Source organism: Pagrus major, chromosome 20 (genome assembly GCF_040436345.1).
Source record: "Pagrus major chromosome 20, Pma_NU_1.0".
Classification (NCBI taxonomy): Eukaryota; Metazoa; Chordata; class Actinopteri; order Spariformes; family Sparidae; genus Pagrus; species Pagrus major.
In genome coordinates this window covers 14,542,791-14,611,502 of record NC_133234.1, presented here as the reverse complement: position 1 = coordinate 14,611,502, position 68,712 = coordinate 14,542,791, and the positions used below count along the sequence as shown (strand labels likewise).

At 40.3% G+C, this 68,712-nt stretch overlaps 6 protein-coding genes across 13 annotated transcripts; 1 reads left to right on the top strand and 5 right to left on the bottom strand.

The window, feature by feature from the left end:
• The first annotated feature begins 9,660 nt into the window (after positions 1–9,660).
• LOC141015694 (MAGUK p55 subfamily member 3-like) lies at positions 9,661–22,442 on the top strand. Of its 2 annotated transcripts, none has more exons than XM_073489845.1 (18): positions 9,661–9,792; positions 10,490–10,608; positions 10,771–10,848; positions 10,981–11,061; positions 11,478–11,615; positions 13,189–13,270; positions 13,777–13,862; positions 13,968–14,042; positions 14,661–14,857; positions 14,958–15,022; positions 15,637–15,654; positions 15,925–15,966; positions 18,131–18,289; positions 18,447–18,527; positions 19,297–19,390; positions 19,658–19,766; positions 20,458–20,577; positions 20,718–22,442. In XM_073489845.1, the coding sequence occupies exons 1-18, from the start codon at positions 9,756–9,758 to the stop codon at positions 20,895–20,897; spliced, it is 1,761 nt and encodes a 586-aa protein (XP_073345946.1). In that variant the 5' UTR covers positions 9,661–9,755; the 3' UTR covers positions 20,898–22,442. The 2 variants fall into 2 exon arrangements, with proteins under 2 accessions (XP_073345946.1, XP_073345945.1); XM_073489844.1 differs by having other exon boundaries at positions 15,925–15,987.
• A 44-nt stretch (positions 22,443–22,486) lies between these two features.
• On the bottom strand, positions 22,487–26,646 carry psmc5 (proteasome 26S subunit, ATPase 5). 2 transcript variants are annotated; one of them, XM_073489846.1, is made up of 12 exons: positions 26,593–26,646; positions 25,692–25,763; positions 25,523–25,592; positions 25,306–25,403; positions 25,168–25,224; positions 24,726–24,956; positions 24,126–24,252; positions 23,850–24,040; positions 23,162–23,260; positions 22,961–23,071; positions 22,783–22,869; positions 22,487–22,661 (listed from the first exon to the last, which is right to left on the bottom strand). In XM_073489846.1, exons 1-12 carry the CDS (start codon positions 26,614–26,616, stop codon positions 22,608–22,610), a joined length of 1,221 nt encoding a protein of 406 aa, XP_073345947.1. In that variant the 5' UTR covers positions 26,617–26,646; the 3' UTR covers positions 22,487–22,607. The 2 variants fall into 2 exon arrangements, with proteins under 2 accessions (XP_073345947.1, XP_073345950.1); XM_073489849.1 differs by lacking the exon at positions 26,593–26,646 and adding an exon at positions 26,496–26,555.
• Positions 26,647–27,238: 592 nt separating this feature from the next.
• Positions 27,239–38,546, bottom strand: smarcd2 (SWI/SNF related BAF chromatin remodeling complex subunit D2). Of its 2 annotated transcripts, none has more exons than XM_073490079.1 (13): positions 37,942–38,546; positions 36,399–36,595; positions 34,537–34,579; positions 34,320–34,442; positions 32,941–33,060; positions 32,145–32,240; positions 30,600–30,701; positions 30,336–30,497; positions 29,808–29,905; positions 29,430–29,565; positions 29,215–29,337; positions 28,597–28,698; positions 27,239–28,494 (listed from the first exon to the last, which is right to left on the bottom strand). In XM_073490079.1, the coding sequence occupies exons 1-13, from the start codon at positions 38,092–38,094 to the stop codon at positions 28,441–28,443; spliced, it is 1,509 nt and encodes a 502-aa protein (XP_073346180.1). In that variant the 5' UTR covers positions 38,095–38,546; the 3' UTR covers positions 27,239–28,440. The 2 variants fall into 2 exon arrangements, with proteins under 2 accessions (XP_073346180.1, XP_073346179.1); XM_073490078.1 differs by having other exon boundaries at positions 28,348–28,494; positions 29,430–29,568; positions 37,942–38,188.
• Positions 38,547–39,716: 1,170 nt separating this feature from the next.
• atxn7l3b (ataxin 7 like 3b) lies at positions 39,717–44,408 on the bottom strand. Of its 3 annotated transcripts, none has more exons than XM_073489606.1 (10): positions 44,261–44,408; positions 43,716–43,763; positions 43,482–43,605; positions 43,237–43,369; positions 42,906–43,077; positions 42,439–42,539; positions 42,282–42,304; positions 42,086–42,131; positions 41,482–41,720; positions 40,606–40,696 (listed from the first exon to the last, which is right to left on the bottom strand). In XM_073489606.1, exons 3-9 carry the CDS (start codon positions 43,530–43,532, stop codon positions 41,524–41,526), a joined length of 723 nt encoding a protein of 240 aa, XP_073345707.1. In that variant the 5' UTR covers positions 43,533–43,605; positions 43,716–43,763; positions 44,261–44,408; the 3' UTR covers positions 40,606–40,696; positions 41,482–41,523. The 3 variants fall into 3 exon arrangements, with proteins under 3 accessions (XP_073345709.1, XP_073345707.1, XP_073345708.1); XM_073489607.1 differs by lacking the exon at positions 44,261–44,408 and adding an exon at positions 44,075–44,248; XM_073489608.1 differs by lacking the exon at positions 41,482–41,720 and having other exon boundaries at positions 39,717–40,696.
• Positions 44,409–45,030: 622 nt separating this feature from the next.
• On the bottom strand, positions 45,031–52,430 carry LOC141015606 (upstream-binding factor 1-like protein 1). 3 transcript variants are annotated; one of them, XM_073489739.1, is made up of 16 exons: positions 52,090–52,430; positions 51,748–51,953; positions 50,736–50,813; positions 50,174–50,329; positions 49,251–49,315; positions 49,065–49,143; positions 48,844–48,890; positions 47,741–47,882; positions 47,566–47,607; positions 47,424–47,483; positions 47,214–47,275; positions 46,521–46,710; positions 46,375–46,422; positions 46,192–46,284; positions 45,949–46,011; positions 45,031–45,866 (listed from the first exon to the last, which is right to left on the bottom strand). In XM_073489739.1, the coding sequence occupies exons 1-16, from the start codon at positions 52,121–52,123 to the stop codon at positions 45,798–45,800; spliced, it is 1,434 nt and encodes a 477-aa protein (XP_073345840.1). In that variant the 5' UTR covers positions 52,124–52,430; the 3' UTR covers positions 45,031–45,797. The 3 variants fall into 3 exon arrangements, with proteins under 3 accessions (XP_073345840.1, XP_073345839.1, XP_073345841.1); XM_073489738.1 differs by having other exon boundaries at positions 45,701–45,866; positions 48,844–48,893; positions 52,090–52,219; XM_073489740.1 differs by lacking the exon at positions 50,174–50,329 and having other exon boundaries at positions 45,701–45,866; positions 48,844–48,893; positions 52,090–52,219.
• Positions 52,431–53,006: 576 nt separating this feature from the next.
• On the bottom strand, positions 53,007–59,296 carry slc4a1b (solute carrier family 4 member 1b (Diego blood group)). Its single transcript, XM_073489719.1, has 16 exons — positions 59,122–59,296; positions 58,765–58,900; positions 58,102–58,174; positions 57,965–58,007; positions 57,656–57,840; positions 57,307–57,517; positions 57,000–57,203; positions 56,765–56,913; positions 56,473–56,667; positions 56,000–56,248; positions 55,767–55,856; positions 55,374–55,540; positions 55,035–55,276; positions 54,757–54,926; positions 53,924–54,097; positions 53,007–53,786 (listed from the first exon to the last, which is right to left on the bottom strand). The coding sequence occupies exons 1-16, from the start codon at positions 59,276–59,278 to the stop codon at positions 53,706–53,708; spliced, it is 2,526 nt and encodes an 841-aa protein (XP_073345820.1). The 5' UTR covers positions 59,279–59,296; the 3' UTR covers positions 53,007–53,705.
• Positions 59,297–68,712: the final 9,416 nt, after the last annotated feature.

The window sequence follows — 68,712 nt, the reverse complement described above, 5'->3', positions numbered from 1 at the left end:
TTTTACTATCATACAATTTTGACTGGGCATATTTGTCAATTTAATAGCTATTTAATTTTTATTTTATGGCAGAAATAGGCTTCCATCTAATTTGTGTATATGTGTGATCTTCTACACCCTCTATGGCACATAGAACATTTTTTTAATATCCACCAATTTAACACAGTAGAGCTAAAATAATAAAAGTGTCAACTAACAACAAGGTAGATTTGGGCACAAGATTATGTAATAATGCAGAACATCTTTATTCGATGTTATACTGTAAAATAATTACAATCATTTACCACCAGCCAAATAAACCTGCCTAATGAACATTTACCTGTTCCCCATTTCCCATTCAGCTACCATCTCTCAAAGGCAGCATTAGAAGTTAGAAGATATATTAGAAGATACTTTTGTGTCATTTTATATTTTATTTTATTACTGTTACAATATGTAGTTGTGACCATTTTATATCATCAGTCAGACATTATTCTTCTAAGTATGCCCTGGATCAAACTTCAAAAAGTCGCACACCCCCTTTGACCATGAATTTGGTTTCTTCCAAAAAAAAAACAAAAAAAAAGATGTGGTGTCAGAGCACGTAGTCGCGCATTAAGAGGTGTAGCTCGGTGGCTACAGATAAAGATGTTTTGCGGAAATAAATTGTTGTTATACACACTTACAAATGAATTTGAGAAACGTAGGCATAATTTGGTTTGCGAGATAGCTGGCTAGTCTTTTTTGTTTTTTAAATTATATACGAGTATCGGATGTCGAGGATTACGAGGGGCACCTGAAGGCAGCACATAGAGAGAGAGCGAGGGCGAGAGCAAACTGGCTGACAGAGGGGGAAGGGGAGGCTCACTGAGCGATAGATTGGATGGAGCAGCGGGGAAATAAAACCTTATGTGTGGCAGTCAGCTGAAGACAGAGAGAAGAGGTGGAGAAGAGGTGTTGTGGCAGAAACGGTGTCGGGATCAGAGGGGGACGCGCAACAGAGAGAAACACGCACGCCGGAGCTGAGAGGAGCCTCAACAAGGTAAGGATGCGTTCAACTCCGTGCAGCTCTTCACCACTGTGCTCATGTGCCTGACAAAGAGAGGAACTGATGGCTCCAGGGACCCTCTCAGGTTGGTCTTCATTCACACAAATACACACCAAGGAAATGCATAATTAAAATGTATTTTGTTTGTTTTTGTTTTTAAATCAAGGTTTGAGTAAGGATTCCTGAGTGTGCTGCATGTTAATGAGGGGTGTGTATCACCTGTGATTGATTGATTGATTGATGGCCAACTCCTTACATGAGCTCACAGGCTACAGCATCATTGACTGATTTTTAATGGAAAGTAAAATCAGCATTCTCCAATTTTTAAAGGAGGAAACTGATCAGTATTCCTGGAGAGAGAGAGAGGTGGTTGACAGGACAGGCCTCGAGCTGTGACCTGGTCACGCTTTGCTGCAGGCCAGGATGGGCTTTATGGCTTCACTGGCTCCCAGGAGCAGCAGAGATATTCAGTGAAGGTCAGTGTTTGGTTGACAAAGACTAAAGGGAAAATATGCACCCAACCCAAGAACTCTAGGAACTTACCTTCCTTTTCTTTGGGTTATTATGCCATGTTTTAAAGTAAATCAACCAGATCAATTGATGGCGGAAGATGATATTATTTGCAGCCTCTTAAGTTTTTGCCAGTCAGCCATCACCCCGAGGTCCTCCTGTGCTCAAAACACCTATTTGGCTGTTGAATTTCTGACACAGACACCCAGATGTCAGGTTTCCTTCACCTCAGACACAAAGCTAAATTCAATCTTCCGACACTAGAAGTAAATCTTTATCCCGCTGTGTCTCAGAGTAGGCGTATTGAAGGTGTTCTGAAGCGATGTTCGTCTTATAAGCCTCTTAAAGGCTGTCTGGCTCCCCTGACCTCCTCTGCACTACAGTTTGTTTTAAAATTTTTATTTCCAGTTTCTTTTTTATCCAAGCACAATTGATTCTAAACTTAATGTGAAGGTTAGCAGCACGGTAATAAAGGATGAACTTTTAAATTAATTTAGTTCTTGTGTTGTTGAGAGCATACTGATTTGCATAAAATAATGAAAGTCCTCTCATCTGCACACTATTCAAGCTGTTGGCTGACCTTATGATTAAAGCTGGAACAAGTACTCGATTGACAGAAAAATAATAGGCAACTATTTTGTCTTTTTCCAAGCAAAAATAGTGTGGAAAATGCCAAACATGCCCTGGTTCAAGCTCAGATAAGAGGATTTAACTGCTTTTCTTGAGCATAAATCATTTTAAACTTAACATATTTGAGTGTTGAGCAAAAAGATGATTTCAAGACGATTTCTCAGACTCCTAAAAGTAATGAAGGTTGTTTGTTTTTCTCTATTTTCTATCATTTCAGACACTAAATGATCCTATTTGGGATGCAGACAGGGGATACTTGTTTTTCCACTCAGCATAGAGAATAATTTAATATCTTTCAAATGAGAAATATTCTAAATCTTTCGTGGTGTTGCTATAGATTATGGTAATACTTCTGCGAAATGTACAATGTACGTACTTATTTTTTTTTTCCCCCCAAACGGATATTGGAATGAAATCTGTCATCCAGATATGTCCGATCAGCCATGTGGGTGGCATGAATGGACCACGCACACACACAGAGTGGTGGGCAGATGGCAGCAGCAGTGTGCCGGCGACCTCGCCCCTCTCTGTCTCCCTCTCGGGACCTGTCCAACAGCAAACGAGTATGACAAACAGGTGGCGTTTGGATGTATGTGTGTGCGATTGGAGAGAGAGACACAGGGTTAAGCTCTCCGAACACAATGTCAGTATAATAAAGTACGACGCTGACTTGACTGTTGATTGAGGCCGTGCTTAGTTTTCTAGTGGAATGATTAATCTTGTCACGGTCGAGTTTTGTGAAGAAGAACGACTAAAAAGGCAGAGCGAGGGAGAGACACCAGGGACGTAGTCAACCGGTGGAAAACTCACATCGGTCAAAGCATAAAAAGGACGATCAGCGAGGATTTTAATGCCGGTCTATAAACATCAATGCTTTGTGATTCGCAGCATCTGATGCATGAAGAAGAGGAATGTGCATATGAAATGGTGTCATGATCCAGCACACTCGTGTTAGCACCAGCAGCCAGGGAGAAGCCACGAGAAGAGACGTGAAACGTTATAAAAAATCAAACGACGAAACAAAGTAAATCAAATCTGACAGTTTTACTACGCTGCCATCGAGGCCATGCCGGGCCGTAGAGCCTTATGAGATCACACACATCACAGTACTAGTGAGCTTTTAGGAGGTGTTGTAGTAAACAACATGACCACAAGGTCAAACAGTTTTCACTCCATTATATTGAACTGCTTTTATTATAATCTAAGCAGACACCTGGCTTGTTGAAGTCTCCTTGAGCAACTCCCCAAACCCCAACGTTACTGAGACAAGGTGATGAAAAAGAAGACTTAATATCCGCAGACGACAAATTGTGAATTATTCATTTCAAAAAAATAATCTGTATGCAAATGTTAAGATATGTATTGACAGTTAACCTTTTGTAAAGGAAGTAAAGAGGTTTCAGTGTATAAAAGTATTTTAATTTAGTCGATGCTAGAGTCAGTTCGCTGACATTATCGGCCTTATTGTCTTATCACAGACATGTTGTCCGATATGTGCTGACATTAAACCTTTTTTACAGAACATTCATCAGCACAGCAGGGTTTTAAGAGAAATGCTAACGCCAACACGCTAACATGCTTACATTGACAATGCTAACATGCTGATGTTTAGCAGGTTTGCCACATTAACCATCTTAGTTTGGTGATAGCATACTAACATTTGCTAATCAATGCTAAACACAAAGCACAGCTGATCAGAATGTGAGTTTTGCAGGTATTCCCTCATAAATCAATGTATTGGGTAAAGATGCAGTCTGGACCAAATATCATAGGTCATGGGATGGAAAAAGTGGTGGGCCACACGACAAATCCTCACATTGAAAAGCAGAAACATGCATCTTTTTGGATAAATTACTGTAAAAGATATATTAGTTAATAAAAGAGTTACAGATTCAATTTCTGTCAATCAGTTATTCGAGAAACAGTTTCAGTCTTCAGTTACGTTTGTTGTTCAATTTCCTGTCGATCTATGTTGGAAAAGGTAACTAAATGCTTTTCAGTACAGCCTTCGCTGCATCCTTGCTGCTATTCAGTTTCTCCTCTAATCTACTCGTCCTTTCTAATCTGCTTCATTGTATTCATTGAAATCCTTGGTGATGCACACAGCCGCGAACACTGCCGTCTTAATTCAAGGAGGCTGCATAATACCACCATATGGCCGGTGGGAACCTTAAGTATTTAGACGATAGACTGGTGAGTGAGAGGAAAAAAAAACAAAAAAAATAGAAAGATGTCGGCTTTAAGCTCTTCTCAGCCTCTTGTAATTAGAGATAGAGGGTGGGATGGATGGAGAGAGGATGAGACGGATGAAAGAAGGTCAGGAACTTGGGCCAAGTGTGCAGAGAGGAGGGCTGAATGTGGGGATTTACCCCAGAACTGTTAGCTCTGTTGTTTGCATCAAGTTTCCTCAATGGAGTGGGGATGTGTGACGGCCAACAGACGAGCAAAAACAAAATCAACTTTCATTGTCGGACAAAGAAAAATGCAGCTTTTTTGAGTTTTTAATAACTTCTTCTGAAAAGCTGGAGGACACTATTTTTCCTGCTGTGGTATCGAGCAGCAATAACAAAAGCAGCAGTTTTCAGGCTGGCAGGCAAACAAAAACCCTGTAAACGTCCCCATTTAATGGCTTTTCAGGATGACTATTTTATCCCCCAAAATGAAAAGGCTTACATAATGATGTTCTTTCAGCTTTCTTGGTTTACTTGCTTGTTTGAGAAAATCAACTTTATTCTGATTATTTATAGTCCATAGCTTTCAAGTGTGTCTGTTTTGCTAGGTGTCTTATGTTGAAACCATTTGAGTAATTACTGTACAATTTAATGCAGTTAATTAGAGGTTGCTGAACTTTACTTAATTGAATAATTTTCAGCACAGTTAAAATCTGAGATGGCAGTTTCTGCGACTAAGCTAGTAGCTAGCATTAGCCAGATTTCAAGGGTTTTATTCTTTATCATGGCTCACGCTGCGGGGAATAACTGACTTACAAATGAGAACTATAGAAAACTCTCGCTATTTCACTAGCTAGCTTTCCCGTGATCCCTCTTGCTTTAGCTGTAGTTGGCTGGCTCTCTCTGTGTGGCTCCGCTAAGCTAGCTAGCCTTAGCAGCTTTTTTTTTTTTTCTTTTCATTTACAGGTAGGCCTAACAGGAAGCCTCCAACAGGCTGGAGAAGTAATAATAAGTACATTTTGCTCTCGCTAATTTTAGCCAAGGCTATCTCACTAGCTAGCTTTCCCGTGACATGTCTCTTTTGCTTTATTTGAAGTTTGCTGTTTGGCTGTCCGTGGCAGATAATGTATTGTAGGTTTTTGGTCTTTCCATGAAAATGTAGAATAACATGATCTTTAATGGATCTAACGTCCACAGTCTCAGACCCTGCTCATCTCCTGCGGTCAACCTGTATGCCCACCATATTTTGTGGCTATCCTGCGACGGCTCCAGGCCCTGTTTCCTGCCGACAGAGAAGAAAAAGCATTAAACAAACATGAATATATATATTACCACAGTGACTTGCGTCAGTTGACAGTTTGCAGGTCTGCCACAATGCCTGTAGGCTGTGTCAAGGTTGATAATGTGCAGAATGGATTTTTAAAAGTGCTGCTTTGTCAGTGCTGAGGGAGTGAGAAAGAGGACAACATGCTGACGGTGGTGCAGCATTAGACCGAATCAATCTGTGGATATTAATATCGATGCCTGATTGATGGTCACTCGTGGTCAGAGGTCAAGGGTCAGGTCATGTTCCAGCAGTGACCCTGCATGTGATTACAAGACACTGGTGGTGCTAGTCTGTCAACAGCCAGATAACAGTACATTAAAGGAGTAGTTTTTATTACCTTTGGACAGAGCCTGGCTAGACATTTCCCATTTTTTCCCCAGTTTTAAAGATAACATAAGTTAACCGTCTGCAGGCTCTAACTAATATCTGACATAATACTTACTTTAGATATGAGAGTGGTGTAGTTCTTCTCATTTGACAACCAGAAGCAAAAAAGCATATTTCTTAAAATGTTGAACTATTCCTTTAAGCAATAGAATATAATATCAAAATGCAGAAGAGGATATTTAAATGGATAATTAATGGTCTGTTCGTTCTCCCAACAGCATCTGTGTGGCGCTGATGGACTACACCAGCAGCGCTGACTGGACAAATGTCAATTACAATGTGTAATAGCTCTTTTTCAGAGCGGCGTATAAAGCTTGTTTTTAATCACCACTCAGCTGTCTGACTCACAGTTGAATGCAATACATTTTAAACGTGGCCCAACCTGGGTTTTATGAACAATTGTCACCAGCTCAATGAAGGTCTGTTTGTGCTGTTGCTGTTTATTCTAATTGCTGCTTTGGCAGGATGACATCTTGCCTTCAATCAGGTCTTTTTTTTTTCTTTTTTTTTTCTCCAAACTAGAAATTTCCTTGGCAGCTGGTCTGTTTTCACCATCCCACCAGGGGGAAATGGGACCATGAAGTGACAGGACATGACAAGGAATTAATGCAAGGCAATTGTAAATCACAATCATTCTGTTGACGGGCACAAACAAGAAAAAGTGGGGCTTGATTCAAAGACAAAGTCATGTTGGTATAACTGTTTTCTGTAAATATAAAGATAAATTCCTAAGGCTGACAGATGTCTCCATTCATCTGTCTTGATGGTAAATAAATTTGTCGAGGGCTTGGCAGCTTCCTACGTTGCAGACATGCTGATCAGGTTCTTCTGGCTTTTGGTTTGATTTTGACGTCAAGTGTTTGTTTGTGGTGATTGTTGAGGTCTAACAATGAGATTCCTGAGTGAAAAACACAGTCGTCTACTTTCAGATTGTTTTTTCATAAGCCTCCATGTCTGCTCCACACATTTCTTATGTCTCTTATGTGGCGCCCATCATTTGTTTGTCTCCAGCTGTGTCCTGATTGTTATTTTGAATCAGTATTTTCCCAATAATGGAGTATAATTTCCTGTCCTGACACAGTGATGGGAGAGATTTTTCTTTCGTCATGCCCGGTTGTTCGGATTACAAATTGCCATTAAACACATCATCATATATGACTTAATACAGATTCTTAAAGATTAAATGTGGCCACAATGATCAACAACTATCAATCTAATCTGATGATAATTTCCACATGCACATCACAATTTCCCAGAGCCCAAAGTGACGTCTTCAAATTCTCTTGTCCAAAACTTAGACTTTTCTCTTACTATCATAAATGACAAAGAAAAGCTGCAAACATCAAGAAGCCAGAAGCGACAGATGTTTTGACATTGACACTAATAAATTAGGCTTAAGAAAAAATATCAAATAAAGCAGAAAATGTACCTTAACAGTGGATTGTTTACAGGCAGGTGCAGGTCTGTGAGTCTAGATGGGTTTAGTGGAGAGTGCAGAGTCCTTCGGCTACCCTAAAGAGAGATGTGTAGGTTGAGCCATACTCCTAACACTACGTCCATCTTATTACTGCGACTCTCCCTAAGACGTGTCTGTTAGTGCTCAAAGCCTCCCACCTCCACAGCCAGCAGCAGCAGCAGGTACGCAGCAGGCGAGGAATATACTGCTGCTGCTGCATGTGATCGACTGCAGGGACTGTTAATTAACTGAGTGATCTCAACATGGCAGTACTGCGTGTTGATATCCTCGCTTTAATTTCCGTCAATCTCGATCTTTATTTGTATAGCGCCAATTCACAACAAAAGGTCTACGCCATCCTCCAGTTTATAAGAAGCAGCGACACAATGTCGGCTAACTTTTTACTGCTGAATGTGTTTTCGCTTTGTTTCCTCTTTTGGAAATTTTGCTTGATAGTGTTCAAATTTCCTTCACGATTCAATTTAAATCGAGGACATTCTTGTGGAACAAGATTACCTGTCAGAAGTTAATTGTTAATTTATCAGACGTCTGGTGGAAACACTTTTTAAAAAGGTCACGTAACTCAACGTCGTATTGAATAATTTTATCTGCCAGCTTAGTGCAGCATTTGCTGACTTCATTTAGTGTTTTTTTTTATTATTGATTACATTTTTCTTTTTGTCACAGAGCTTAAACTAAAACTTTCACAGCCTAAAACCCAAATATATTTAATTTACTACTACTACTAATACTAATAACAATAATAAGGGGGAGGCAGCAAATCCTCCAAGATTAAGAAACTAAAACCTTGATAAAAAAGTGACTTACACAAACTAATATCTACTGTAAATGCTCATCTGTATATAAACATTCAGTCTATGTTGTCATCTTGATCTGGATTATTAGAAAACATATGCAGTACTTCTCTAAACACTGGTCGTTTTTACCTTTTGCAAATCCTCTTTTTTGTATGTTTATGTTGTGTTATATCTTATCTCATTTCATTAGCATGTAAATGTTCCTCTTTATCTTTACACCAGCGCTAATGCTTAATGCTCAACGCTTAATGCTGAGCCGACCTGTTTTCTCGTCCAATGCGTCCCCCTGTACCGTTCACCCTGCGTACATATAGCAAATCAAACTGACCTGTGTAATCCTGTCTTATCTGAGACAATCAGTCAGTTATTACAGTTTTTGCCGTGTTTTCTGTTAGTTGATTATTTGGCCTAATCTCAGCTCTAGTTGGAAGACGAACACTGAGATCACCAACAGACGGCTTGTGGTTACTCATAATGAGTGTGGCCTGAAGAAATCTGTTGTTTGGAGATGAATTTGGAAACCTAATGAAAAGAAAGCGCCCTGGATTAAACACAGTCACAATGAAAATCTTTTGTATCGATGCCAGATCGAAGCCACATGCTTCACTGCACCAGACTAGTGAAGTGTATCATGTGACATAACTCAAATACCATTCAATTAATCTAATCAGCGAGACACTTGAAATGTAAACACATTGGCAACGGAGGGTTGCCATGGAGACAGATGAGGTGAAGGATCCTATTGGTCGGAAGTGGTCAGTGCGATCCGACCTCACTTTGCTCCAGTTTTGCAGTCACAGGGTTTGAAATGAAATGAAACGCGTCACGCCTCGGTAACGAGAGCGGCCAGTAATTATATTGAAAGTTGGGCCGAGTAATGAGTTGATGCATCACTGTCAGAGCGCGGCCGGCCGGCTGCCCTTTTATCAAACTGTATTTACACTTAGAAGTAATTTCAAATTAGAAATGATACGCTCTAATAAGTGAGCTACAAGGTACTTGAATGTACTTGTCCGAGCTCATTGTGCTCTATCATTGGCAGTTCTCAACAACAGCTTAGAGGTTTTGTTTGCACCTACCAGCCAGTTTGTATAAAATCCATTCTGTTCAACATAAATCTCACATTTAATCCCATCGTCCAAATAAAAAACCACGATGTGTAGTTTTCATTTAATCCCTAAACAAAGAAAATGATTCTAAGAATGAAACCAACATTTTTCTGAGAAACTTGAGATTAATCTGCTTTTTAGAAATGCAGACAGTCAGTGTGTGGTGTTTTGTTTTTTTTCCATTCCCAGCTGTGTCTGCGATTTTTCACCTTGGTCGTACGTGAGGAGCAGACGGACTCCAGTGGAGGGAACCCAGCGGCTTTGTTCTCCCTCCCTCCTCCCTGCTCTCCCCCCTCTCTGCACCCTCCTGCCTCCTCTGAATGATTGAAGCCATGCCCATCGTGTCTGCAAGCACAGGTACGAGCCAAACACATGCTCAAGCTACATGTTCATTCTCCCGATGCTTTCTAATGTATATCCTTTATAAATAATGCAAGTGCTAATATATGAAGCGTACATTACTGGAGCTTAATGCACACGACATTAGTACAAAGAAAGACGCTGATAAAAGAAGCTTAAAAGCCTCATTATCCTCATTTTCAGGTTTAAACTTAGACAATAGATGACAATTAGTTAGTTTTATTGAAATGATGGTGGTTACAAGTCTTTTTAAGGCAAATATTAAAAGAATAAACTACATTTTATTGTTGGGGTCAGTATAAAAAGGAAATGTTTTGTATTTCAGGAAGGTCTTGGACCTCTGAAATTTGGATCCTTAGTCAGTCCACGTAACATGTTGTGTTTTTTTGTGTTAGAAAAAATAAAAGACATTCTGACGTCTAATGAAACGGTGTCAAAACAGACCTCAGATTCCAGATCTTTGTGTGTTTAGTCCATCTGTCTGTCCCATTCTTGCATATCTCAAGTACGCCTTGAGGGAATTTATTCAAATTTGGCACAAATGTCCACATTTTTTGGATTTGGTGATCACACGTCCATGTTTAACTTTCAGTGTCAAGTATGGCCTGATTTTTTTTTTTTTTTTTTTGGTAGGTCAAGATAGATAATGTATCTTTTGAAATGGGTGATCCATACATTACTTTATGATCTATAGGGCTGCATGAGACTCTGGCCCTGCTCACCTCTCAGCTCCACCCTGATGCCAACCATAAAGAGGACCTGGTTTTCCTCAAAGATGTCTTCAGTGAGCGGAGCCTCGGTTACCTCATGAAGGTACCGCACATGTGTGCGAGTTGAAGTCAACGCGAGCTAAAGAAATTCTGTATTTTTAAATTAAATCAGCTGATTCTGTGGAAATATAACCTTCTGTCCTCCCAATGCCATGTCAGTAAGTCACTCTTTGTGTGTCTTTGTGCCGTATGTTGTACATCCCAGATCCATGACAAACTGAGGCAGTATGAGAAACACAGCCCGACTCCAGTTCTACACAGCGCCTCCTGTCTGGCAGAGGATGTAGGTGCAATCTTTCCTCAGTATCTCACAGCCAGACAAAATCTGAAGGTTGAATAATATTGTGATATAAAATGCCAGTGAAACAATGATGGTAATCATTGAGAAGATTGTTTTCTGATTTTAAATCGTCAGCTGGCAGAAGAGCTTCAGAACGGAGTGATGGAGGATGATGAGAGAGAACTGCTTCTGCTGCTGACCACTCCTCACCTCAAGGTACTCCCACATATATACATTTTCCTTCTTACAAATGCTTCTGATCTCTTTTTAATGTTGCTGCGTTCAGTGCTTTCTGCTTGAGCTGCTCTGATTTCCCTCTAAGTTGATCATCTATTACATAACACCAGCGTCAGAGCTGTCTGCACCCCTTCCCCCGTCCCCTAGACGTAGACAGCTCAGCCTAATTACTCCGATCAACTGATTGTTTTCAATTTATTGGCTTTCTGAGGAGCGGGAAGAGATGACGGCTGTGAATCTAGAACAGTCGTCTGAAAAAGCAGCCAGGGAAGGAGATGTCTTCCTTCTCTTTCTTTTCACCAGCTTTTTCTCAACACAATCCACTTTCTATGCTGTAGATGTTTCTGTTCAGACTCTCTTAAATCTTACATTTGTTTGTCCATCTTTCCATAAAGGCGGTGCTGTCCGCCCACGACACAGTCGCCCAAAAGAACTTCGACCCGGTGCTGCCGCCCCTGCCGGAGGATCTGGACGACGACTTGGAGGAAGAGTCGGTCAAGATTGTCCGCCTGGTGAAGAACAAGGAACCCCTGGTGAGGCAAAATAAAAGCCCTTTCTTCACTTAACAGCTGCTATTCTTGTGCCCTCAAGTGAGGCTTTAAGACTCCATTTACTTTAATGGAGCAGCTTTGAGGCTTCAGAGAGCTGCAGGGTGTGAATGTGTGATGCTATAAAAAAAAACATTCTCAAGGAAATCCTTCAAGCAAAGGACAAAAAATAGATTGTTGTTAACTTGTCAGAAACGCCTGCTGAAGTGACGGCAGTTTTGCAGCAACAGCCGCACAGTTCGATCCAAAAGTGACAGAATATGAACTTAAATGGCGGCGATTCAACCTCCTGTTTGTCTTTTGACTTTCTGCCACAGCCTCGCACAAAGAAGGTGTTTGATTTGTTTCTTTTCATGTGGCTCTGCTCATCTTTCTGACATGAGGCATCAGTTACTTTCCATTATGTGGCGATCAAATATTGTACAATCCACCAACTAGACATAAAAAAATAGTTTGAGAAAAATACACCTTTTCTTGCTGAGAGTTAGATGAAAAGATCACTACCACTCTCATGTCTGTGCCATTGGATGTATAAACAATGGTGTGAAGCCATTGTGGAAGTTCATAGTTTTCTAATGGCATGTAAGGAGGGACTTGACTCCCTTGTTTGAAGTCCAATTGTATGGAAGCTTATGAAAAAAGGACGCTACTTCTCACTTGATTTATTATCTCAGTAAACTTTTTCTTAATGAGTTTATGGTCTCAATCGTTAGTTTCGAGTCCTCTTCAATGCAGCATGATGTTCAATTTGTAAATTATGGTCCCATTTAGAATAAAGTAAACGTGGCTAGCTAGCCAAGTTGCTACCACGGCTTGTCCTCTGGTTCTCTGTCAGAATCAATCAGGATATCCTCCCCAGCTCCACCCTCGCGTCCAAATATGGTCACTTCCGGCTCCAAAAAACCGAGGTGGCTGTAATGCCAAAGTCGTGGTTTTTAATTTGTAGTCCACAAACAAATGCGTGACATCACAACAGGGCTCACACTTGGTCTGTACGCTAAATGCCCTTTCAGCTAGTTAGCTTAGCATAGCATAAAGACTAGTATCTGTAACAAGTATCTGTACAAGCGCTTCTGAAGCTGACAATTAACAAACAACATTTTTTTGTTCCATGTTGTCCACCCATCCATGTTAGGGATGCAAATTTTAAGCTATATTTGTAATCGATAGTCGGTTGCTCGTTAATCATGGTCGTTAATCATTAACAATAATAATTATTCTATTATTCCAATTAGTCCATTAAAAAAACTATTTTGTTTGTGGCCGTCTCTGATTGTCGACAATACATTTTTAGGTTTGGTTAAATTCTTAACAGCGATTCATTGAATAATGATAATCATTAACATCCCTAATCCTTGTCGAGGCAGATTTTGTTAGCTTTGAATAGAGCCAAGCTAACCGTTTCCCCTTGTTTCTAGTTTCTTTATGATGAAGTATCAATTATTTCCAGTCAAACAGAGTTTAGGCAGTTTGCAGTAAAGCCAGAGGATTGTATCAGTTCAGTTAATTGAGGATCATCGATGTGTTTTGGAAATGATTTTTGCTTCCGTTCCACCAGGGAGCAACTATCCGGAGAGACGAGGCAACAGGAGCTGTGATCGTGGCCAGAATCATGAGGGGAGGAGCAGCAGACCGCAGTGGTGAGAGACAGAACAGGGTTCTCGCAAATATCACAATGCAAACATCAGTTGTGTTCTTTGATAACTGACTGAAAAATAATAGTGATTCTGCAGCAAAGTGTCAAAAGGAAATAATACAGACACTGTTCCACTTTGATGTGGAATGGGAACTTCCCACCCAACAGGACTTTCTTATCTCCACTGATACACAGACCGAGAAGTGAGGAGATTACGTTGTGTAACCCCTGAACTGTCAACAGAGATCAAATCCTTGAGATTAGTGCCACGAGATTGCATATTTTGAGATTACAAACAAGGGTTGCTCCTGGCTGTTTGCCATGGAGATGTTATTGACTTCATGCCAACGGAAAAGCCTTCTTTTTTTTGTTCATCTGAGCCTCGTACATCGAAAATACTGTTAGTGGTACCACATGTGCCAGGATTTTCCTTTGCTCTATTTTCCTTTGCTCATAGGCTTGTTTTCAGTCGACTATTTTTGTGGGCGTGTGTTGTGTTTGCGTTCCCAGGTCTGGTGCATGTGGGCGATGAGCTTCGAGAGGTCAATGGAAACCTAATAACCCACAAAAGGCCAGATGAAATTAGTCAGATTCTGGTAAAGGAAACAAAGCATCATACCATTTCAGATACTGTATGATTATTCTCTGGTGATTACTGTGGGTGCAGTGGATGATGATGCTGCTCTGTTGTTTTTGATCAGTCTCAGTCTCAAGGCTCCATCACACTGAAAATTATCCCGGCTGTTGCAGAAGAAGACAAGCTGAAGGAAAGCAGGGTGAGGACCCATTTCACACATGAAAATGAACTTGCTCACATCCATTTCTTCTCATTTTCTTTTTTTTTTTTTAATGAGCTGCTCCCAGCTATTCTTTTTCACTAGAACCTCCTCCTACCCATCCACCCACAGCCCAGAATCATTACCTCTAAATGAATTACTGTATACTACGATTAAATCACAGAGAGACATTACTTTTAAAAGGCAGGAAACAAAACAGTGTGTAAATAATGCTGCGAGTCTGACTTGGTGGAGGAACTTTGTGGCGGCTACATTCAATTTGCCATTCACCAAAACATAAGCACGTTCAATAAAAAACGCACTCTTTTAGTGCGCTGATGCACCAAAGTGACGACCAGTTCGCTTCAGAAAGAGTCAACAACCAGCAAAAACTGAGAAAATGTGACATCGATGTTTTTCATAATTTTCCAAATGAAATCTTTGTTGTGTTGTTGTTCTTATCATTGACTTGCACCCATTAATAATCATGTAATAATGATTAATAATCCCATTGGGAACAGCAGAATTAACATTTTGGGGAAAATACGAAAATATTATCTGCTTTCTTGCTGCAAATTAGATTAAAAGCGTTAATATATATATTCCTGCTTCCATTAGGTCTACCTTCGGGCTTTGTTTGACTACACGCCCTATGAGGACAAGGCCACGCCCTGCCAAGAGGCAGGACTTCCTTTTAAGAGGCGGGACGTTCTTCAGGTTGTTAGCCAGGAGGACAACACCTGGTGGCAGGCCAAGAGGGTCGGCGACTGTAACCTGCGCGCAGCCCTCATCCCATCTACACAGTTCCAGGAGAGGTAGACGGTCTTAACTCTGCTACGTAGAGCATTTGTAAATGTCTGACTAGGCTTTCAGATCACAATTAAATCTTTCCTCTCTTGTTTCTGTTTCTCCCAGGCGCCTGAGATACCGGATAAAAATGGGTTCTTTCCCGACCCCAACGTCCCTTAAAGCTCCGACATGTAAGCCTACCTCCCCTCTGCAAATCAAAAACCGTCTCACACAACCTACAGTATAACCATAAATGTACAAGAAGCTTAGATCTACAGATACAGCGTGTATTGGCTAAATCTCATCTAGCCAAGGAGATGCAGAAAGAGAGATTATGAAAAGAGAACAGGGGATCTGAGGTTAATCGCCAAGAAAAAATACATAATCCATCGTTTCGTTTCCTAATCCAATTTAAAAGTAGAATGAAACAAAGTGGTTTGAAAAAGAACAGGTGGTGGTGAGTCCGGTCTTTTCTTGTACCCATGAACTCCCCTTGTTCTCACAAAGCTTTAAAAAGATGTAGGAGAAACGCTGCAGTATGTGTTTGTGGAGGTGTTGGAAGTAATTTTTGTTTACATGAAAGTATAAGCCATTTGTTTTATAGACTAGTTAATCTAGACAAAGGACAGGATGGGAATGTAGATGAGAAAAGCTAAAGGATTTCTAAGCGTAGATACAATTAAGATATGACAAAAGTTGTATAGTGTACTTGGAGCAGGACAGTAGTAATATTACAGTACAGTGGTTTAAATATTGTCGCTCTCTTTAGTGATATTTGTGTTATTCCTTGCTTTGCTTACCTCAGATGATCGTGCTGAGAGAGGTACGTGAACAAACCTCCATGTTTGAAAAATCATCCCTGCATTGACTCCATGTTATCATGGTCAGAGTTTCCAAGTGAAATTCTGTCGGCACTCCATCTCAAGTTAGAAACGAAACCCCACGAACTATGGTTGTCCTCCACAATTCAGCCTTTTTTTTTTTACCTTCACAGCTGCCTCAAAATCCTAGTAATGTTCCTGCATTTAACCTAAACATGAACCTCTCCTCCCTCCTCTTACCCTTTCTTCTCTTCCTGCATGTCGTCCTACAGAAGACAGTGACAGTGAGGGTGCTCTGAATGGAAAGGACATAGGTGAGGAGGCTCGATCAACAGGTTTATACCAACCGCTGCAACATCGCATTTCTGCTCAGTCTGTGTGCCAACACATCCCTTCCTTTTATTCTTGAGGTGTCACAGCTGAGTCCTGCTTTGGCTTTGATTGAATGGTTGGGACAGGTGTAAGCTAAAATGTGTGTTCAATGCCAGGTGTAGCTCCTCACCTCGGCACGCTAAAAAAACCCAGAAACCATTCACTGAAGAGATTTGTTTGCTCCCCCACACCTGACCTGATCTACTGATGTCTTCACGGCTCAGTTAGCTGCTTCTGGCTGCTCTTATCGACTTAATGTGACTGTGCTTCTGTGGGTTTATTGTGCCTGAAAGCATTATCACAGCCATTTTGAACAGGATGTTATTTCCCACATCTGACTCCATCATACAGATTGACTCTAAATCTACAGACACAGGCTTATACATATGTTAGGAGATTTCTTCATGATGTTATTGATCTTTTCAGCATGCTGAGGGCAAAAAAGATGAATCACGAATAAAATATGAGTACGAATTCTGCATTAAGATGTCTAAAAACAACTACACCTTTGTTATATATTTTGTTGAGTTGTGTACTTACATTATCTCAAATGTTTCCAACAATGTTCAAACCAGAAAACAAATTTAACAACTTTTAAAATTATAGAGGCTTATTGAGAGATATATTAACTTTTTAGCCATGCTAGCGACAGTCTTATACAGAAGCCCTGAGAGGAAAGTGAGGGGGAAAAAAATTGGTTCTTCTCTTAAAGAAAAAGGTTTGAAATTTCTAAATTAATCAGTTTTTCATTTGTGAAAAAAAAAGGTTTTGCCAGGCTCTTTTTTTATCTGGAAAACAGGTGGGAACAAAAGTTTTGACAGGTGAAACTTTTGTTGTTGTAATAGTCATTTTGGCCACAAGAGGGTGAAATGCACTTCTGTGTTATTATGGATGCATCTGCTTTTCTTGGCAAGGCCCCACCTACTTTTTTTTCCCTCAGTTCCCTCTGTAGTACATACACCACTTTGGTTAAGAGTAATAACGAAATCAGAGGATACGCCCTAATGACTTCAGTGAGCCCTTTACTTTTCCTTTGTGGCATCATTAGCACAAATTGTCAGACTTGTCAAAGCTGAAGAACATGGTATCAATTACTTGGTTAACTTCAGCATGACATTCATCAACATTGCTGTGATCATGCTGAGGTTGCTCTGAGCTAAATGCTCGTACGGCCTCAGAGCCACATAGTGTCCTTTTAAGCAGTTGCTTCATTGTGTTCTTGGTTATTTTTTCAGCATGCAAAGCAAAGACGTTAATCATAAATCAACCTAAAGATAGACTTACAGATCAGTGTGAAGGATTTTTGTCTCAGTCCACGTCTTCGTCTCCCGGGCAACCAAGGCCAATAGATATGATGTAGGTAAACATAGTTTCTTGTTTAAATTCCAGTACCCAATTGAGTCCTTATGTGGATATGAGTGAAAAGTAACCTTATTTGGACACCTCTCACAATGAGGTGAGGAAGTGATTTTGATTTGAATTGATCAGTTTGATGGACAAAGATGTGAAAAATATAAAGGTTAAAAATAGCTGAACTTCTGTTTTAACAGTCACTGATTTCTTTGTGTTTTTCAGTATAGAAGTGGCAGTGTGTTTGTTGTGGGTGTATCTGAGCTCAGTACTTTTCTGTGCTACAGCCACCGAGCTTCTAACAGTGTCTTTGTGGCAGCTCATTCTTTCTCACTGTGCTTCACAAACGGCCTCTCGTCACGCTACATGCTAAAAGGTGCTTTGCTTGCGATTGGTGAAGCGGTAGACACAGCATGCATGGCTTTCCCAGCTTGTGTTGTGTTGATGAGATTAAAGCTGGCTGAATAAATGGTCTAATATGAGCTGTAGTTTCTCCCAAGAGGGCAGCCCCTGCCTTCTGTGGCCATGCCTTCTCATGGGATTTTTACTCAGGTACCTCTTACTGACTTCTAACAGTATCGTCTGTGTCGTGTGATGTATGGGAGAGGTTTTTAATTTGATCAGGGAGAAATGTGAAATTGATGGACTTGTCAGTTTGCTCTTTATTAATTTTGTAACTAAAGTTTCTCAATGTGAAGATTTCAAAGTGGCTCGTTTATGTCTGCCCATCTAACGTTTGCATGTCTTCAACCACAGCTGGCCTGCGCCGGAGTTTCCGTCTCAGAAAAGATCGCCAGAGTTCACCAGGAGAGCCTCAAACTCCTGACGCCAATCACACAGAGTTCCTGATTTATGAAGAAGTAACACAATATCGGCCCCGTCCTGGTGAAAGACCTCGACTTATAGTGCTGATAGGTACGCTCACTGTGGGGTTTGATGACATTGAAGAAGCCTGGGTATGCTTGTGATTGTAGAAAAGTGGTTGTTATTAGAAACACAAGACATTTGAAGAACTCGAATAGTAGAATTAGGTGTTTTCTAAAATATGTTGTGTCATCTTGTCTATTCACAGGGTCTCTGGGGGCTCGGATCACTGAGCTCAAACAGAAGGTGATTGCTGAAAATCCTCGACGTTATGGTTTGGCTGTGCCTCGTAAGTCTTCATGCTTTTTAAATATCTTCTTTTTGGCTTTTTTTAAAACCTTACACGCGGGTATAAGATGTCACTCAGTGGCTAAGTTGCATTGTGGGTAATGTAGGTACCAGGTTTTGAAAAGCAGAGATCTCACTTTTGTATTCCACACATTCTTCTTTCTGTAAACACACTTTAATATGTGAAATTGACCCTTTAAATTAGATTACTGTACTGCTGCAGACGTCGTCTCTCCCTTCATGTTTTTATGAAGAACTACACCAAAAGCTGATTTGCTATGATGTGGTAGCGTTTGCACCAGCCTTGCTCTTTCTTACATTTGAGAGTGTAGATGTTTTGTAAATCACTAACCTTATGAATAAAAATAGTGATATACAGTAAAGGTAAAAAAACACAAACAACTTTTTTCTCAAACATTTTAAACACACATGTCAAACGGGTTTTTCAAGTTCGAATATTGTGTTGAGTATGACGTACATTTAGAAAAACAGTAGTAGTATGCAGTAGTAAAAGAAATAACAAACATAAATGTTAACTCACAGAAACATGAATTTACCAGTTTGATAAAAACAGCTTCACATCACAACGAGACCACGTACTGTTCTGCTTTCGGAGAGGCTCATCACATGCACGGGTGTTAAATCATCATGACTCATGCATTAGTTATGCATGTGTTTTCTAACCTTATTCTAAAATGTTACACCCAAAAAGTACGAACTGTCTGTAATTATCTTTCCTCTCCACCCTCTCCTCCTGCTGGCTGTGTCAGACACCACTCGAGCCAGGAAGTGTCACGAGAGGGAAGGAGTCGAGTACCACTTCATCACTAAAGCTGCTTTCGAGGCTGACATCCAGAATGGCAAGTGAGTATTGGACACTAAATACGTCTTAGTGAATATTACAAACCAAGCAGTTATGTGCAACACATGGTTTACTTTTATTTATTTATTTAAGGATGCAGGCTGTCAACAAGAAATGGATTAATTGAACCCTCTGTTCATCCAGTGCTCCTCTCGTTCATAACTAATATTGAGACAAATATTTTCCACAGAACTTATTTTGTGATTTCTGTTTCTGCCTGCCGCGTCTGGCCTTAAGTTCTAATTCATGGCGATGCTGTATTTCTGCAGATTTATTGAATATGGGGAGTACAAAGATAACCTGTATGGTACCAGTTTGGAGTCAATTCACAGAATTTTGGATCAGAAAAAGGCCTGTCTGGTGGATGTGCAGCCAGAGGTTAGTATCTACACAAACAGCCAAACACAGAGTTGATTACAATCACATCACCTGGCATTTATCAACGCTTAACATTCACTGCTGTGTAAGGACTAAGACAGAGTCAGGTATAAAACATTGATGTATCCTCCATCAGAAAACCAGTCAGGATCATCAAAAAAATGTACATTTTCTTTCATATCTGTCTAAATTGTCACCTGTGTTTTATCTCGTCTCACTGAGATTATTGCAGCTCATTCCACCTGTCACCAACCAGCCGTATATTAAACTAATCTGACAGTTAAATTGCAGTTGTTAAAATTTTACTTGTCACATTTAAAGCGTGACTAAGTCTTGATTCAGTCTACTTTGAGCTGAAGGTTATATAACCTGAGAACGGCTGTGCTTGCTGTAACTCTTTTTTATGCCTTTTTCTGGAGAAAGTCATCACGAGAAAACAAAAGGTGATTTTGATCATGATCAGTTATCTTGTTAGCGATAAATTGGTCTTTTATCTTGAGGGGAAAAAAACAGTTTTCTCAAAATAACAGAATTAACCTGTGATCTAAAGATAATGGCATTAAAAAAATATTGTAAGCACGGCCATTCCTACCTTCCATAGAAAGGAAGTTTGAGACTGAAGTAACGCAACTGTTGGCTTTTATATCGAGCTGCCTGGTTAAAGGGATGTGTTTTGTTTTCCTACATTCAGGTCCTGAAGACTCTACGTACCACTGAGTTCAAACCATATGTCATCTTTGTAAGGCCTCGCATCTATGATAGTCAAAGGAAACTACTTGGCTCCTCTTCCTCGCTCAGCGCAGGGGTCACGGTGAGTTACAAGAAAACGCTGCCCAAAGGAAACCACTTCATCATGGGTCTTGTACAGCCTTTACACAGATTACATTAATTTGAAGATACTTGAATAAGAAAAAAGTGTTTTCTGAATCGTCTCTCATGCCTGCTGACCAGGAGGACGACCTGCAGGAGATGAAACAGTCAGCTGAACGGATGGACGAGTGCTACGGCCATTGGGTGGACTACGTCTTGGTGAAGGAGGACGCAGCCAGTGCCTTAGCTGAGCTCCAGGCCGTACTGGAGAGGGTGCAGATGGAGCCTCAGTGGGTGCCCGTGTCCTGGCTGAGGAGCTAACCTGCTGACTGAGCTCGACTGGTTCATGTCGGATCAGTCGACCATTCGTGCGTATGTGTGCAGAGGACAGATTAAAAACTGTGAGACGCCTTCTGAATGTTGGAGTGATCCAGTGTTTACTGCCATACTAACCATTCCACAAACAGGCTTGTGATAGTTGGCCGAGTAAAGTCAGTATTATAAAACATCTGCAAAGACTGGAAGGTACATCCCAAGTCTCTTATTTGATATTTTCTCACTCGAACCAGAAGTTGTTCTGGTCTGCCGTCCCCCGTATTTAACAAAATGAGACATCAGTGTTTCTCAACTGTATTTGAAGGCCACGTCAGTGAAATGACCGGTGGCAGAGCTGCATCATCTGTCCATTGTTGTTGTAGTCACACTGTGTGAGCATAACAGTGCTCATGTCAACTTAAATATTTACTTTTAATTCAATTCACAACTTGCTGTAATGTGACATGAGTGATGTCAAGGTGTAATGTCATTGAGGAATGTGGCAGACAGTGAAGGCAAGAAAGATCCTCTTTTACATCGTCTTAAATAACAAATACAAAAGGAACCTCTGTAGAGTCCTGCATAGTTCCACGGTTTGTTTATTCTAGCCGAGTGTCTCTTTTACGTCAACCGTGCTGATAAGACTTCTGCAAATGGATCGTCGTTCATAGCTCCTCCAGATGCATCTTAGGAATTGAGACATCCCTCAAGATGCTGAGATTGATTTCCAGGGCACAGACAGGAGAACAGAGGAGGCGAGGATGCACAAAATAGAGGAATAAGAAAGGGGCCCCGGGCGTCTCTCCGTGCATTCTCAGTGGGGACAAATGCTGCGTTCCAGTCAGTGACTGAGGTCGGAATTTCCTTGTTGAAATTTCATGGATGCCAAAGGTTAACAACAACAAAATGATGTCTCTTTGGCCTCTTTGCATATATAAACAAATAGGAGGGGAAATGCTAGGATATGCCACAGTGCATATTATTATAACTTGGGACCTAAATATTCCATTCATTTGCCTCTTGTCAGACAACTGCTCCCTCATGATGTTGGGATAGATGGATTCGTCCCCGCGTTTCCAACTTTAAGTGGCGTTCTGTTGTGCGTTTTCTAGCATGAGGTCGGACATTTCCAAGTTCAGTTATCTGGAACGCAGCACAAAACATGGATGTAATTCAAGATACTTGGGATGTACCCTATAAGCTGCTTTTTCCCCATCAGTCTGAGCATCAAGCAAGCCTTTCTGTTTAAGATTCTTCAGTATAAAATGACTGTATATCTCAACTGTACAATGGCAGTGTAACAGCTGACAGGCATGTCGTACATGCATGTAGGATAAAGATCCATAGTCAAAGATCTGCGCTCTGTATGATCAGTCATGTGAGACGTCTACTGTAATAGCAGCTACAATGTGAAGTGCCATATCCAGCATTTACAAAACATATAATTGTAAAATGAAAGACTACATCTGCTCCTGCTGGAGACTGTACTCATGTTACCGTTACCTGACTTTAAAGTCTGAATTAAACAAGAAAAACGTGTTGAATTTATGTGTTGGTGCTGCTGTCTGAAGAAATAAAACTCACGAGCCGTCCAGTGTTATTTGGGGAAACAATTTACTTTAGAATGAGTTATGTAACAATTATAAACCAAACCATCAACAAAAAGAAGGAAAATATACATGTGTCTGCATTGTGCGCAAGAATACACTAGGCCTTTTACTTCCACAGCTTCTTGATCGACATGTTCTTCTCGCTGTCTTTCTGCATCACCTGGTGAAGAGAACACAAAAGTCTTAATACGCATGTGCTCATAGAAACATCCATTTAAATATGAGGCGAGTTTGGTTTCAATCTACTCGGGACAAGAATTTTTAAGTAGGTGGTCACAAACCTTTGCCACAGCCATCTCAAAATCCTCCTGGGTGACATGAACTCTCCTCTCTCTCAGAGCGTACATCCCTGCCTCTGTGCAAACACCCTAAAAATACACAATAACATTAAATAAAGCCTAGCTGTGTGCTGCCTTCATTTGCCCCATGACTGCCACAGTTTAGCGTGCCAATTCTCACCTTAACCTCAGCACCAGAAGCTCCAGGCATCAGCTCTGCGATCTTCCTCAGATTAATGCCACGTGTCAGGTTCATCTTCCTGGAGTGGATCTTCAGGATGTCCAGACGGGCCTAGTGGTGCAGAGTTGAGATACGCTCAGATACAACAAGAATTAAACCCCTAAGAGGGTATATGTTTGTGTTAACAGTGTAAGTGCCTACCTCTTCATTTGGAGGGGGAAACTCGATCTTCCTGTCGATTCTGCCTGGCCTGAGCAGAGCCGAGTCCAGGATGTCAATACGGTTGGTGGCCATGATGACCTGAGAGAGAAAGTGAACTTTGGTCGACTTAAAACAAGACTATTGATATTGACATTAATTAGAGTACTTGGTTAATAAAAAAAATACGTTAATAAAAGGCATATGTGCTTTCATACTGGTCAACAGTTAAAAGAAACACTATTTTAAATAGTAATTATTAAGTCCTTTATACCCACAGCAGCCAATGTATATTGTCACTAGGTATATTTTACCAGTTGTTTATATCAACTTTGTATGTTTTAATCATTTAAATCTTGCTCATTTTGATGCCAGAAGACAAACCAATATTACGACAGGATTGTTTCATTTTAAATATTAAAAGATTTGTTTTACATGACTTAAAGATGACGCTGAAAATCAAGCAGTTATCATGAGCTATATTCAAATTCACTTTATTCCTAATCTTTAAAACAGAACTGTTCGAATTGAGCATTTTCAAAACATTAAAGATTGACACACCCTGAAAGTAAACAGTGTAACCAATGACACACAATGCACACTTTAAACTACATTTAGGCATGAATAATAAGGATTCAGATAACTGTGTTGTAACACATACCAGTGTATTCTTATTTTAGTATATAAATACCTTGATGTTCTTGGTGGCCTCGAAGCCGTCCAGCTGATTGAGCAGCTCCAGCATCGTCCTCTGCACCTCGCTGTCACCACCCGAGCCGCCCTCCAGACGGGACGAGCCAATGGAGTCGATCTCGTCCATGAAGATGATGGAGGGAGCGTGTTCTCTAGCCATGACGAACAGCTCACGCACCATACGGGCACCTGGTGCAACAGAGGGGAGAATCTGGGTTATACAAGCCATTTAGAAATTAGACAACAGTATTCAGAAGAGAAAGAAGGCGCTCACCCTCTCCGATGAACTTCTGGACCAGCTCAGAGCCGGACACCCTGATGAAGGTGCAGTCAGTGTGGTGGGCCACAGCTCTGGCCAGCAGGGTTTTCCCTGTACCCGGGGGACCGTACAGCAGCACACCCTGTGCACATTCAAAGCATGAATCAGAATGAATGACACAGAATCAGAACCATCTGTACACTGACAGATGGAGATAACAAATGACTAGAGCTGCAACAGTTAACTGACTGTCAGAAAATTCTCAGCAAAATTTGAGCAATCTATTAATCAGTTCAGTCACTTCTAAAGCAACAATGATAGAACTTAACCGGGTGCCTTTTTTCCCGAATGTGTTGAACTGCTGCTATTGTCTGTCTTATATCACTGAAACTGATCATTCTTCAGTTTTAGAAATTGTTCGGATGAAACAAGACATTTGAAACAACCAACTCAGGATCTAGGATATTGTGGTGGACACCTTTTCACTATATTTTTCTGTTTTATGGACCAAACGATTAATTGAGAGGATCAGAAGACTAATCGATTACGAAAGTGATCGTTGTGAAGAGGACCCTCTCCTTAAAGAGAGGATCAGCCCTCTTGTCAATCACCCACCTTGGGCTGTGCAATGCCTAATGCCTCAAACAGCTCCGGGTGCTTGACAGGCAGCTCGATCACTTCCTTGATCTCCTTAATCTGTTTATCCAGGCCGCCAATCATTTCATAGGTGGAGTCCGGCACCTTCTCCACCATCATGAGGGACACCAGAGGGTCCACCTTGTTGGGCAGGATCTTGTGCAGGGTGTAGCTGTCATTACGAAGAGCCACACGGCAATTTGGAGTCACCTGGGGGAGAAGTGATACAGGGATGATGAACACTTCAGGGGTTAGGGTTTGACTTGCTGTTCAGTCTTGAGCTATAGCAGTTATAAGTGAAAGGCATAATGTTTGTTTGGCAAGTGTTTTGTTGTGTTACTGTAAAGATAAGAATTGGAAAAACTATTTGTAAGAAGTGATTTGAAACCACTATTAAGATGACAGCATCTACTATACTTACATCGTTGATGTCAATGTTCTTGTCCACATCCACCACAAATTTTCCTTCTGGATGCACCTGATAATGACAAAGGGGCATGTTAATTTAAACTGTAGACTAGCAATCTAAATATAGTGTGCGACAAAGTACAGGGCATACCTTGACCAGCACTTTCTTTTTGTCCATGACCCTAACCACCTCTCCTACGTAGGACCCCTGCTCCTGTAGTAGCTGCAGCTCCTCACGAAGGAGGCGCACTGAAAGACAAAAAGTACAACTTGTAATATTTTCTCCCATGAAAAAGTTTATATGACAGAATGAGATACATAAAATGCGATTTTTAAAATACTCTGATGTTGCGGTAATGAAAGTGTACCTTTGGCGTTGAGCTCATTCCTCTGTGCCTGCAGACGTCTGAGATTCTGGCTCTTATCGTTCACTGTCAACTGTTGAGAAAACAGCGGTTCAAGATTGACAGCCAAGGAGATGTTGTGCAATCTGACACACATGCCTACATGAGCTTAACCACATTATTATTTTCTTACCTGCAACTCTTCTATCTTTGACAAGTAGTACTGCCGGAGTCCTGAGCCACCTTTACTCTCCCCCATCTCCATCTGTCAAAGAAAAAATGACCGTCAGACCATCCCATAGTTCTACTACTGTCTTCAAAATTCATGCTTTGTCCCAAACACAAACGATATCAAATTTAAACCATTACTAAACTACTGTTAATTTGATTTATTTATGTTTGTCGACTATACATCATTAATTAGTAGACCAAGTCATTTCAACATAAATGTTAATGCCAATTTGAATTAACCACGTAAATGTAATTAGTATCGGTGACAGGCAACTCATTGAGACTGGTTGGACAAACTAAAGGTATTTTAAGTCACCAAAATACTGTCGTCCAAAACCAGTTTGTGCTACAATACAAAAATACAGTGGGCTGAAAGTTAACGTTACCTGCTTCTTCATAAAATACAGCTACTCAGCTAGTTTATCTGCTAACTAACATTAACGTAAGCTAGCGTTAGCTAACGTTAACCAATACCGAGATAAATGGGCTCACACTTGGTCATCCTCACTATTAGTTATTTAAAGTTGCATTTTCACTCGACATATATTCAAAACTCATAAATGGAGACGGTTGTTGCCAATGTAAAGCTGCCAGTCATTCAGAGCAGCTAGCTCAAGCTAGCTATACGTACAATTGACAGTGAGCCTTAGCTTAGCTTGGTTAGCTACAATGAGACAGCAAACCGGCAGCATACTTCACAGTTATTGTTTTGAATGAAGAGACATTTCATTATTTACACCACAGTCGCACAATAATTAAATCTCACTGATATTAAGAAGTCAGTCAACTCAAAGCGTACTTGTAACGTTTCTTTGATAATACAACAATTAAACCAACAAAACTAGAGAAAAATATACACCTACATGATCAATTCCGTCCACCTCCATGTTGGAATTTTCTGCTTCCGCTTGAGGAGAGGCGCACTTCCGGAAGATCTCTTCTTCGGGGTATTTTTATAAAATACATGCGCACATCGCCACCTACAGTCCGTGTTTAACAAGTACACATTATTTTTCACTCCCTACGTTAAACCTGTTGGTTGGCTCTCAAAACTGTTATCATACAATTATCCTAAGTCCTTGTAATGCTTTTAATGCTTTCTGAGTTTTAAAGCTCAGTTTATTCGGACAAATGCATGTCAACAAATTTAAATGGAGCATTAACCTTTGGTCACATTCTTGCTTTGTACCATTATCACCTTACAAGCTGCAGCTCAGCTTTTTGAGGAGTGCAGGATGTATTTTTTTAGGCCGTTATATACACGTCTAAGCTGTTAAGAGACAGGTAAGACCGGCCAAACCAGGAGCTCTCCAACCAGCCCTAACATGCACACTCATGCCATGACTGCAACTTACCATACAGCTGCAGCGGTACACGACAGTAAAGGGTGCAAAAATAGACCTTTAACCATTAACTGTAATGATAAAACCATGGGCAAAATGTTTGTTTTAAATAAAATATGTTCCTTTTTTAGAATGGGTTCCGTATTGTGAAAAAAAACAAACATCATAGGCTAAAGTATATTTATTGTTAAAAAAAAATCCTCCAAATGTATAAAAGATAAAGGCCTTTGATTGATACACAACATGCAAACATTTAACAAAGAGGCTGTACAAAAAATATTTGTACACATATTTCTCAAATTATAAGTGCCTTCATCACAAAACAAGTTTTGGCACAACGCTACCTGTTAACATGGAATGTTTTAAAGAACAATTCAGATCATTTCATGCAAAAACCCATAACAAAACAGCATTTCAATGAAACTAGAAACTGTACACAACTATTCGGTGCATTGTTTAGATGAAACACTACAACTGCATTCCTATTTTATTAATACCAGGTATGGACCCTTCAATCCAAAGAGCCCAGCACAGTTCCTTTTCCTGGCATTAAAACAATGAAGACCCCTAACCCTAACCCAATAAAAAATGAAAACAGCATGTAAACATTCAAGAAGTACAAAAAAAAGCTGCTGCATTGCCGCTGGACACAGTGGACTCTTGTCCTTGTACAAAAAAAGAAGCTAATTATTTTCCCAAAGTATAGCTTTCCTGGCAATCCTGTATTCTTACATAGTAAAGAAAGGTTTAATTTCAAATGACAAATCCATCAATATAAAAACAAACAGCACCGAAACTTGTAAAATTATTCTTTTTACAAGCTTCCATCAGTTAAGACATCTCAAGAATTCAAACATTTTGTTGAATACAACCCACACTTTCTCACTGTATTTTGAAATAAAAATATATGTATTTCTGGTGTAAAATGTTTAGATATGTATATATATTTTGGCATGAAATTACTTATACCATGCCTCCCGGTTCTTGTTTTATTGAGATGTTACCAGACATCAGGTACTGTTGCATAAGATTATGGCTTTCAACTGCAAAGGTAAACATGACGGTGAAAAACACCTCGACAGCACCAATGCTTAAAATCTTTTAAGCGTATTGTACCATAAACAAAGAAATATTGCAAAAACAAGGCAAAGATTATTGAACCGGCTCAAAATGACAAGGCAAACATATTATTAAAGACACATTAATCATCACTTTGGTCCCATATACTTTGTAGATTTTTGAATTATAATCTACGAGACAGAAAAGATATGTATCCCGCTTAGAAGCTGGTACATCATACAATGTCGGTGTCGATGGCTTTTTGAACATTTAAGCTGAAACGTTAGCTTAAGTTGGCTGTGGAATGTTTTAGGTGAGTCGGATGCCCAACACCTGCTCCAGCTCTTGTCTTCTCTGCTGCACCTGAAACAAACACAGAAAGTCAGTTGCATATTAACAAAACTACAAAACAATCTCCTTAAACTTTAACACGTGCATTGTGAAGCAGTGCGTTAGGCTCTTTACCTTGGAGTAAACGTATCTGCCCACTGCCTCTGGTACCCAGGCCCCCTGGTAGAACTCGGCCCTCCTCTCCTCCTCGGGGTTTCCTGTCACATCTGTCATCAACTGGTGGAAAAGAAATGTATCACTGAGCACGAGGAACCACAAATTCATGAATACAGAAAACCTTTTCATTCCCAAATGCCTTAATTATGTGTTACAGAGTGACTCATACATTGTTGATTTACTTTGGCAGTACTGAGACAGGGTTGATTCTTTATTGATTTAATTAGTTTGTCCAGGCATGGGAGTCTGTCCATTGAAGCAAACAATGCTGTAAAATTAGCTCACTATTGACTTTGCTTCGAAGCTCTGTTTTAATATAAGCGAAAGCAATTAAGGTCTTTGCTGGCTGTATTTCAGAGCATGTTTTTAATTAAATATTAGCACAGATATGCTGGGCAATGAATCTTCCCATGAAATAATTATCCAAAAGCAAGAAAACCGCTTACTTCTCAAATTATATGAACAAAAACCAACATCTCATAGGGTTGTCAAGTATAGGAGAAGAAAGTAAACACATAGTGTGTAAGACTGCTGGTGAAACAGGTGCAGGAAGTTAGTGGTGAATCAAAGATTTACCTTCAGATCTCTGCTTTGAGACTTGAGCCAGTCCTGGATGAAGTCCTGTGGATTATTGCTGAAGCTCAACATAAAGTCTCTCTCAGTCTTCAGCTGGTTGATGTACTCAATCGTCTCATGAATCTGCAGTGAACACAACCAGCAGAGTTTTTCACTATTTATTACCATTACACTAAAAGAGGTGCAAGCATCTGTGACCGGCTGACGGGCCTTACCTTCATCTCCAGCGCAGCGATCTCCTGTTGGTTGGTCGTGGAGGACAGGAAACTGTTCATTTGGCCCTTCAGTGGGTCGTCCACCTCCACATCGATGTCATAGCACGCCGTCTTCTTCTGATCGGTGGGATCCACACTGCTCAGGAGACAAAGACAGCAACACACTAAAGTTGGATTGTAATCAGAGAGGAAGAGATGCCCCAAATCTTAAAGATGAGGAAATAAAATCAGCCTTTGTTCGCTCATACAGTATGAATGCATTGTGGTTAAAAAGGATAGGTTGTGAGCAAAAACTGAAATCTTTCTAAATATTTGAGGAACAGACACATAACACATGTACAAACACAGAAAGAGGAACAAGGATCCACACTCCCCTACCTAATCATGTGATTGATAATGATGGGGTCAGGGTGCTGCAGCAGGCCCGCCAGTTTCATGGGAATCTCGGAGAATCTCATACGAGGACAGCCAAAGATCTGAGGAGTATTTAGTTAGAAAACAGAAGTTTCACATGCCAAAGGTCTCTCCACACACACACATCTGAGGTCCTATACAGTCAGTGCATACCTCATAAAAAATTTTAAGCTACAAATGATTAATTTGACGGTATAAATTAATAATTTAGAGAAACAAATTAGGTAGGTATATGCATGATTGTAATCCTGAAATTAATAATGCATTCCCTTAAATTACAAATCATTTTAATTCCTGTAAAAATGATAGTATTTCTCTGTCTTCTCGCTGTATGAGTTGGTTATCAAACTGCTCAAAACTGCACATTTGATATAATACAAAGACAAAGTGATTTATAAGCATTTTCTTCTTTCAGAGCAACACTTTGAAATGTATGCGTTAAGTGGTGAGCTTGCATTCAGCTGCTTGGCGTAGCCTTAAACCATCCATTACCTGTCTGAAGTATCGGTTGCAGTTGATGTACTCCTTCTCGTGACTATCCTGCAGCTTGTTGTTCTTGATGTAGAGCCAAAGGGCTTGCATGATGCTGGCCCGCGTCTGTGTGTGCACGCCCAGCAGACGAGCCAACCGAGGGTCCAGTTTGTACTGAGGAGGCTGAAGGAAAAAAATAGTATTGTATCAAAGAGAGTCATGTTTGAAAAGGTAGAGAGGTCATACAACTGTTTGCAAAATGGTGACCGAGCAAATGGGTGGTACCTGGTGATCGAGCATGAGCAGGAGGGTGCATTTAACATTCACGTCGCCGGGCCTTTTGACCTGGAAACCGTCGGTCTCCTGAGTGGTGGGCATTCTGTGCCACTGAAAGATAATAGAGAAGTAAGAAGATCAGATTTTTCTCATTTAAAGGAGTTAAGTTAGAAAAAATAAAAAGTTTAACACGTACAAACAAATGCTCTGAGACAAAACTGGTTCAGTGTAGAGATGTTGTACGATTAGTTGACTAGTTGGTTAAACGTTGCTATGCTCACTAGTCGGCACCAGGAATACAAGTCAGTTGAACTTATTACTATTGGTTTTATTAATGTACACATTTAAATAAAATATGGACATATTTTGCACTGAAATGTCTCTGTCACTGTCTTCACTGTCAAATGATTCTTTATAAAAAAAAATGCACATCTGTTTCAAATAGGTGCAACACCAGTTAACTGCTGCGTCTGAGGTATATTTATATATTTTGCTGAGCTATTGTGTTTCACCCCATGAAAATGCAATTGTAATTATCAGGTGCAATTCCTACCTAGTTTTTGTTACATTGATTATTGTTTCCAATTTAAGTTTTTATAAATCCATTTATCTTGATGACTGTTTTCGGGGTGTTACTTTTAGATTAGTCGACTAGTCTATGATTAAACTTCTTTTAAACATCAGGTAAATTAGTGGTAACGAACGTCCCTAGTTCGGTGGCAATTTTTTGAAAGCGTACCTGTGTGTTCACAGGTCTTGGGGAGTACAACTGCATATGTGAAAAAGAAGTATACAGCCTTTTGCGGCTCCAGCGGAAGCTGCCTCTAGTGATGTCACTCAGTGGCTTAGTTGCATTGTGGGTAATGTAGGCCCCAGGTTTTGAAAGCAGTCCACTGGTTGAACATTGCACTCCTATGACACTGCTGGACTCATTATGGACAATTTAATGACTTGAGATATCACCTTTTTTACTGCACACATTCTTCATTTTTTTAAAACCTGGTGCATACATTACCCACAATGCATTTCGCAACTGAATGACATCACTGGAGGCACTTTATTAGATTACATGCCGTAAAAAAAGGCTTGATACTACCTTTTTTTTTACATGTGCAACAGTACTCCCCAAGACTTGTAACACACTTAAATGTGTAAAGTTGGTGGCTGGTTCATCATTAGGTATCTATCACTAAAACTACTTGCCTTCAGTTAGTTTCTGTGTGCGAGACACTCAGTTATGTAAATTGGACTCTTGACCAATGCAAAAACCTTATTTATGTTAAACTAATATTTATAAAGGGCTGGTTTAACCCTGTATGTGGGATGAATTCAAGCATAAGTCACAGTGGGTTGGACGAAACATGGCGGGATATCTTCCAGCCTCCCCCAGGATTGGTTCCAAAAGTTTGAATGATTCCAGCTGAACCTCCCTGTCTGACCATGGCTGAGAAAAATGTTCTCAGGCTGGTGAACCAACAGCAGTCTCAGAACTTTTCGGGGTCCGTGCGCCTACAATGCGTGGTTGCATCAGATGCCTTTAAAATGATGTCATACCTCGACTAAGTGGTTGTCGGGTCCATAGAGCTCCTTATCGAGCTCGATCACCAGGCTTTTGAAGAAAGATGAGAACTTCTTCTTTTGCTTGCCAGGCTGGGGATACAAAAAGAGAGAGAGTAAGAACATTTCTATCCATCTATGTCTTCTTATTGTGCTGTGTCAGTCTGTACAGCTGCATTGTTTAGCTCTGACCACATCGGGGGTGGTGAAAGCACAAAATTGTAGACAACTAGAAAAAGCTGTCTCACCCCCGCCCTCTCCCCAGCACTGACAAAGTCTGTTTGCACAACATGACCCCCTTCACTCCTTCCCTCACATCCCTTTTCTTTTTCTGTTACTCCATGCAACACTCCTACGCATGCCTAAACCAATGAGCCGGGGGTGGGGGGGATCCAAAAAAAAGAAAAATCCTCCTTCATGTGGCCCCGGATGACACAACGATTGGAGCTGAATTGATGGAGGGAGGGGAGGCATGTCAGCTCATGGTATGTAACGGCCAGTGGTTTCAATTCCTCGTTTCAAAAGAGAACATGAGCATGTGTGAGTGTGTGTGTTTGTGTGTGTGTGTGAGTGTGTGTGTGTGTGTGGAGTTGCGGGGTGGAGTGAGGAGAGCTGTAAACACACATCTGGTTGCGTGGTCTGAGCCAAGGACACAGGCCAGCCAGAGCTGAGTGACTGGAAGTTTTCAGAAACACAATAACAGAGACTGAATTACTGGAGTCAGACCACACTGGGCTGATGGTGCAACAGAGCGAGGAGACTCAAACGTTAACTCGAGCGTTTGTTCACTTACTTCCTCCAGAAGTTTGCCCTCTACTCTGAGTTCCCACGAGGACACCTTCTCCGCCTCCTCGCCCTCAGGCTTGCTGGGGGTGTACGTGTTGGAAATGTAGATCCTGAGCTTGCGTTTTTGCTGTGTCAGAGAGATGAAGAAGCAGATATACCAGGAATTCCAGTTAAAACAAAAAAAAAAAGTAAAACCATAAAAAAAATTTGAATCTATTTGGCAAGCACATTTTAAAAATGCACTTTGTCACAGCTCCTCAACAAAACACTGAAGTCATAGAAGACTATTTAAAGTTATAATCCTTAAGATATTGATGAAATCACACTCCACTTTTAATACCATTTAAATTCTCTCTATTTAAGGTTTTATATTTTATGTGCAGCCGGGGGAGCTGGGAACTCGAACCAGCGACCCTCTGATTACTGGACGACCTACTCCAACTCCCTGAGTCCCAGCCGCCCCAACAGTCTATGGATGAGTGCTTCCCAACCCAGAAGCATGTCCATTACCAACTCTGAGGTTAAATATCCTTTGTTATAATAACATTAGCACCACAGAGGCAGGCTTGGCAGATTTTTTTCTTTGACTGAAAGTACCTAAGTGAAAATGAATACTGTACAAATATTCTCTCATTTCATACAATGACAGATAGGGATGGGAATTGAGAACCAGTCCCAAATTACAGAGCGGTTAAACACTGGGGCCTTTGCTCTGCTTCTAAACTGTGTTTGGACCCAGAGATAATAAAACAGCTACATTGATGCAAAAAGCCTGTGTAGGCCGACTTTTTACCACACAGAAAGTTCATCAGGAATCAATGAGAGAACCTTATCAATTCCCGTTCCTACTGCAAACTGAACATTTCCTACTTCTTTAAAACATGGAATGGTTTTTATTGTGAAGACATTACAGGAAACTCAATATTTTCATCAAAGAGGTTGGTGCTAACCATGATTGTTTGTCAAAAATGTTTCTAAAAACAAAAACAGCCACAGTTGGCTGTTAGATGAAGAGTTTTGACAGGCTGCACACGTCCAACTTCTCAGAAAACAACTACAGGGGATAGTGGAAAACTACTGGAAATCAGACTGCGGTTGCAATTATTTCTGACTGACTTCTTTATTAAAACAATGTGAGTTTGTTTTGCTGCACTGTAAACGGATGTGCTAGTTTGTCTTTTCATTTATTCTGAAAAAAGAAGCAGCTCAAAGGCTGTTTGCAGTTGTATTAAATGGCCCTTTGTTGTTACCTCCAGTAACCATGGGTGTGGCCAAATTAACCCGGACTGAAATCTTAAGGATTATAATATCAAATTCGTGATGAGTCAGCCTGATTCTTAAAATATCCTTTCATTAGTTGAAAATCTGAAAATCATGAAGAGATACCATAATGGGCTTCTTGATGGCTTCCTGGATCTCCATACGCTTTCGTGCGATGGTCTGATCCAGCTTCCTCTCAAAGGCCAAGAGATCCATGTAGGCCTGGGACTCTGGGACCAGGTCCCGGATCTAAAGAGCCAACAGCCGGCCATGAACATTAAGGGAATACAGCCAAGTGTAAGCAAACTGGGTCCATCTTAACTGTGATGCAAAACCTTCTTACCCTCTGTGGGAGAACCTTGTCAGCCATCTTGCGTCTTTTGGCCCTAAATCACATAGAAAAGTTAATATATACAAGATGTTTTTCAAAGTACTACATGTTCATTTGCCAAAAACAAAGGAACACACACATGAATTTCCTAGATTAAACATTAAATTCCCTAAAATATAAAAAGTCTATTGGCTACTTAATCAAACATGGACATTCTGTACTAATTACAATATTATTTCATCATGAAGAATTTGGCCTTTTAGACAGTCGTTAACTAATTTACAAGGAACTGACTGCAAACTGACATATGCAAGATTCATATAAAGACCTCATTCACCTCCTTTTACTATAAATCATTTGCAAAAACTGAGTGCGATAACAAATTCTTGGCCAGCGCTCCCCCGAATGAGCACCTCAGGCTCCCACTTATCACCGCTGCAGACTTCATAAGAACTGTTTTGTTTCTTTAATTAAATTACACAGTCCCCCCTCATTATGACTAAATTTAACTCCGAGCTCTTTCATGGTAATCTAGGAAGTTGCTTCAAGCCCTGTGCCTCACTAATCCTCCTATACTGAGAATGTTGTTATGAGATAACCCTTAAAAGACAAGAGCGTCATTGTGGAAGAGGCTGAACACGCTGCCTCACATCACGGCTCGCCACATTTATGAGCGTGGCATCACCAAGTAGTTTGAAGTCAAAAATACCAACTCGTGTGTGCTGCTTTGTAAGCAGAGGCCGGTCATGAGATACTCCGATCCTCGTGTCTGTGTGATCTGAGCTGTGCTTTTAACAGCGCAGTAAACAGACTGCTGAGAGGAAACACATCCAGAATGAAGAGTGGTGTTATACTGTTAAGAGATACAACAGGGAAAATTACCACTGAATTCATAATGAGACTACAATGGCACTGGATATAATTATGTTCATTTAGCATCTTTTAAGTAAACAAAAGTTCAAAAAAAGAAGCCTCTCTTGCTGTATGAATAAATCTGTGTTGTGATGAAGAAGGAAAAACACCCACTTTCATAATGAGAGGTTCCTTTTAAACACGACATATAAATGATTTTCATGAACCCTTCTCTGGAATCATTAAATCATAAAAATCAAGTAAATAACAGTACTATAACGATATCTAACTGTTTGTTATTTGTTTATGTCATTAAAAGTAAAAAAGAATTAGGTTTTGTGTCTCAAAATTTTAAAAAAAAGAAGCAAATGTAGGAAATGTGTGCATAAAAATTGAAAAAATTCTAAAGAATAACTCATTTTCAAGAATCACTTAATAACTGATTTAATAAATGAAATGCAGCAGATTTTTAAACATGAGGATTTCCTGCTTTTCTCTGTTTGAAATTGTCACCGTTTGAATGTAATAGTTTTGGACTGCTGTCAAATGTCACCTCGGAATATTTGGAAATTGCCATTTTTCACATATTTTCAGTCATTTTTCAAGCAAATATGTCAAACATTTGCTGGTTCCAGCTTCTCAAATGTAAGGACTTGCTGTATTTCTTTGTCATCTATGACAGTTATAGTCTTTGGGTTTTGGATTGTTGGTTAGACAAATGAAGAAACTCCAAGATGCCGTTTTGGGCTCTGGGAAATTGTGATGAGCATGTTTTCCAACTCTTTGACTTAATGATTAATCAATTTTTAGTAAAAAAAAAAAAAAAAAAATCAGCAGGTTAATTCATAATGAAAATAATCATTAGTTGAGCCCTACAGAGGTTGAACAATGAAAATAATTGTTAGCTCTTCTTGTCAGTATCTCAGGCGGTGCTATTCCCTGATTTGGCCCCAGGCTGTCTTGGTCAATCAGCCCTGGCATTATTCCTCTCACACAAACACTCTCACTTCTCTACAGTTTACCCTCGCCTGAGGCCTCCCAGCGCCTCTTGCTGCTGCTGTTGGTGCTGATGAAGGAACCGCTTCCTTGAGGCGTCCATGCCTGGAGGCCCCATGCCTGGCCGCATGGGTATATTCCCACCACCGTAAGAGGGACCAGGCAGCTGACCCCCCATTGACCCCATGGGGCCCCCCACTCTGTTGGGTGGCATCCCCGAGCGCTGGAGAAAAGAAGGTTCATAAGAATGAAGTGAAAAGACGCTCCTCAGACCTGTGGACTTCTTCCTTTCTAGTACTCACTATTATTAGATCAAACTGTGGTTTTTAAAATGAGAATGTTTGCTCTGATAAAGATTTATCCTCCCAATGCAATGTGAGTATGATATAAAAGATAACAGAAGGATAATAAGGAGGAGGGTAGAAACAGGTTTTGGAAACTATTTCTGCGATGATTAATGAATAAAAACTTTGTCTCCACAATGCATGAAGCTGTGTGCTAAGTAGGAAGGTATTGCATTCTACTGTATTTGCGTTATTACAAAAAAATATATATAATATTTTGTAAAATTATAAAAAGGCTTTTTGTTCAACCAAAAAAAAAAAACCTTCCATTGCATTCTATCGTGGGGTTGACATAAACAGTAATACTTATTGTAAAATAACAGGAAACTGTTATATTTTCTGAGATTGTTATCAGAGGCATACTTACTGTGTGTACCATAAATTATAATACTAGTCACGGTCAACAGGAGGAACAATATGTCAGGCAGGGAAAATAAATTGTGTGTACATGTGCAGCATGTTCAGAATTAAGTACAGAGGAATTCAAATATAATTTGGTAAAAATTAAATGTTTTTTAATTGTGATGTCTTATATCTAGAGTGTTTATCTTGTTTTACAGTACAGGTATAGTCTGAAATAAAGCAAATTGAATTGATTCATTAACATTTTCCACCTTAACACTGCTAGTTACTTTGCTTGGGTATAATATTTATGTGACAAACATGAGCCAACTGTAATAAGACCACATGGAGCTGCAGATGGAGGCAAAACTGGGATAACATATGCAGGCTGAGCTCTGACAGATGGTGGTGATGATAAACTTACTTTTGTTTTCAGGGTAACTGACAGGGCGGTGAGGGCAGCCACGTGATTTCACTTCCACACATGCACTAAACATTATTCTATGAGCTTCACTAAATTCAATTAAACATCCAAATATTTATAAAAAGGTAGCCTACATAGTGATGAATCACAATATAGGGCATTATTAATAATGTTACCCTCGATTAATTTCCTACCTTTTTCAAATGCGGAAGTACTGCCCACACCTTGACATGTTCAGAATAAAAAGAGCTTTAAGGTTATTCTCACTTTGATATCTGTCATGTGACTGTCTTCAGCTAAATACTGCTGTTTATAAAAAGGCTTTAAGATGATCCAAAGTTTAACATAAACTTGAAGAAGCCACAGTAAAGTTAGATTCACTCAGACAGCGTTGACCTCACCTTTCACTCAGTGACAGGTTTCCACGTTTAACAGAGAGAAATGAAGCAGAAAACCAACCTGTGGGTACTGGGGAGCGTTGTTCATGCTGCGGGAGTACCCCCCCGGAGGTTGAGACATGCCTGGGATCCTCATGCCCGGAGAATGCCCAACACTCATGGGGTGCACGTTCGGATTCATCGGCGGACCCGTGAAGCTTCCCCTTGATGCCATCTTCAAGATCCACAAGTTGTTAAAAGTGACAGAAACTTCAACCGGAGTTCGGAGTTCCGACCACAAGTCTGGAAAGCTACTGAATGAACGTCACTGGCGCAAAGTGTGGAAGAAGCGGCTAGCTGGCGAGCGGCAGATAGTTTGAGTGAGGTGGGCTCAGGTTTGACAGCAGGCACACTGTCAACAAAAAGCTAGCTAATGTTAGCTCGTTTCCTCTCCGTTCAAGTTCCGGGATTTGCTTCTGCCTACAACTGCTCGGTTTGTTTTGGACAGCGACTGGTGGCTGTCGTTCGTCAGCCCCTCCTCTTGTTCTCGAGTCTTAGCATCGCCAACTACAAGCTAATTAACTGTGACGCTAATGAAAAAACATGATAACGCCCGACTTGCGACAAACCGAGAGTCTGGAGCGGCAGCGAGTCTTCTTCTAACTGCCTCCACACACAATGCAAGATGTTGCCTTCGAGGGTGTCGGAAATTTTTATGTAACAATATTCGTCGCACATTAACGATTAATTTAACACATTACAATGATGCTTTTCCTGAAATTACGTTTTTTTTAGTTTTGTATTTCATTAAACCCTGGTCCTAAGACTTGACATTCAAGCTCATTTTCCTCCTTTTGCCATATGTGTCACTACATCCTGTAATTAGTAACACAATACCAGTTGAATGTATAGAAATGTGCTGACCTCAAAGCATCCCTTGATCAAAGTGTTTAGCAAAAAACACAAAGAAACTAATGTTAATTCTCCCTTACAAGCAAAACTGTAGCATTCAAAATCCAACGTGGACTTCTAACTTATTAATCACATGATTAGGTTATCAATACTGGGAACCACTTGTTTTTATCTTTAACGATGCATAGTATTTGGTAAACTCATCAATGTTTTTAATGTGAAATCTTAGTCTGAAAAAAATTATTGTAATTACAGCTGTCAAATGAATGTAGTGGAGCATGAAGCATAACATTTAAATACCATAGTAAAAGTAACTGTACTTCGGCCCATTTTCAGTAAATGAACTTCTTTCCATCGTTAGTTCTCAACCTTTTTAATCTGATAATCTGGGATTTTTAACTCAAAACTAGCTATTTTTCTGGTTTTCATCTTTTTTTTTTCTTCAACTGGTGTAAAAGAGCTTACACACACACACACACCACACACACACCAGAGCATCAACTTGATTTTTCTTGTCCAAGACAGGGTTTTTGTTTTCTCAAATTCTTAATACTTAACACTGCCCTCATTATATATTATATGATAACTGACACATGCAGCCATGTCAGAGCTCAGATGACGGGGTATAGGAGTAGCAAATGAAGGCAGCATAAGTGTCATCTCTGAGTACCCCAGGCAGGACGCTTTGATAAAAACTATGTTGTTTGCGTCTCTTAATTTCCTGAGAATAAGATCTACCGCAGCACATTACTGATAAGAAAAACATTTGCAAGGAAATGTTTTTCTCATTATTAGACTATTCAAAGCTGAATCATCTCCACCCCTCTTCATCTGATCAACAGCCTCCCCTGTTGGTCATTTGGTTTTTCCTCGCAGGTACTTGAGAGTTGTTCCTTTGTCTCCGATCAAAATCCCCAAAAGTTCCAGGCAAACACGAGGCACAACGACAGGTAACAAATCATTTATTATGCTAGACAGATGAAACAAACTGAGCCATGATAGCAGCAATTCAACTATTGGAATATTTACACTATCACTTCACACCAAGGATATATGTAACCCTTTACAATGTAAACACATGATACAAAGACATTTTTGAATGCTAGAAAACAAGCCGATCTATCCACCAAAAATGAAACAAAACAAACCTGCTTTCTGCAGCAAATACCTGCTTGTACAATTGACTGAACATTTTTAAAACAAGTTTCCACAGGTGAATGACAAACTTCTCTCTCTCACACACACATACACACACACACACACTGTTATTGTAATTCAACTGGAGAACTATGAGCCTGACAGTGAATGTGAAAATAAAAAGACAAACCATTAGTAATGATTGTCTTTGACATTATTATTTTTTTTTCCAAAGAATGAGATTTTTAAAAGGTGAGGAAATATAAGTACACCTAATGGCTAATCATTTCTGTATCTTAAAGAAACAACATACTGTACGTGCACACTTTCACTCTTCACACAGCTGCCTCTGCTCAGCCAGAATCGAACTCTGTGCAGTGAAATCGTATACGGTGATATTCATTATTTTGGACTCCAGCAAAAAACTTCTGAAACAAAATGAATCACACAAAAAGGAAAATAAAATGAGTGTTGGTACGATGATTTTGTGAAAGAAAAAAAAACAAACTGTCAAGTATACAGTGGGAGGTCTGGACTGCTTCTGCAGAGCAGCAAAACGCCATAAATGTCACCTATAACATCGACGTCCATTGATTTCACAACATAAACAACCAGGGGTGAAGTGTTATTGGTCTTCCCGTGTGTGTGCCTATCTGTGTGTGCGTGCACACAGGATGGTAGGAGAATGTGTGTTTGTGGCTGAGTGTGTTATTGAGGGAATGCCTCGTCTTTCATCAGCATGCGCGGGCTTTCCTGGTTGTCCATGCGACGTCTGGGACCCATCATGTCTGTGGGAATAAAGAGGACACTGGATGTCAGAGATTTACTTCGCCAGAGTACTTAATTTGTTTCATCATATCTCTAATCAATGTATGGCATAAGGGAGTGGATGGATATTTAAGTCTTCAAGAGACTTGGATTATGCCAGTCAGGCTGGATGGAGCCATATTTTGTTTTCTTTTCAGTTGTTTCTTAGCGTTTTAAGTCCCTTTCTACTTCAGGTGTTTAGAAGAATACTGCGACGCTGTTTTGTTGTGAAGCTCCAGAAATGTTTTGTGTTTCACTCGACTTTCCATCCGCATGGGGGTGAGTAGATAATGACTCAGATTTCATTTTTGGGTGACCTTATCCTTTAATGTATTAACTGTATTGTAAGTGTAGTAAAAAGTATGTAAGTATGTAAGTGTCATAAAAAAAACTAATAATATAATAACATCCTGCTTATGTTCTAATGTAAACTTTTCTTATATCACAACCTAGAGCTTGTAGACTTAAGCAGCACACTGATGTTAGGTTTTTAGGATTTCTGACTATTTTAATTTGGATTTTTCAAAAGTCTTCCATCCTGTTTGTGCACTTTAGCATACATAACGTTAATACAAGCACGAAAGGATCAAAAATCAGGAATATTTTTGAGATGTTCTAATACTAATGACTGTTTTCTTAAAACTGAACAGTGACAAGTATTTAAAGTACACACAGTACAAACTGAAGAGAAGACATCAAGACGTTTAAAGGTGCAGTGTGTAGAATTTAGGGTTCTCTATTGGCAGACATGTTACATAATACTCACAGAGAGCGGGTCCTCTTTCACAGAGTCCGCCATGTTGCACCATCATGTGTTTACAGTAGTTTTTCTTTTTTTGTGTGGCAACTGTAGGGTAGGGTGAGAGGTTGGGTAGTCTTGCACAGCCTGACCCGTCTCCACAGAAAGATCGGGTTGCACAGAAATGCTCTGGCTCGCTTGTATTTCTTTGAACCAATCACAATCATCTTGGGCGGCGCAAAGCCCAGGATGCTGTAACAGTGCCCCTGCAAAAATAGTGTCAGGGGGAAAATTGTTTTGGTGGAGTATTTGAATGTGTGGTGGAGGTGAGGCCTGGAGTTAAAATGACTGAATCCCCACACAGCTGCTAGCTTGTTCATACCGTTAGCAACCAGGTTAGTGTTAGCTTAACTTTACATTTTTAGCGTGTAGGTTGCTGTTTCCAGAAGCGAAGGGCATTTTGAAAACACTAACATGCAGTTAGCAGAAGGGAGGAGAACGGCTGGCTTATACTAACAGTCTACATCCGATAAGTCAGACTAGTTTAGGGGTATTCAGTTGGTTGCCATCTACAACCTCGCTGCGAGGTTGATCCTTCACACTGGAGCTTTAAGCACTCATTTCCACTTACTGTTCTTATGCTTGAATGATTTGGATCTTCTGGGTGAGTTTGGATTCTGAGGTGGAAAAAGAAAATATATTTTGAGTTAAGTGGACAGATCAGACAAAAACCAGGGTAATAAGTGATGGGGATAATGAAACTGTTTAATGCTCCCCGAGATTGTTATAATAATCGTTGGAGTTTGTGAAATGAAAACATAAAGTACCTTATCAGATTTCCTTTTCTTGGCTGTAAAAGAAAGACATAAAGTTTCAGATTACATTAATTTCATTAATGTTAAACTTCATTTGATCACGCTGAATAATCAGTGTCACTACAAAGAGGTAAAAAAAAAAAAAAAAAAAGCAGCATCACTACATCACCTTTCTTTTCTGCCCCGTAAGACCAGTCATTATCATTGACGTCGTCGTTATCCTCTTGGTCACTCTCTGACTTGTTGTTGGTGTTGTTACCGGTGACTATTCTGTATAAGAGGGAAGAATAAGGCATGACACACACGCACAATGACTCAGCATTACTCACTGCAAATAACAGTTTGATTATAAAACAAATGCATTCTGACCTCAGATTGTTTTTCACGTTTTGTAACATTTATTTTGTGGAAAATGTGGGAAGGGATCATAGCGTCTGCAGTATATATAGCTAGAGAGTGTGATTACACCTCCACAGCACGGACACTGTATATGTGCACTATAATCTTAGTCCCATGATGCATTTTTATGATCTTACAGGACAAAGAAAGAGTCCAAATCCAATTTAGTGAAGCAAATTTGCTTTGAGCTTAAATTGCTTTAGGGATTTGTCGGAGTTAGCTGTTTTCCTCTCATACCTGCGGTTGGCTATGCGGCTGCTGTTGCGACCCATCCCCAGGCATTTCTCCAGGTGAGGGGCAAAGCGTGACGCAGCAATGCTTCGGCTGCAGTTGGGACACACACACTCCTTGTTTTTCCACTGGTTGTACACCTGGCCAAACACATCCAAGCCTGGCTGGTCCACAATTTCTGGAAATGACAGGGAACAGTTAGGGAGTCTTGGTTTACAGAGATTGTATTGCCTGGATGTGCCATTCTCTATTATCTAGAGTCATTAAACAGACAGAAAATCTGATTTGACACCACCCTGAGGTAATGAAGTGTTGGCTGAAAAGACCTAGTGCTCACCAAAGTCCCTCATGCTTTCTTGGTCCGTGTCATCCAGGAAAAAATAGCCCTGCTTGACGGCCCGGTGGACCTCGAAGCAAAGACCCAGGCATGCATCCTCCACCAGGTCAGACAGGATGTCCTGAGCTAGGCCCTGGCAGGGAAGGGAAGGGAAGGGAAGGGGAAACAAGCAAGACAGTCAGCCCCTCTGTCTGCAGATACAACATACACTCCCAAAGCCATTTGTACTGTTACCATCCTGTTACCTCCAGCTTGCTGTTGTCCAGGCTGGACATTGAAACCTCCTCCATTTTCATTTGCCAGAACTACCAGATGAGCCGACACTGCTGTGGTCATGCTGTAGCGCAGCAAGCATCGGCCAAAACAGGGCTGCAGCAGGAGGGAAGCACACAGTTAACCAAACAGTCCCGTTTTAACCAAATGAATGTAAATCTGCGGCGGACACTTGACGCCTCTTTGAACGTGATGCAGCTACTCACAACTGCACGTTGAACACTGCCGGGGGAGACACTTCCCACGTTTATAACCTGCGAATAACACCAAACACAAGAGCATGGCGTTAGTGTTTAAAAAGAGCAGCCTGCCGGTCCGAGCTTCGCTGTCTAATGAGAGTAGCTTAGCCAAAAGCTTGGTGAAGAAAACAAAGAGCGTGGCTATGAATAGGCTGGAGGAACTGAACATGCCAGGAGGTTACAAGAGAGGCGGTATCCTCCTCACCAGACCTCCAGGTTAGCCACGGCTAAAGCTAAGAGCTAAACATGTCAAATGTAGAGGCTAGGTTGAGTCAATACCGACAATGTTAACGCATTTGTAGGTGACTGAGTGGTTGAATTATTACATTTGACTACAGCGAGGCTCGTCCGCGAACCCAACACCGCTGCTGCACTGCGGCTGTTCGCCTCTCAACCCCTCGTACGAACCCCGAAGACGACAAAAAAACACCCCCGTGTCCAGATTATACAACCAATCCACGAGAAACGCCGCAATCACGGCCAGGGAAATCGCTTTAATTGTGTTTATTTACCTATTTCGGCAGGCATCCATCTTTACATCACAGAGATCAGACAGGAGCAATCGATCGACGCACCGAGTTTCCACCGAGCGCTTCCTTTGCAGCAGTGCCGGGGCTTCTTGTCTCAGTCAGCTCCAGCAGTGTTTCACCCGGGACAGCATGTGACTGCGTGTTACCCCCCTCCACCCCCGTGCAATCAGGGGTTAAATCGGCCTTTTGTTTGGCTTTGAAGTATCATTATAAACCAGAGTATTTGTTTAAGAAATGCCTGGTGTGGTAAGTATGGAAGCCCGATTCAGACAAAAAAAAAAAGGGATAAGAAAAACATAGTGAGTAATAATTATGAGATTAAAAGAAATATATGATAAAAAAAAAAAGTCAATGGTGAAATGTAAAGTTATAATTATGAGATCAAAGTTGAAATTACAAAACAAAAGTCATTATGATAACAAGATGTGATAGATTTCATAGATTCAACTTCTCAGTTTTTAATCATATAATTCAAACTTTGTATCCCACAATTATTTATTATATCATCATTTTGTTTTTTTCATATCACAATTACCATTTTTTCAATTCCAAGTGTTATATCGTAGGCAGCTGGACTCTGTAGGGACACTCCCACACAGGGTTTAAAGTCTGCAACCCCCCCCCCAGTTAGTCTGAACTGAAGAAGCCTCTTGGATGAGAGGTGAAACATCTTCAAGAAACTGAAACAAATCCAGTTTCGGGTTTGCATACCTTTGTTCCTTGTGCACAAGACAACACAAATTGCAGAATCGCATCTTTAAATAACAGCTTTATTAGAAAGGTCTCTTATTTCTGGGATTTACCAATAAAATGTACAACGGTTGGAGACAACTAAAAAATAGATATATTCTGTAGTTTTTCTTCTAAATTAAAACAATTAAAAAAAAGGCAGTTGGTAAAACACATGATTTTATGACTCAACATTCATTAAATCAGTGAACTGGTCGTGCTGCTTTCTGTAACTTGGCAAGTAAATGCTGTCACAAGTAAAAGGAAATAGATCAGATGGGTAATACAGTATTTTTGCAGTCTCTATTCACAAGGATGACTTATAGATGTCCTCAGATGCATTAGATTGTGTTAAGGGCCACATTAATCTGTTTGGGGGGCCCTAGTAACACCACACTTATATGTGCAATAGAAACATTATTCCAGTGGCACATAATAAAATAGACCCAGTTTTGCTGTGTCATAATTTGAATGATAACGCAGCATTTAAACATAATGAAAATCTTATCACAGGATTTTAAAAATTTAGATTTTTAAATTAAGGTTCCCTGAAAATCTATTCCTCAATTAGCCTCTTATTATAAGTGATGGACACACAATTCTCAGTCAAAGTTTCAACAGTTTTTAAACTCTTCCCTAACTTATTTCCACACAGCAGGTAACATGGGGCTTTGGTGCCATCGGAGTGATTGTCCATCATCTCAAATCCAGAATCCAGCTCTGAACTTGATGTGTGTATGTGTGTGTGTGTGTGTGTGTGTGTCGCTACTGCTGTCCGTCTCATCACCATCTAATAGACATCAAACATGGCGACATCCTCTTCGTCATCGTCTTCTTCCTCCTCCTCCTCCTCCTCCACCTGTGGACCAACAGTTGACATTTAAAACTGCTTGGTGCATAGTTGCAGAAGTACAAAGAAAAATATGTTTTAGTATTCAAACCTCTTTCAAGTTGTTCTCTGGTTCATCACAGTCGCTGTCCTCCATTTCTTCATCTTCTGAATCCTGTGTGCCATAACATTACATGTGGGCTGAAAATAAGGCTTTTAACCCCTCGTACAGCATGTACAGTATTTTCTTTTTTCATTCAATGCATCATGAATAGTAGTACTCATCACATCATAAATGTATGTGTAAGATGACTGTATTGTATTGTGTGCTTGCTGTATGAACACTTCAACTTACTGAGGGTCTGTGCACGATTTGCACGATTTGCACGGTTTCTTTTCTTTCTAAAGTTCTCCTTCTCAGTTGTTTGGGATTCAGATATTGACGTTTCTGCAAACATAAGTATATTATGAATTTGAGAAGGAAAAAAAGGTTAAAGGAAGAAACAAAGGGGAACTTGAATGTTTTGCAAATGCTTACACTGGGGTTACTGCGCCAGTAGTCGTGCTGCTCCTCTGCCGTCAATGTCTGAAGAATGTAAAATGTGATTGATTTTAAAGACCTTCCAGTTTCAGGTTAAAATGGCGTAGAGTAAAAAAAACATGAGTAGAAGAGGATTCTTATACCTTCAGCCACTTTTGCAGCTTCTTTGTGTATTTTATTAGTTTTTCATTTACTTTGTCTTTGTAGCGTAACTTCTCCTGGTTGGAGAGCTCCTTCCACATTTGGTTGACCCTTCTGAAGCGCTCCCTTGCGTTTGGGAATTTCTCCCTCATAAGTTGCATCTGATCTTGACAGAAAATTACATTACCAGATCTGCGAGTAAAGAAAAAGTTCAGTCAGCAGTTGCTTCAGATAGACAACTGAGGATTTGATGTGGTGCAAGTTTTTTTAGGCCCCCAACAAACAATGACTATCATTACCAGTTCATTTTTAAGTCGAAAAAAACAAAAGTGAAATATGCTCATCACGATTTCCCAGAGCCTAAAGTGATGTCTTCGAAGTGCTTCTCTTTTTCAAACCAACCGTCCAAAACCCAAAGACTGTTTGACATTTTCACTTGAAAAATGACTGAAATTTATCAAAATAGTTGGCAGTTATTGTTCTTTCAATCAACTTATCGATTATTGGACTCTAAAGTTTTTAATTAAAGTACAACTCTGTCAATTTCACACATTAAAGTGTGTTTACAGGTCTTGAGGAGTATGCAGTAGTTCTTACCAAGACCTGTGAACAAACTTCAATATGTAAAATTGGTGGAGTTGCCCTTTAATCCTGGGTCTAGTGAAGGCACAAATGTTGTGCGATGTCTTGCTCACCGAGATGGCATCTTGGGCTCTCCTGGAAGTCGCTTTATAACCTGCCTCTCTCTTTTAATGACCTGCATATTGATGACAAAAATGATTTTTCAAAGAGCAGATCAATAAGCTGCTGTTAATATTAGGCACAGTGAAAAAGAGACAGAGAAAATAAAGAAGTGAGAGCTGGAAATGTGAGCAAATAGTTCCCCAAATGTGTTACTTTCTCACCTTAGGGGCTTTGATGCCATGTTCGTTTAGAATTTTCTTCTGCTCCTCCTCATTGAAAGTCTGAGGAACATAAACACCTTCGTCATACAAAGTCTGTCAGCATCAGCTCAATGCTGCACCTACAGTCTTATAACGTACTCACCATTAGATATTCATTCAGCTCTTTCGTGTACTGCTTCTGCAACTGAAAGAAATAATCAGTGTTAATTTGGATTCCAATGATTTTTACTGTAACCCCACATGATGATCTTGATTTCAGGTGGTAATTTGTAGCGTTGTCTTTATAAAAGTGTGTGTCTGTGTGTGTGCGCCATTACCTCAGCATGCCGTATGCTGTACTCGTCCTTCTCTCTCTTAGTCAAACCTTTCCACCGTTGAGCCCACACACTCATGTAAGTACGATTCGAGAGGCCAACCATCGACGGCAATTGCTCTCGGCAAAATAGGCTATAGCCGTTGCTAAAGAAAGACATAGACACACACTCAGCTGCCAGTGAATTAACTGCTTGCTTGGTTTAGTTCATTGTAAGGTTGTCCCGGATACCATTTTTGGAGGAATTTCCACAAAATATCCCAGCTTGAACATTGGGGATGGGGGCACAACACAACCTGTCAAACTTGCAGTCATTATTTACCTTCAGCATATACTTTGCTATTATTGTAATTATGAGTCTAATGAGAGATGTGGACAAAAAGGAGACATCAGCTACTGTCCCCGCCTCCAAAGTCTGAAAGGTCAAGGTGGCAAGTGACCAAGTGTTGAGCAGTTGGGAGCGTGGAGGTTCGAGCTCGTGCTCATCACATCTCATTCTCACAGGACCGCATTTGTGTACGAGGAGCAGAAATGCTCCCGTGCTGCTGGGAAGTAGCAGGGTACCGTTTTTGGGGCTAATAAATTGCATGGTCTTAGAGAGACCCAATCCAGCATTTTCGATGGTATCTGAGCAACCCTAGTGGTCGAAGCTTCGGAGCATGTGAGTCAGCCCTAGTTCATGTATCTGAAGCTAAATCATAAAAAGTGCAGATAGACTATTTAAGTCCATAGTAAGGCTTCCTGCGGCTTTTATATCGCTCGTCATGGTAGAAACTAAAAAGAAAAGTTACAGTAACGTCTTTGCCAAACTTAAAAGATGAAAATGGAGATCTAAATTCAAGTTTTTAAAGCATCACCACCTACTGACCCTCTGAACTGGTGGCAGAAACAATTATTCTTCATCATCTTAGATGAACTTTCACAATAAAAGCTTAATCAAAAAAAAAAAGAATTGGCACCTCATGACATGATTCTACAGTGAGTAAATATGATAAAAGCAGTCAAACAGATACAAGCAGCTGAAACAATCAAACATGAAACAAATGAAAAAATGTAAACTCCAATCACTTTTGCTGTAGTGTGTGTGTGTGTGTGTGTGTGGCTTACCTAGGAGGCTTGGGGGGCAGGCCTTCTGCAGCTTGAGGCTGTTCACCCTGCTTTACAGAAGTCACACATCAATTTTTCTGAACCTTGCCAGCTGTTAAATGTGCCCTTTAAAAGATCTCCTCTTATATGAACTACATTAAATCACATTATTATTATATTAATTGGTGTTCAGCTAAAAAAGAAGGAACAGTTCATGATCAGGACTGGCTGATGTGACTTACATGTGGGGTGACTGCAGAGACTCTCTTCCTCTTCCGGGGGGTGCTCTTCTCTTGTTTGACTAGTACAGGATGTCGTTTTCTGAAAAAGAAAAAAAATTTGCTTGAATTTTTTCAAAAAAATCCAACACATGAACTGGGAGACCCTGGGTGAATTGGTACGGAATGACCCATTTATGAATTTACTACCTGAACGCCTTCGTCTTTCTTTTGTGTTCTCCACTTGCAAGATGGTATTTCTCCACATATCGAGCCTGGAAAAAGCCAGTAATTAACCATTTAAAATTTGACGCCTTGGGCACAACAAAATGAATTGATGTGAATGGATAAGCCGGCGGCGCGGAGCGGGGGCGTGTCTGTGCAATGGTGCTCACAGTCTGTTAACTAAACAGGTCCTTCACTCAACAAAATAAAGAGAAATGTCCCACAAAGCAACGTTACAGGACCAAACAACAGTAACGTAGTAACTGGTCGTGTCTTTGGCAACCTATGTGAGGGAAAAAATACTACAGTTATTCGTGCAGTGTCTGTCCTCCTGTCTGTCCTACTGACTCTTCGTCTGTCCCCGGCAAAAACTTTAACTCACCAAGTGTTTGTCTCCTTCACTATTGTGTTGTTGTAGGTACTGTCTTGAAAAAAATCCCTGTGACGGTCAGCCCTCCCGACCCAGACTTCAGTGAACTTTCCCCCAGAAAACAGCATCCCTCCCCGCAACTGACAGAGTCAGACAGGGTCCTGTTTACCGATGCCGATTATGTAATTATGTAATTTAGAGCGAAAAACGTAACTTTGGTATGCATGGTGGGTCAGGATCTCAATCACAACACATTATAAAAGCATCCATATGATTATAAACAGTCAGCGGGTACATGTTTAGATTAACAGCTGGACACCGGGGGAAACACGTTGAAAAAAAACAAACAGACGTCAACATCTATGACGTGTACGGTCACGTCTCTTTTGGATCCATAGCGCTGTATGAATTGACACACTGGTGCGGCTTTACGCCGGAGCTGCTTGGTTCTGTGTGAACCAACAAAGGCGGAGAATTGGCGAACCTCCGCTGCGGAGATAATGCAGAGTCTCTGTGTGAAAAGGGCTACTGACTGTACCTTCTCCTCATCTGGGAGCAACCGGTACGCCTCGGTCATTAACTTGAAAAGCTCTCGGCTTGTCATCTTCGGGTGCTGCTCTTTAAACTTGGCCCGGTTCTCCTCATAAAAGATGGCAGTTGGAGGTCGAGGTTTCTTTGGGAAATCTGGGTGGCTCTGCAGAAAAACCTGTCAGTCAGCAATTTACCTAGATCGCCATCTTTGTGGTGCAGGTGATAGCCCCACAGAGTGCATTAATGATCAACAAAGCAACACTCTTCATAATGCTCTGCGACTGACCAGCAACACAATTAGCTGTGGACTGTTTCAGGTCTGATCAGTTGTTGTTTTGCTGGAGATTTGTGGTGGTAGACACAGTGAACGACATGATCTTTAAAATGTGATTTATTTATTAATTTTGCATCATTCATTTTCACTGAAAAACCTTTTAAAATCATGTTTTCTTACATCTGGAGAAAAAAAGTAATTTCGCCATTATTTCAAGTAATTATTCATCCCTTGCAGACAGCAATTTTGCACCAACAACATGAAGATGTCTAAAGGTTCTTTGTGCTGTGCTTACCTTCTTGTTCAGGACAGGATTAGCAATGGCTTCTTCAGCTTCATCGATGAGCTCTGCGAGGGTCCGCATCCTGCGCATCTGAGCCAGAACAACAAGGAGATTTCACTAAACTAGGAATAAGGAATATTTTGAAATGGTAAAGTTGTAGTTTCTTGTGTTTCTTCTTCATGGAAGAAAATAAGAAAATCTTTCAATTTGAAAAATCTGCCGATCTTTCCCATTGAAAAAAAACTTCCCCTTAACCTGTGGATCCAGAGTATGGATTGGAAGTGGAAAGGAAAAAATCCCCTTCAGTGATCAATAAAATACATTATATCAAAATAATTGAATCCCCTTCAGCTGTTTCTGCAATCGTAGAAGTAACATCCTGCTAACACTAACAGCCAATAATACTAGGGCAAGAACAATTATCGGTCTGGCCGTTTATCAGGGCCGACATTCAGCATTTTACCAATTATTGGTATCTGTCTGTTTTTGTGTCTGGTTGCTGATAAAACTAATTATTTTGAAAAGTGCTGCTTTGGTTCTGATGCAGCATCACTTCTCTGTCTGTAGTCACCATTTTGTTGTCTCACCCAATGTCCCACCCATAACACTATCTGATTGGTTAGTCCTTGATTACACATAATTACTATCAGCCTTGTAAAAAAAAAACATATCAGTTGATCTCTAACTAATACCAACATGCAAATAATGCTTTTATTTGAGAATTCTTGATTTAAGTTTGCTTTGTGACAAGAGAATACTTCACTATGTCAAAATTCACTTCAGCTCAGACCGTCAAATCTGAATTCAGGCACCAGAATGGTAATAAACAGCGTACTGGTACCAAATGAAAAGTGATGCATGATGTTGCAGTTAACTGTTTTAAAAACAAATGTATGAAAAACAGCAGCTGACTTTAAAATTTGAACATTTTCTATGATAACTGGGCAGCTCCATCTGCTAAAGTATATCATGCCATATGATTAAAAAGGTGAAACTGTTTTGAAGAGTTAAAGTTGTTAATCACCTTCTGCAAAATCTCTCCCCACTTTTCTTGGCATGCTTCAGGAGAAAAAGGGAGGAAAGCCACCTTTTCCCAGTCCATAGCTTTCAATCCTGTGATGTAGGCGTCACTTCTGTATTCATCTGGGTAGCTTGTTTTCATTGCAGTGAGAAGCTTCTGGAGGTTTACCTTGGTCCAGTCTGTAGACTCATCTAGGTCTGTGGACTCATCTGGGTTTACAGATTGGGTGTAAGGACAGGAAAGACATCCCAGTTACCTTTTCAGTAATTCGTGTGATTTAAGACATGAGTTTAATTTAAAACAAAAACTAATAATGTGTTGTAGTGTTGATTGAACTGTACCCACCAGATTCTCCAGGCTCTGAACTACTTCCACTCATTATTCAGATAAAACGTGTCTCCTCTCGTGAGAACTATGCTAGAAGCAAAACTGGCAGAACTTCAGGACTCACGAGAGACTCTCGGAAACTCAACATTAGCTAGTTAGCTAGCTTATTTAGCTTGTTTATAGTTTATTTGCCAACACATAAACAAAGACCTAGCTATATTTAACCTAACGCTTTATTTATCATCTCCCGTATTTAACATTACATTCATTAGCAGAACAAAAAAAGCCACAAAACACGCTGAGTTTTTAGCTGACAACATGCAAACAGCTCCCTCCAGTGCGCCATGTGTGGTGGGCGGGTGATTGCTGAGAGAGCAACCAATCATGAACGAGAAAATACCAGCGTCATCCAAAACAGACAGAAAACAGCCAATGAGGTTACTCTTCTTCTTCTTCTTCTTCTTCTTCTTCTTCTTCTTCTTCTTCTTCTTCATCTTCTTCTTCTTCTTAGGGCAGCGTTGAGGTTTAATGGCGCCATCTTGTGGACCGGAGGGTGTTGAATGATGGTACTAAATCTGCTATATACTGATAAATTATAGAAAATATATCTTATATTTAAAAATATATATGTTTAAAAATATGTTTAAAAATATGCAATACCCTATTTTCTTCTTTTTCTTATTCATTCATTGTCTGGACATTATTGTACTCCAATTTTACATGAAATAAATATGCTACGTAAAGATTAATTTGATTTAGGGGCCAAAGTAGTGACTCAGTGTTTTTTGGGGGTGTCCCAAGCATGTTATTCATGAATGTACCAGCAGTAAAGTGAGGAGTAATCAATCAATCAATCAATCAGTGATAGACAAAAAAATGAGAAATAGGATCTGCTTTTCTCAACACTCAATAAAACTAAGTTGTTGGATCTTTTGGGAGGTAGTTTTTATTATTTATAGAGAGAAGACCAGAAGACAGCAACGTAACACACAGTAAAAATGTCAGCACTTTTCCTCCCCCTGCATTGTGGTATTTTCCTTTTCTGCTGCAGTGTTACCAGGTTGATCATTCTTGCTAAATATATCTGCAATTTTCTTGCATCATTGCCTTATAAATTATATATGATTTAAGTTGAGAGTTTGGTTTTAACTTGCATCAAACAAGAGAATACAACAATAACTTAAGTGGCACATGTTACAGCATTACATTCAACGTGCGGTTGCGCAGACAAACATACAATTTTTGGCTTTTTAGTGCTACAACATTTTCCTCTCAGCGTTCAATCTATTCATTTCGGAGTACTGGCATGTTTAAAGAGTCTGTCTTTTATTTCTTTCTGTTCTGTAAAAACATGTTAATGTTTTTATGAACATTTCCAGTTTCAGTGGCATTCAAAGCACAAGAGACAAAACAACTTGAGGCAAAGAGTTTACCTGAGTGATTGTTAAAACTCTTCAGGAGTTTGACCAAGATAGTTTTTTACTATAAAGATAAAATTTATATCTGCATTTCATTAAAAATACTCAAAACATGTTTGTGCTCATAGGTAGATGAAACATTCGTTTGAGCCACATATAAAATAAATAGATTTATGTTATGTATATAATGTTGCTGGCAGCTGTCACAGACGACATTTACAATGGCATCTGAGATTCAAAGTATACATCCTGCCCCGGCTCCTCCTCGAATGTCACCTTGGCGTCGTCGGCATCCAACTAAAACACACACAGAAAAATGAGTGTTTAACTCACACATACATCCCACATACCCCTTCAGGCTCTGATATCCATAAACTTAAAGACATGTTTACATCTGGATTACTTAATCAAAATGATATGAGGTGAATACTTACACATTTCATTTCCAGTTCAGTGAAGAGACGCCCGGTCATTAACATGCGTAGAGGGATGGTGAGGATGAGTATGAAGGGAAGTGCGAGGGATACTGGACTGGACTTAACAATCCACAAAAGTGCGAGGCACACTATCTGGATGGCCGTGAACAAGTGCATTCGTCCTGTTTTCACCTGTAACCAACATGTAGAAATATTAGTCACATAAACATGACTGGACACGAGGATACTTTTGGGTTTCTGATGAGATTTAGAGGCTCTGATAGTGGCCAACATACAGTGTGTGAGTTAATAGTCCTTCTTAACAGTGGTAGAGGAAGTATTTAGGTACTTATCTTGAGTAAAAGTAATACTGCACTATGAAAATACTCCAATACAAGTAAAATACTTGTACAAAACTTACAGTACAGTTGTTTAATTTATAAGAACACATTATATTTATGAGGTCTTAATATGTTTTATATGTAAAAAAAACCCTTATTTGCAAAGTAAGTACAAACTTAAGCTGTTAATTAAATGAAGCAGAGTAAAAAGAACAATATATCCCTCTGACATATCATGGACTATATATAAAGTAGCATGAAGGGAAAAGACTGAAATTAAGTACAAGTACCTCAATTACTGGTATACGTATATGGAGCACTTCCACTTAAAGTGACAACAGTCCTAACATGCTCCACAATTATTCGATATAATTGCATGAGATGACATAACTGTGTGAAATCCAATCAAATCGATCGACAACACGTGATTCTATTTGAGATAAAATGATCAAAATAATTTGCATTCTGTTTCTATTATAAAACCCTTTAGTTCTATCTTAGGACTCTTACTCTGGTGGCGTAGGGTTCATCAGGGTGGTATTTCTTAGGGATGAGCAGAAGCAGCATACGATCCCACAGCTGGATACCACTGAGTGATGTAACTCCCATGTAGAGAAAGATCCCAAACAAGGCTGACATGGGAATCAATTTCAGGATTGGCTCCATCAGGATTGACAGACCTAAACAGAAGCAGACATTCAGATAAAGGAAGGTACACTTTAATGTCAGACCTGCAGATTTCTCAACATGCAGTCGTAGAAAAGATAAATTAGAATCAGAGCACTTACCAACCAGCAGCGCCACCAGGATGCCACTGACCCTCTGCTCCAACACCTTCTCAATCACAGGTTTTGGTCCTTTGCTCATGACGGTGAGGGCGTTGGCATGAGTGACAGATCGCACCGTGGCCGCACTCAGCCACGGCACGCCGAATATTGCGCTGAGCCCTCCCATGCCGACTAAAACCAGCAAGTCAAAGTGGAACCCAGAGCCTTTGACCATCTTCCTCTCAGGTTTACTCACAATCAGACTGTTAACAGATGCAACATGTGAATCAAGTTTGGTTAAAGCCAGGAAGTGTAATGTTTCTGAGGCTTCTGATACTTAAGTGAGTGATGCTGACTCACGTTGTGATCTGAGACTCCAGAAAGATCAGAATGAAGACGAGCAGGGCCGGGACACAGCATGCAAACATCAGCCACACAGGGAAGGCCTGGTGTTCTCCGAAGGGGTTGATAAGCCAGCCTCTTTTGGCCGGGTTGGACACCATCAGACCTTTGGGAACAACTAGTTTCTGTAAAGGGAAAGGCACCAGTTAATGAACAGGTTCACAATTTTTCAAAACTGTCCTAAACAATAGTCAGGTGCCCGTATGTACATTGAAACAGGTTTTTGGGGCGGCTAATTGCTCAAAATATGAATTTCCACATAATAAAACCCATCCATTTGAATTTAAGCTGAAATGTGCACGGACTCAGCACAGAAAAACTGGACTTGGGGGCTGAGACTCATGAACCAACCTGAGTGTAGGTATCCTCAATGTTGTAGTCCACGACGATCATGAGGAAAATGGAAATAGGCACGCCAAAGTCCCCCATCAAACGTCTGACCTGGAAAGCAGAGACAAAACAAACTGAGTTCAAATAAAAGTAAACAGTTTTAAAAAAATGTAATAATCTGTGCATTCTTCACAAGGCAAGAGGTCTTGACTGAAACGATCTGCAAATGGACTCTACGATCCCCACCGACTCACCTTCCCGGGAAGAAAAGTGCCGTTCTTGAACTGCCGCAGGAAGTAAGCGATGAAGAAGCAGCCTAACATGAGGCACATGGAGAGCAGGGCAGTGTTGGGGTACGGTGGCTTAATTGTGTTGATGATAACAGTTGTGTTGCCGGTAGCATTGTCATACAAGACCGTCTCTTCCACTATTGGGTGCCAGGGATTTTCCATACTTGAATTGAGATGGTTGTAGTTCAGGATTAGCGGGTGGGACTTAAATGTCTAAAGAGAAATCAGGAGAGATAAAGAAAGATCATAATCTGGCCATGAGAAACAGATATTAAAGGTGCTATATAGTCGAAAGTGAGATTTTTAATGTGTTCGTTTTTAACGTCAAAGCATGTTCTAGTAGTCATCCAAAATGAAAGCATGAACCTGAAAATGAGCACAATGCGGGACCTTTAAATGACAGATGAAATGTGTGAAATGGACGGAGATAGATTTACCCTCCCTAGCTTGGCAAAGGTTTCATAGATGAAGATGAGGGAGATGAGGATGGAGAAGATTTCCTGGGTGAAGCGGGACATGTAACGCACCAGGAAGCTGCCTTCAAAGGCCACGATGACCACCACAATGATGACCAGCCACACTCCGACCCACACTCTCCCCACAATGTACTCAATGTCCTGAGACTTGCAGAACTGGATGAAGGAAAGATGGGATGAGTTCAGTGGTTTCACATAGCTCTGAAGAGACTATAAAAAAAAGATACAAATGTGATTCGGCATTATAACTTACAGCGAAGAAAGCCTCCTCAAACACCAGCAGAGGACCAGAGAAACCGATCACCAGGACGGGCTGAGCGGCTACGAAGCAGAAGATGATCCCCTGAATGCTGGTGGAGATGAGGAGCTCTGGGACGCCCATCATGTTTTCCACCTTATCAGCTGTAGCAGCAAAGATGATGGCGTTATTATCGTGTCTATCGCATACAACAGCAATAGCAAGACTCAAACAAATATGCACACGTTACCCAGCAGCCCTCCAAAGGTGATGGCAGGAGACAGGGCGGCAAAGTAGATGAAGATGACGGCAGCGAGAGCCTGGGAGTTTAGAGCGTCTGTGATGTCACTCTTGTAGTATTGGTAGCGCCTCTTTATGTCTCGAAGCATCCCGCCAAACGGACGGCCAGTACGGGACAGAGGGTCTTCAGGTGGAGTCCCCGAAGAAGTGGAGACTGGAAGAAAACAAGAATTGACAATAGAAAACTGATAATTATGCTTCTGTTGCATCAAAGTTCTGTGATTCTGCGGTTTTGGATGCGTTTAGGTAGCACTCACCCCTGCGAGGCTTGGAGTCCAGGCAGGGCGCGGGAACAGAGGACTGGACTCGGTCCTGCAGCAGTTTCTTCTGAAAGCTTATAAGTGAGGTGAGCACCGCTTCGTTCTGGATCTCGGTTGGTGGGATGACGATGCTGCAGTCCATGAAGTCGGCCACGGCGTCCGTCAGCTCACGGGCACTCTTTGCCTGAAAAGCTGCCTGATTGAAGACCTGGGATGAAAATAGTGGAGGGGATGTTAAAAGTGCGGGGTCAGGAAGCAAGGCCAGAGCAACATCTGAACTATCTATCCTTTAATGTGTCACTGCTCACACATTTTAGGTCTACAGAAAGCTTCAGCTATAACTCACTTTATCAGCCATTAGTGCTGACATGGCACGGCCAGTCTCGTGGTAGTCAATGTCAGTCTTGCTGGGGCCCACCAGAACGAAGACGAAGCGCACAGGCACCGGAGCCTCCAAGGCCGAGTCGAGCACCACCGACTCCTTCAGACGCACAAACGTAACTGTGGGCTTTTCCAGAAAGTCCAAGGCTCCTGGTTCAAAGAGACAGAAATATTATATTTATGGAGAAAACCACACATGGACACACAGGAAAGTGGGCATACAAACACACACACGCTGAACTCCTAAGTGAACACAATGCAAACAATAGCTTACCTACTAACACCATGGAGGCCTCTACACGGTCAGATTCATCCCCCTGAAGGAACAAACATCAGTGAGCAAACTAACCCTACCCTAACCCTTTTGATTTCATTCAGATGAATCATGATGTCATCCATGTAAGAACTTACCCTTTCCTTGATTGAAAACTTCTTCAGGTCCACCCCGTCAGTCAGGGCTTGGCGCTCTGGGTCACCTGATTGGCTGTAAGGAGAAAACCGCATGTGTCACTGGCTGTTCTTGTAAGACTAAGAGGCTGCGAGGACAGACATGCAAAATTGTTCAGTGCAATCATTTGAAATAAAAGTTAACGGGATAATAGACGAGGAACTGGTGCATTTTTTTCTGATGAGATGAGGCCCGTTTGGATTATTTTTGAAATGAGGAAGTCAATGCCAAGCTTATGTTTGTATGATAAATATCAAGCTAATCAGAAAGGAATCAAACATCGTAGTAAAATGGACAACTTAAATGCTTCCTGGTCTTTGATCTAAATTAGTTTGATGAAGTTTTCATTCACAGTGACAGTGCAGTATATGTCCCCTTACAGTGACCTGAAGTGACTGCAGGTCACACAGGTCACCTTTAATAAAGACTTCAGCAGGCAGGCAGAGTGTTTTGGTGGTCAGAGAATGTGTTTCATAATTACGGGTTTGAGCTCTACAATAGCTACGTGTTCTGCTCCCCTTTCTCTGAGCAACATCACTTGCAGCTTTAAACAACAGCATCAGCTAATAGCCATAATGTAGGTCAGTTATGTTTGAGTCACCGTCGGATGATGTCTTGCAGGATACCTGCGGTTTTGAAGCAGAGAGTTCAGGACTCCTTCCTTGTCTCCAGGTCTGATCTCCTTCTTGTTCACCATCTCGTTGACCATCTTCTCGGCGATGCCGGCCAGGGTCCGCTCTTCACAGTCGAAAAGGGTCACACCTGTTGGAAAACATTAAGAGACACGTGAGTGTGAGTGTGCAGTGTGTTAGTCTGGACAAAATGAGAGCTGGAGAGCTAATGTTGGAAAGCAGGTGACTGAGTTCTGTATGACAACAAAATGCAAACATATTTTAAAGTTAATTTGTATTCAGCTACATTACACTAAAAATGATTCATTCACATTTATGGACAAATAATCGATGGTGTAATTCCTCACTGACCTGTGTTCATGGTGCGCCGCAGCTGGATGAGGCTTTTGAAGGTGAGGTAGGAGATGTGCGAGGACGCCCACATCCCGGACTGAGGGTCGAAGCTCTCCTCGTAGCCGCCCCATCGGCCTGTCTCCTGCCAGTAGCTCTCCTGCTTCTGGTCCTTCATCAGCTCCTTCAGCTGCACGTAGCTCTTTGAGGCCACAGAGAGGAAACAACAGGTGAACGTGGACATGATAGTGGGACATAAACATACTTGTGTCTACGAGACAGAGAGTGACAATCTGGACGGGGCAGGTGGATGAAATAAACTCGCACCTCCCTCCAGCGCTGCTCAAGCATGTGGTGAACAACTGTGGTTTCACTGTCCACTTCCTACCTGTCAGTGTGAGTCAGTGTGAGTGGAGTATGGAAGCAAATCTCTGAATGTTTTGTGTCTATCTAACCTGAGGTTAAAGGAAAAGTTAGCTTAAAAGCTAACTGGTGAAAATGACTATTAAACAACCACTATGACTGATCTGATTAGTAAATCTGTCTGACACGACTCGGGCAAAAAAGTTTGCCAACTTCCCTCCTCACTCTCTGACTCTCTCCCAGAAGTTATAGCAAGAGGCGACCAAATGAAACCAAGTGTTACCTTGAATAAACATGTAGATTTCTCTGGTTTGAACATTGTTGGAGACATTTGGGATAATGTAAGCACACAACTCAACAAAATATTTAACAGAGGTCGACATTTTAATTCAGAAATCTTACATATTATGTCTTTAAAGTCTTTTTTGTACGATTAAGAGCAAATTTGACATATTAAAGATTGTAATATCGGTGGATGATTAACTCAGACTTTTGAAGCCTCATGTTAACTTCAGCCGAACTTTAGAAGTAATTTTATTTAACTTTTTCAATGGACATATGGATATGTAAGTTTTGTTTATTGAACATATTAATCCTTGTAATGCAGATGAAGCATTTGTATTTATTTTTCATTTTATTTAGCCTTTATTTAACCAGGTTAGAATCACTGAGATCACAGATGTCTTTAACGAGGGAGACCTGGCCAACAATGGTGGCAACACAGCGTTAATTATCAGAAAAACCCACTAAAATAATAATTAGTCCTAACAGTCCGTAATATGATGATACTTGTTGTAATAAAAATCATAATGATGAACTTCAAAAATAGCTGCACAGTTGTGAAAATGCAGGATGGATATCTATATAAGAGATACATTTATAAAGAATTATTATATTTATATGTCTGGATGCAAAAAATGTGTTTGTTGTGTTTATTGGGCTGTAGTGTGTAAAAGTGTGTATGAATGTACAGTGTGTGAAGGAAAAATAGCCAATGCCTAATCAATTTAGGCAATTTCCAATTGCTCAAACATTGAGGTACAAATGCAGGAGATACAAATGAAATAAACAGATTATTTAAAAAATGTATTAATTAAAAAAATATAGATCAGGCCCACATACAGTACGAGAAATGATTGGCAGGAAAAGCTCTTCTAGTCAAAGTGAGTTTTAGGATGTGACTAAAAAGATGGTTTGTCTGAGATCTCTGTATTCTGTTACTGCGTATGTGATGACACTACTTTATCTTTTATTTCAGGTACTTGTGTCTTATCAAATTTGTATTTGTATTTGTATATTTGTAACAAACCTCACTGAATATTCCTGAGGTTGTAACATGGAGGAGAGTAAAGGTCGCACTCGGGGATCGACTCTTCTCGACTGGCAGGACGGCTGCTGCTCCTGCTAACGTGAGTTGTTCAAAAACCTTCTTTTTAGTAAACTCTGTGTACACAAACAATGTTCTCAATGTTCTTGTTCATGTGTAGAGACCCTGGTGATACTACGAGCAAAGTTTCATGTCGTGTCGAGTCTTCTTAGTGTTTTAAAAATAGCGATTTTGATGCTACCATACAGTTGCACCTAGCACGCAATTGAAAATGTTTTTGACCCAAAAATGAAACTACGGTAAATCTTAAAAGTGGCTTTTTCATCGTAATTATGCTTTTACACGAAGGTTTGACTCGGGTATATTCACAAAAAAAGCCTAGGTTGCATTTTGGCGAGAGTTACACTTTAAAGGCTAGGCATGTAGGTGAAGAGCGCAACAGAGATGTCGTTCTGCATGCTGTATGGTCCCCTCTTCAGAGCAGGATCAGATAAAATCACGTTCATGCTTCACTACATGGCAAAAACACGATGATGATATTTTGGGTGTTGTTTTTCACCGCAGCAGCCTGCAGCATCAGTTTGCAGCTGTCATTTATATAATCTTCTCAGCAGCGCCAGTGTGGATATGGATCAGGATGAGGTGTTAAGGTGATGTCCAGGTGACACTTTGTGTCTGTAAGGTAAACACGTCATTTGTTCTGCCTCGATGAGCAGCGGGCACCAGGCTCTGGGCCACTGCTAGTTTCCGGTGTGGACGTGTGTGACAGGTTGCCCTGGACATGTTTGGACTGTCAATACATGTCGTGTGCCTGGAGTGGATTTAAAGTGTGTGTGTGTGTGTGTGTGTGTGTGTGTGTGTGTGTGTGTGTGTGTGTGTGCCCCTTACCTGACACTCTGCGCTGGTGTTGGCGTTGTTGTTGATGTTCCAGGCAGCTGGGACAGACACAATGGACCCAATCAAAAACCAATCTGTTTTTAAACACTTACACATTTTTTTCCAATACCACAGTCAATGACATATTATTAACAATACAATACAACTGAGAACATGTTCTCCATTTCATCGGAATTCACTTTTGTATAAATTTGCTTTGGGTAGATAAATAAAAAACGTAAATAAAGAGGTTTGTCTGCTTGTACAAAAGCCAAACGAGTTTAGTGAATAATAAATACATTAATTGCACAGGCTGTAATTGGAGGCTCTTATGTAAGACTGATCTCCAGAGTGTCCATTTTTATGTCACATATATGACTGGAACACTGAAGTTGTATGTAACAACAGGATGATTTATTTCCAAAACACAGCTGAGCAGAGGGGTGGAAGATTCAGATTAGACCGACGAGACGGCGTCTGTAGACCATCTGTGCGTGCGTGTGGCTGTGTGGGTGTGTGTGTGGGTGTGTGTGGGTGTGTGGGTGTGTGTGGGTGTGCTCACATACCACAATCTTATATGCACAATTAATAATAATAAAAAAATATACATTATGTTATGAGTAGGTGCATCTGTCTGCAAATGTTCTTTTGCAAAATTTCTGTAAAGCGTCTCAATTTGCATCAAGATGATAACTGTAACTTTATTGGTTTCATGCATTAAACACACGTGCACACTAACAGAAAAATACACATTTACGAGCAACACGTGCGTCTAGTTTGCAAATAAGAAAGCTGATTTTTCTGTTATTGTCAATGTGCATGTGGGAAGATAACTGTACATTTTCATTCCTTGATAAAATTAGACTGTGCACACAGCATTTTATTTGCACATTTTTCCTTTTCACATTGCATAATTTGTGTGTGATCACTAAAACACAAGTCAGGCCTGCTATAAGTTGCAGCATCACATTCTTCGCCTAAATTACTTGCACATACAATCACTGTAAATCAAACTGGACCTGCTGTGTGTGTCCTGATGATGACTCTTAGGCTGGTTCAGTTAATTGGTTAATTGACTGTCACCCCATGAGGGGAAGTGCTGAGAGCCTCCTTTATACATTTTCAAATTTCCCTCTTAGTTTTAAAGGCATGACATCTCCAATCCTCAATGCATTCTGGGACTTTTCTTTTAAATTTCTTGTAAATTGTTGGTTAAGCTTTGCAGTTTAGACTAAACAGAGCATCCTGCACATTATCTTTAAAAAATCAATGACAATGACAGCATATGTGCAGTGTTATGACCAGTTTGCTTGTATCATTTCATGGATGCCATTCATTACTGTAGCAGAAAAGGTGACACTTACCTCCTGCAGGCACTCGGCAAGCCGACAGCAGTGACAAGCGTCTGACCCCAGAATGGCAAAAAAGCGTGACTTTATAAACACCACCTCTTAAAAGCTGCCTCCATGTGTATGTGTGGTGCATGTGGCCAGGTAATGGGTGGGACTAATACACGCATGGACACACACACAAGTGGACACGCACACTCTAATTCCGTGTTCTGGTCTCACCCATAATATTGATAGTAAATACAGTGGCTTGGTATGTGCAGAGAACCAGTCACACTGTGTCATTATCCAACCAGCATCTTATCACATTTAATGTCTGTGTTTGGATGACAACAAAGGCTTGGCTTACACTGCTGGGCCTGCTCGCTCACCTTCAACATCTCCTGGGGAGAGAGTGGAACTTTGAACGAGGTCAGCTTTCATTTTCTCCTCTTCCTTGTAATTCATCTTGTAGCTGTCCATCTGAAACTGAGGCCTGAGACATGATAATTAGTTGCCTTTGCCTAAACAGAAGAGTTTGGCACTGAACATACCGGCACAATAGCTAGGTTAATGTGACTTACCATCTGAAAGGGATGTGAAGGGGCCACTTCTTCTCATTTTTGCTCTTTTAGAATGAAAAAAAAAAAAAAGTTTACCACACCATGGTGAAATTTGGATGTTCCATTCATTCAAGGGTGTTCCCAGCAACATAGTGTTGTGTACTCTTATAAGGACCTACAGGGGATACATTTAAGCCAGGTGAGCCATGGAAACTTATATGTATAAAATAAAGAAATCCAACTTAATTAATGGTAAGGTAGGATGGTTTCGGAGCTCAACCTTAATGGTTTCAAAGTCAGGATATCTAGAGTGCTGAACTTCACACAAGCTCCTTTTTCTATACATACAACAATATGTATATCTGCAAACAAAAATTGATCATATCAATGATACAGCCAGAGCATAAAAAATAATTAGAGTGAGAAAATAAATAAATGGAAACAACAGGAAAAAAATTAAATGAATACGGAAACATTTTGAATATGTGATTTACTGTGTCGTATGAATCAGGTACCTGGGCCTATAAGAAGGTGTACTATGCAGGATTTTCCAAAAAAACCCCAACCACACTTGATCCAAGTGAAGTGTGTGGCAGTGTCTGTATCATCAACTGTATAAATAAAGAAGGACGAGGCATCTCCACTTCCTCCCACTGTACAAAAATGAAGCCAAAATCACAGAAGATAAGGGGTTTATGACCTATACTGCAGCCAGCCACCAGGGGGCGATCAATAAGTTTTGGCTTTACTTTTGGTGAGCATGTCATCCATCTTTATATACAGTCAAGGTCTACCTGCCTCTGCCTGTATTTTCTTAATATTTTGCCATGTTCTGGATGTTCCAGTGGTAAATAGCCCCCAGTCAAAACCAGCACGCAGGGTGTGTGGTCAGGACTCTGTTAAAACATAGCAGCAGGGTTACATTGCTGTCTCCATCTCTCTTTTCTGATCTTGGTCTTTTATAAAAAGCTACAGGTCCGTGTGTCTGTTTGACTGAGGGTGGGGCTGAGCTACACACTCACACAGGCAGAGCAGAGAGGCAAACAGCCTCTCAGACAGGATGAAGCCTGCACTACGGCTGCAGTCACATAAAATATATACGGCGGCGTGGGTGTATTTAGTAGTGCATATTTGGTGTGTTTACAAATGGCAACCATGAAATCCTGCATAGTATGTCTGTAAATCTAGGTACAGAAGAAGAAAACAAGATTATGGAGAACAAGGGAGTAACTATTGCCATCAAGTAACATACAAAATACATACATTTTAACATATAAATGATCTCTATCTTGACTCAGATGTCCTTAATCCACCATGTGTGTACATGTGTATGTGTTTCACTTACACTCCTGAGCCACGGGTCAGAGGCCATTGTATACCAAATTCTTCACTGTATGTCCTGTTGTGAACTCAGTAGTAATGGCTGTAACACATAGCAGCATGTCATTGATCCTTAAAAACAGTCAACAAAAGCTCAAGATATGGATGACAATGTTATACTGTGTTGGACTTCTTTAACATTTTCATATCCATCTGTTATTACTGTAAAGCTCACAGTATTTGTTGCCTCTGTTGCATGGCTGCATGCATGCATACAGCCCATGTGCATTCTGATAGAAAGTTACATAAGAGACAATAGATATCTTATTTTCTCTGCATGGACATTAAATTATATTTTTGTAAAAAAGTTACAATGTTTGTTATAAATTAGTCTTTACATCAGAAAGATATTATTGATCTTTCAGCAGTGGGTGAGTTAAACCAAATTCGTCAAAAACCTTGAGTCTTTGAGGAAGTGCTACACTGTCAATTTAATTTGAAAAAAAATACAAATGAATGTTTCTTCTCTTACCAAGAGAAAATTGCCTGTATTCAGTGTTGGACGATGTACTTAGCTACTTTACTTACATGTAAAAGTATTACAATATCAAAATTCTCTTCTAAATTTTTTTTACTGATTCTGACAGCCCCTTTGTCATAACCAATCAAAAGTCCCTTGTGGTATGTTTACGTAAAAGTACATAATCAGGCCTATTATTCGCAAAATTTCAATATCAAAAATAAAAGAAAATGGTCCATGTTACTGTTATGTTACCACATATTATATTGTTATTTGGAGCATTTTAATGTTGCAGCTGGTTGAGGTGAAGTTAATTTTAGCTACTTCCTTACTATGCTGTTAGTTTAACTTGTAGCAATGCATCATATTTATAAGTGCATTATATGTTTTGTATGTAAAATCTTAATTTGTAATTAATTTGTTTGACTTTGAGTAAAAAATACAACATTTTTCCTCTGAATTTAGTTAACCCCAGCACAGTCTCATAAAACAGGAAAAATGAGAAGTATTTACGAGCCCATATGCAGTATGCAATGTAAGTGTTTAGTATACGTGTATTGAAGCTGTATGACCTGTAAATAGAGGACACCAGCAGCAGCTTATCAGCTGTGATGCATCATTAGTTCTATATGAGTTGTAGCAAAATTGATTTGATCGGAAAGCATTTATTATATGGTGGATATACAGTTATTGTCTTGTTTAACCATAAACAAAAAAAAACTATTTGAATAATAATAATAATAATAAAAATAATAATAACAATAATAATAAATTTATGGTGCTGTTTGTATTAAAGGTCCTATTTGACGAATAATTTCTCCTGAGAAATAATTAAATCAAATTTTACCTTTCGAGAGTTTTTCCAAATGACGTTCAGTTCAGTTTGTGCTGCTCACAGTTCAGACAACACAAGTCAAGTCACCCCTCTTCAAACTTAACATGACCCACTCATTAGTGGTCAACTTGTTCAGGAATCAGTAGAACCAGAGCAGTGACAGTCAGAGGGTCCAACATCAGTAACACACCCCGCCCTCGCTCAGACAGGACCCAGATAACAGCTGTCCAGAGGCACACGGATGCTATCAGCCATACACATCTGGCTCACACAAGGGGCTATCCTGCAGAAGATGACCCCTCCCCAACCCCCCACCACACCCGGCCAGGGGCCACAGGTAGATGTTTTTGCGAAGCAAAATGGAGTTATGAATAGAAAAAGATCACCAAGCTCGGACATAAAGAAACAGTGATCAATCAGGTCACTTGATATCAGATGTATCAAGTATCTCTGGAGGTGATATCAAAGATGAAACTATCATTAAAACGTGTGCCTTTATTTAAATAATATTAATGAGACTTTAGAGCAAAAATACACAGACTCTCAGTAACATATTCAATATTTGATTATCAGTATTTATCTTTATCAGTCAGATGTGCAAGTAATTACTATGGAAGCCCTCAGGGGCAGGGGAGAAATTTTTTTTTTCTTCTGATGATCAATTTTCCAATCTAAATTATTTTCTCTCCTGTGTTAATTATCTGGTGGGGAAAAAAAGTTTTGCCAGGATAACCTTTCTAACCTTTCTTGGAATGAATGCAAACACAATTAGTGATGTTGACCAAATCAACTATTTAATAATTCAGCATTTCAAGCCTTGTGAAAGAGATCTGAAACACTGAGATTTGAGTCAGAGGAGCAAAAACTGGCAGAGTCATCGTTGTTGTTGTTGTTGTTGTGTGCATGATGCTGATATGATGACTCAGGGGGTTATTCTGAGAATATATTGACAACACTACAGAGGGAGAGGCTTTATCTACTGAGTATGCTGAGCAGAACAAAAGCAGATATTACTTATAACAAACTGCTGCAGCCGGAGATCATGCAACACCTGAAGTTGTTAGAATTAGCTCAACCTCAAAACATTAAAACGCGTATCATTTTAAATATCTGAGGGATTCTTTTACATTACAAAGCACATTACATTTTTTTAAACAATATTTTTAGTATCCTTTATCTGTTCAGTACATTCAGAGTGTTTCACATGACTGCATTCTTTAAAATGCTTACAGATGTTTTTACTATAAATATTGTACTTTCACAGGCAATGGAGAGAGAGTGGTCAAAGGATATCCACATGTTGCTCCCTGCCCACGTTTATCTGGGTCATAACAAGATAGAGAGCTGACCGAGCCCTTTTGAATGAGTGTTTCTGTAGATGTGGCAGCATTTTCACCTATCAAGCAGGCCTTTAGAAGAGGGCATCACAAAAGTGAACCAAAACGCAGACACTTGACACGTTAGCAAGAGTTAAGAGGAAGCTTATGAGGTTAGGATCAGGCTAACTGTTGGTCACAGACAGGCAGGACATCAGCAGCAGGAGGTCAGAGGAGGAAACAGGTAGGAGGCAGGCAGCAATCTGGCAAAAAACATCTGGAAAACAGCTGTCACCTACTGAGAAGCAGTTTTGCAGGCAGGTGGCTGATGAGATATCAGACAGAAGAGACATCAGGCGATGAACTGAGGAGAGGAACACTCTGAGGGTGCCTGGTGGGCAGATGAGGCATGACTGGATGATGGGACTGGATACTGTGCTGTATTGTGTATCAGGACATCACAGGCTGAGGAAAAGAAGAAGACATTTTTTTTTATAGTTGCTTGCACATATTCTCACCTCTCAGACCCCCATCAATGAACTATTAGATCAATGTGGGATAATAATGATTGATATAGCTTTTTAAGCATACTTAGTAAATGGTATGTAACCACTGGCTTTAATAATAGTTAGATAAACCTGTTGTCATTTACATTTATTCATACTTTGTAGATTAGTCCACACTTTGCCTTATCAACTGACTTTGGGGTCAGTTTTAGGTTGCCAGGTTGTTGGCTGGTTATGCTTTACTTGTTTTTTTCTTATAAACATATTGTAATTAATCAGTAAAACCCCTCAAATGGACCGTTTAACTAATCACTCCTTGGACCAAAGCCGTAGTTTATGCATTTTTCATGTATCATTCTTATTGTATTATTGTGTTTTATTCATTTGTTTTGCGTCTTGTATAAATGTGATGCAGATACAGACCAGAATTTGTAATAAAAAGCAGACTTTGATGTGTTCCTTGACGTAAATTGTCGTCTCTGATCAGATGTGATCTCTGTGTGATGATGGTGTTCGGCTCAGCAGGGGGCAGCATTGTTTCAGTCTGCAGCATCATCAGAGCGAGAGAGAGAGTTGCATGTTGGACAAAAATCTTGATCATGTACAGAACTAGTATTATAAAAGGATAAAAACACTGCTGATATAATTAGACTTGGAT

What these genes read in the sequence shown, in the direction of transcription:
- LOC141015694 (XM_073489844.1), top strand. Translation starts at nt 9,756, where the DNA reads ATGATTGAAGCCATGCCCATCGTGTCTGCAAGCACAG. An exon ending in ATGAAATTAGTCAGATTCTG is followed by an intron (nt 13,863 to 13,967) that starts GTAAAGGAAACA and finishes GTTTTTGATCAG; the next exon opens with TCTCAGTCTCAAGGCTCCAT. An exon ending in TGGTGGATGTGCAGCCAGAG is followed by an intron (nt 19,767 to 20,457) that starts GTTAGTATCTAC and finishes TCCTACATTCAG; the next exon opens with GTCCTGAAGACTCTACGTAC.
- psmc5 (XM_073489846.1), bottom strand. Translation starts at nt 26,616, where the DNA reads ATGGAGGTGGACGGAATTGATCAT. An exon ending in CCAGAAGTTCATCGGAGAGG is followed by an intron (nt 24,041 to 24,125) that starts GTGAGCGCCTTC and finishes CTGTTGCACCAG; the next exon opens with GTGCCCGTATGGTGCGTGAG. An exon ending in TTGAGATGGCTGTGGCAAAG is followed by an intron (nt 22,662 to 22,782) that starts GTTTGTGACCAC and finishes TCTCTTCACCAG; the next exon opens with GTGATGCAGAAAGACAGCGA.
- smarcd2 (XM_073490078.1), bottom strand. Translation starts at nt 38,094, where the DNA reads ATGGCATCAAGGGGAAGCTTCACGGGTCCGCCGATGAATCCGAACGTG. An exon ending in ACGCTCCCCAGTACCCACAG is followed by an intron (nt 36,596 to 37,941) that starts GTTGGTTTTCTG and finishes TCTTTTCTCCAG; the next exon opens with CGCTCGGGGATGCCACCCAA. An exon ending in CCGACAACCACTTAGTCGAG is followed by an intron (nt 30,702 to 32,144) that starts GTATGACATCAT and finishes ATTATCTTTCAG; the next exon opens with TGGCACAGAATGCCCACCAC.
- atxn7l3b (XM_073489606.1), bottom strand. Translation starts at nt 43,532, where the DNA reads ATGAAAATGGAGGAGGTTTCAATGTCCAGCCTGGACAACAGCAAGCTG. An exon ending in TGGACAACAGCAAGCTGGAG is followed by an intron (nt 43,370 to 43,481) that starts GTAACAGGATGG and finishes CTTCCCTGCCAG; the next exon opens with GGCCTAGCTCAGGACATCCT. An exon ending in AGAAAAGGAAATCTGATAAG is followed by an intron (nt 42,132 to 42,281) that starts GTACTTTATGTT and finishes TTTCCACCTCAG; the next exon opens with AATCCAAACTCACCCAGAAG.
- LOC141015606 (XM_073489738.1), bottom strand. Translation starts at nt 52,123, where the DNA reads ATGAGTGGAAGTAGTTCAGAGCCTGGAGAATCTG. An exon ending in CTGCCCCCCAAGCCTCCTAG is followed by an intron (nt 47,883 to 48,843) that starts GTAAGCCACACA and finishes GTCTTTCTTTAG; the next exon opens with CAACGGCTATAGCCTATTTT. An exon ending in ACTGGCGCAGTAACCCCAGT is followed by an intron (nt 46,285 to 46,374) that starts GTAAGCATTTGC and finishes TTATGTTTGCAG; the next exon opens with AAACGTCAATATCTGAATCC.
- slc4a1b (XM_073489719.1), bottom strand. Translation starts at nt 59,278, where the DNA reads ATGAAGGACCAGAAGCAGGAGAGCTACTGGCAGGAGACAGGCCGATGG. An exon ending in TTGAGGAGGCTTTCTTCGCT is followed by an intron (nt 56,668 to 56,764) that starts GTAAGTTATAAT and finishes TCCTTCATCCAG; the next exon opens with TTCTGCAAGTCTCAGGACAT. An exon ending in CCTGGTGGCGCTGCTGGTTG is followed by an intron (nt 54,927 to 55,034) that starts GTAAGTGCTCTG and finishes GCTTCTGTTTAG; the next exon opens with GTCTGTCAATCCTGATGGAG.